General features: G+C 38.9%; 1 protein-coding gene across 2 annotated transcripts; it reads right to left on the reverse strand.

The window, feature by feature from the left end:
- Positions 1-1,412: 1,412 nt before the first annotated feature.
- On the reverse strand, positions 1,413-58,933 carry IL6ST (interleukin 6 cytokine family signal transducer). Of its 2 annotated transcripts, XM_078003636.1 has the most exons (18): positions 58,724-58,933; positions 47,464-47,551; positions 40,936-41,014; positions 37,003-37,096; positions 34,295-34,600; positions 32,998-33,118; positions 28,959-29,125; positions 28,157-28,311; positions 25,284-25,443; positions 22,093-22,175; positions 20,914-21,124; positions 19,710-19,892; positions 17,223-17,324; positions 16,903-17,049; positions 16,432-16,572; positions 12,124-12,220; positions 7,358-7,439; positions 1,413-6,534 (listed from the first exon to the last, which is right to left on the reverse strand). In XM_078003636.1, the coding sequence occupies exons 5-18, from the start codon at positions 34,500-34,502 to the stop codon at positions 5,797-5,799; spliced, it is 2,595 nt and encodes an 864-aa protein (XP_077859762.1). In that variant the 5' UTR covers positions 34,503-34,600; positions 37,003-37,096; positions 40,936-41,014; positions 47,464-47,551; positions 58,724-58,933; the 3' UTR covers positions 1,413-5,796.
- Positions 58,934-72,089: the final 13,156 nt, after the last annotated feature.

Raw genomic sequence — 72,089 nt, forward strand, 5'->3', positions numbered from 1 at the left:
ACTCTCACTAAAAAAACTCAAAAATAAGAAATGACAATTCTAGATAAACTTTTTTGACATGTAAAATGACATAACCATAGTCACAGGGAATAGAAGAATCAGGTTTGAATGTCCACAGGTTTCTAAAACTAAGCTCTGGCTTCATATCTGTCGAAAATCTTTAGCGGTTGGGGAAAATAGCTGTATTTAAAAATAAATATTGAATTTTGAGTTGAAAGGTAGATTCTCCTCCCTCGATGGAGACAGAACTTTTAAGCTATGGAGAACCCAAGCAGCCTTTCCATGATCTAAGTTGTCCAAGAGCCAACCCCAATCAGCAATCAGCAGCAACAAGACTCGAGCTGTTCACCCTGATTCCGAGTTGGCTGAGCTTCATGCTGCTTTCACACATTCTTCTTTTTCTACCTCAGTTCCTCTTTGCTCGTATTCTGTTCACTCCATTAACTTGCCCAAGCACTGGACTTAAGTATGGAAGAGCCTATACATAGTTGTAATATGTTTCGTATTTTGAAAGTGTAGAAGTTTGTATTAATTTAAAAAGAAAAAGCTTAAATGGAAAGTTAAGCAATCCTGAACAAGGAAACTGTTTCACTGCCTTTGGGCTAGGGAAAGAGGATGCTCTCAAGGAATTACATATCTTTTCCAAAGCAGGATGGACTGTATCCATCACAAATTAGGATAAGATGAGCCACTCACACCTTAAAGAAATCAGGCTTGAGCCTACACAAGCCATAACCAAATAGAAGATTTTAAACAAAGGAGCACATAGCCCAAAGCTGACATGTTATTTCTATAAACTGGTATATATGTGAAGGACTTACTGTTGGCTGGCTTGTGGGTTTTTTGACTCACTGCATTTTTTTAGATAAAATCACAATGTGAAGGCACATTAATAGTTGAGATTTTCTTTTCCTTCCAGGTGGACTTGCTGACTGATTCGTTTCATATAATACTTAGTAACCTCAAGAAGTAGCAGGAGGATGCCATGTATCAATCTCCTTCAAGTCTCACTGCAGCAAGGATGGAGACTCCAGCAGTGTGGGGTGGGCACAGACGGCCACAAGATGGCGTAGCACCTCCATACTTGGGCTCTTGACAACCAAGTAGATTTTTTTTTTTTTTTTTTTTAAAGTCCACTAGGAGGTAGGATGCTGCGATTTCAGACCTCAGCTATTAAACAGTAAATCTGGAAAACTAGTGGATAAATCTGCCATCTCCATTCTATGTTATTAAGGCCAAGATAGTGTACTGGTTTTCTTTTAAATCACATTCCATTATGTCAAACATTTAAAATGTCACAAAACCCACATGAAGCACCTCATATATGCTAAGATGCTTATTTACCTAACACCACTAATGATAAATGCTGTTACAAATATGCGTAGTCAGATGATAGTAACCACATACAGAAAACAATTTGAACAAGAATTTATTTCTTAAACTTTACTTAAGGGATTAGAGCTGATATGTAATAGAACATTTAATATAACATTTGGAGTTATGTCAACATAAAAATAGCTGTGGTTACAATTAGCACATGCAATTCACTGCAAAGGTAAAAATACATGCTATACTCTAGACAAGCCTTCCAAATGCAGTTAAGAGTAGATGGAATAAAACAGCAAGTGAACATGAAAGGATTGCACTTAGAAGAAAGTGGGACACAGCTAGGATATAAAAGAGACATACCTAATGCTAATCACTGCATTGTCCTACTAGCAAATTGCACATTTATTTTTAGAGTATATTCAATACACATATACATTGAGACTAGAGAATTTTCAAATACCTACCTTTGAAATATCCCTTTGTTTCTAACACATCACATTATGGTATTAATGTAACAGCACTTAAAACCTGTAGTTATCATTCAAAGCTTGTGTTTAAGAGATAAAAGAGTATCATTCAGACAAAGCTTGTGTTCAAGAGATAAAAAAATCTATCACTATTGGCCTTAAATGCATCTTATCACGATCCATCAACTTTAATGAAATGGATAATGAAGTTAAACTAACCAGTTTGTACAAACTATTGACTGAGAAAAAGCCCTTAAAAATTTAGGAACAAATGAGTAACAGAAGAGCTCACCCTGAGCTGCCACCTTTTAATTTTTAATATAATGTATATGAGAATATCATGCTAATGCACATACTAGTATCATGTATGATGGAGAAATAGGTTAATGCAAAAGATAATATGCTTGGCTTTGTGAAGTTTTGTTTTGACTTACATCTATCTGAATTCTGTTTGAGTCTGAAAAGGAACTGCTGCCAAGGACCAGTCCAAAGATTAGGCTGTAAGCCTGCTAGTTCATACCTTCTTTGAAATCGATGACAATGCCCAATTTTAGGCTAACCCTAAAACACGTGCCATTTTATGATTCCACATTCTTTTATTTTACAGAAAAGTACAAACTTTTTAGAAAGTAATCTTACCAGAGCAATATAATCTAACAATCCCTATAATAGAAAGCTATCCCAGTAAATTTTTTTGAACAATTGAACTTTTGTCTTATGTAGCTTATAACTTTGATATTTTATTCATCTCAACAAAATAAAACTTTATTGAAATAAAAGTGTATGGTTTAGGAATATGCTCTTAATAATAACTGAGCAAAATTAGAATGATGTGGACTATAACAGAATGAAGGAAGATCTCTCTACTTGATGTACTTGCTCAATGTTAGTAAACAGAAACATTTTAGGGAATTCTGTATGATTATTCTACTTCTACATTTACATGTCATGGTTTTAACTAGTTAAATGGGTAGAAAAAAGACATCTTTAATAATTGATTTCTATTTCTCAAACTAGATACTCTAAATATGAGCTTTGATAAATGTTTTGTAACATTTTTAAGTTGTAACATTTGTAATTATACTCCACTAACTTCACAGTAAGAGCTAGGGACACTGGATGACTTCATGTGGTAAAATCCCTTATCAAGGAACAAGGCTGAAATTAAATGAACAATTAGGTAGAGAAGAGAGATGAACACAGAATATGTGAATGAAATTTGCTTTTTTTCCTTGCTGCTGTTCGAGTGCTGACTGATCCATCATAAAAAGGATAGGATTAAAATTTTAGGTCTTAATGGTACAAAGTGTGAAGTTTTATAGTTTTCTAATAATTATTCAGTATTATCCCTTTCAGAGGTGAGGGTAGGATACTACAGACATCAGTAACTGACAAGTTATAATATCAACACATGTAACATTTGGGTCCTTTTTCTATAACCCTGAAGGGAGCAACTGCAGTTGCAGAAGCAGTGAGTGAACTAGTTTTGTCCAGACAAGGTTCTCTGATGTGCTAGTGTTACTTTAAACACCACTTTTAGACTCTAAAGATTTAAAGTGATAAAGTCACTAACTTTATTAGATTAGTTTTTACATAAATAACCAGATTTGTTTCTTTGCCTACCTAAAGTACAATTTACATGCATCAACACACAGATTATTCTAAGACATGCTCGGGAAAGTAATTTTGAATGTAAAACAAGTTTTATAATTTATTTTCTCCTTAGGGCAGAAGATGTACATTATATATTAGTGCTCAAATGAATGTTCATTTCCGGAATGCATTTCTGGACAGTAATCATATACCCATTTAATATGTATCAAGTGTTCTTGGGGATGGGGGTATTCACTCACTGTACCATGTTTTATACAGGCTTTAACATGTACATTTGTTTGTATCATGGCCTTCAATGATCCTCCATTCTCATTCCCATAGATCAAGAGTTCACATTGTATAACTGACTCTGAAATGTACAAACCTCACACTAAAACATTCTTCATGACACTATTTGTTATAAGTTGCAGCTAAACATTACAGTCATGTGACTTATTTTGAGAAAATGGAAAATGTAATAGGTATAAATTTCCTGACACATATAGCAAGACAAATCCAGCCCAGCCTTTGATGACCAACTTAAACGGTGGCAATATCATTATCTTGTTGTGTAAATTTGGGTCTATCTCTACCTTTACTTCTCTGTGCCTGATTTTCCTCATCTACTTTGAATTAGTGACTCTATTAATCTAATTTTGTCTCAAGTGGGAAACTGAATATATCAGAAAAAAGCATTTTTTTTCATAAAGACGATCATATAATATGTGAAAGAACTTTGAAAGGATCAGGTGTTATATAAATGCAAGAATATAAAAGATAAACAGGAAGCCTAATGTGAATAATATTCTGAGTAAAAAGTGTAATTATATTTCAATTGTAAATGTATACCAAGTTTTCTTAGCTTTTTCTCCAATAACCTCTAGAAACTATTCTAAGCATGCCTGGTTTCTGTAACTTAAATATGGCATTAAAAATCTGTTTCCTTTGAATTCACTTGATAGCAGTAGTCAATCACTAATAATGCTTGCTAATTTCCTCTTACTTTCTTAAGAAAGCCCCTATATTTAGCCTCTGTCTCCATAATGCCAAGTGGTGGTTAGGGGACAGCATAAGTACACTAGTGGCTTTAGCATTAAACTTGAGGCCTGGGTCACTTCTCCCTTGAAGAAAAAGGGTTTTAAAAATTCCTAAATCACAATGTAGAACTAAGTTCCACCCTACCTCAGAACTGCAGATATTAAAATACCATCTCTTTACTGTCTCTACAATAAGGATATTTGCCAAGATCAAGATGTACATTTTTTGGGGTTCTGTTTTGTTTTGGTAAATATTGCCCAAGTCATCTTAGTTTGCTTCAAACATTCACTAAAAATAAAAAGTTTTAAATCTTTACCTACTTAAAAATTTTAAAAAGTACTCTAAACAAATTTAAGCTGAAGATATATACTATATAAAGTGCTTCATCTACCCAATTCTCTGAAGTCTTAAGGTCAATGATATGTGTGTATATATGTGTGTGTATATATATATAAACATCAGCAATTTAAGCCTTTAAAAATGCCATTTTTTTAGATGCTTTGTGTTTTTTTTTCCTCTTTACTACCACTTTTTCCCCCTTTATTACTACAATTTAAGCCTTTAAAAATGGCAATTTTTTAGATGCTTGAGATAGTTTGGGGGATCCCTAGCTCTTATCATGGCACTCTGTTGAGTTTGTGAAATAGTTCTTCAAAGAGGTTGTCAATAATATGCAAATTTTTGAAAACTAGTGAGATTACTAATTATTGATGAATAAAAAATGAGTACTTTTAACCTGCCAAGTTAAAGCTCTAGAATTCCTTTTCTCCAGTAATAACTGGCAGCATCACTATCAATGGAAGGGACCTAAGGAATATTGTGTACAGTGATATACACGAGGCTGCTCATTTTTTTTTGGCAGATTACAAAAGCTGGGCTCATATAGTTATGGCCTATGGATCTCTTTTTAAGTTATTTTAGCTGAAGTAGATGGTCTACACCTTGCTCCTCTAATCTTTTGTATTAACTGTCCCTAAGCCACTTTGATGACTCATCAAAATCATTATAGCTGTGCTCACTAAGCATATCACTGCTTATTATTTAAATACCTTGTTTTTTATGTAGCAAAACAAAAAGTTTTATAAATTTCAGATAAGCTTTCTATTTTTCTTCAGTGCAAACATCCTGAAACAGCACAAAATCATTCAGCTAGTCTGAGGATGAAGTCAGTTTATGTAGTGCTTAAAGTAGAATCCCAGATATTCTGGAATGGAAATAGCTCATGTGAAACTTCAGTTCATTTTTGTCCTTAAGGGCAAATGATCATCTTCAGAGAGTGAAGACTTTTTGAAATCTGAATTCACAGATAAAATAATTTTAGCTTTACTTTATAGGTACTGCTGAAGTTGCAGCAGGAACTACTAGTCCTTCACTGAGGCATGTAGCCACCTTGCCGTACAGTCTGTGGTAAGTAACTTTTAGGCATTCCTTCATCAATGGCAGCCTCCATCCCAATTGTTTCAAATCTTTCTACTTGTCCCTCAGTACCTGGACCAAAAGGATCTGCTGCAGAAACTTCCTGAAACATTTTCATTTCCCCAGATCCACAGGATTGTGAAATATGATCTGAAATCTGTTGTTTAAGTCTAACAAAATCTTCCTCATTGACTGATGAAACTTGCTTTGACCTTTCAAAATGTGAAATATCGGGACTGGATTCATGCTGACTGCAGTTCTGTTTGAAGTACTGTTGCCTGGGCAAAATGTCATCACTGCCATCTACATGATCTACTAATTGTAGATCTTCTGGCCGCTCCTCTGAATCTAACAAGGGCTGGGTAGACTCGGATCTTGAGAAGACTTGCACGGATGGAACTTGGTGTCTGTAGCCACTGTGCACCACAGTAGAATACTGGACAGTGCTCGAAGTGTTTTGTGAAGATTCATTTTCATCACTGCTAGAAATGCTTGGCCTAGAAGATGACATGCATGAAGAACCCCCAATACCACTGCTGTGTCCTTCAGTATTATTTTTTTCCTTTTTGAACAGGTCCAATGATTTCAGATCTTCTGGAAAAGGTTTTTTGTCATTTGCTTCTATTTCCACAACACTTACATCAGTGAAATTGCCATCTGAATACATTTGATCTTTTGAACTAAAGTTGTGCTAAGGAAGAGAGAAAATTGTATATGGCAAGTGTTAGTTAAAGCCACAGAGTTAATGCATCTCTGAAACTTCCCAGTAACTCTCAGTGGTACAGAAATAACCTGCATTATGTCACTAAGTCACTGTCAACTACCCAAAATGCAGATACTGTAAAATGAGTCTAAGTAGTCTAAATCAATATTGTTGGTGCTACATTTTGATAAGCTAATGGTCTATAAATAGTATTTAATATTTCATGCCTAGACTAGGCAGCCTAGGATTAACCAGACAGAAAACTAGAAAACATTAAGGAAAATCAAATCTGAATGATGGAGATTTTGTAGAATATAAAAATACATAATACATTTTACTCTGTTAATATAAATTTTAAGGACTACTGGAGGATAATAAATACAAACGAGTTCCCCTTTGGGGCATATTTAAAATTCAGAGTTTAGAGTAGGTTCCCAGAGATCATTTCATCAGTGCTAAAATGATAGACTGTTGAACTTGGTCTTAATACTCAATCCAAAATGCTTGCCTTGAGGTAGTTACCATCACATAGCAGTTTCAGCACCTCAAGTTTTCAGTTTGCAAGTTCAACCAAACATCTGTAATGTTTACTAAACAATTTAAAATATCAGAACAAATACGCTATGATGGTGATACACCCCTAAAATGTGTCATACATATTAAATTTTGATTAAAATTTTCATTTATGTACCATTTTATTTTCATTTACTTTTTGACTCAGCTTGAATATCTTTTGGTACATCTGTAGATACTCAATATACCTACTAACATGTCGGTATATTATAAGCAACTCAGAAGCATTTTCTCTTACCCTTGGAGGAGTGTGAGGTGACCACTGGGCAATATGACTCTTTGAAGGATCTGGAACATTAGGCCAGATGTGTTTTTTAATTCTGAAGAGAAAAGAAAAATGGCCTATGTAAAACCACACATAATAAACGATGAACAGTCCCTATTTCTAAACATGTTCATCAAAAACTTACAAACCAAACCAATCACCTAAATGAACAAAAAATACCTACTCTACCCCAAACAAAAATTATTTTTCTTATAAGGATTGTAATGTATTCACAATGAATTAACAAGGCTAAATCTAATCACTGTTCAATTTTTTTTTTTAACTCTCAAAATTCTGCAATTAAAACAACTTAAAATCTTTAACCAGGCCACATGTTGTGGTATTCCAATTAAAAGAATCCAGATAACAAATTAATGTTCCCACTGATACCAAATTATTTTTAATAAGAAAAGGCTAACAATATTTAAAATTCATTTAGGATATCCATATAATCAAAAACCTACTGAAATATGTCTTCCTTACAGTTAATACAGTTCCTAGCTCAAAGGCGTTCATAAGTGCACAGGAAATGGGTCATCTTGAGAATAAGTTCAAATATAAAAATCAAATTTTAAAAAGTGACTACTGAGAATGGTACTTCAAAGAGTGAGAGCCTACCAGACTGACTCTCCTGTAGGAAATACCTATAACATTTGGAAGTAATATAAAAAGCAGTAAAGCTGACAACCTAGACAAACCCATGAATGAATCCTCGAAAGACACAAATTACTAAAACAGACTGAAGAAAAAGAAAGCTATGATATATTTATAAAGAAATTGAATTTTAATTAGAAACCTTCCCACAAAATTCTGGGCAAAAGGAAATAATATTAACACTATACAAACTCTTCCAGAAAATAGAGAAGGTAACATGTTTCCATTCATTTTATGAGGCTAGTATTATCCTGATTTTAAAACCAGACAGACAAGGCACAAAGACAGACTAACTTCACTCAAGAACACAGACACGAAGAGTATTAAACTGAATACAGCAAAATCCAAGGAATGCAAGGATGATATATGAAAATCAATAAAATTCACCATATTCATGGAAGGAAGGAGAAAAACCATATCACCTCAACAGATTCAGAAAAAGCACTTGACCAAATTGTGACACCCATTCATGATAAAAATTGCTAGCAAAGGAAAACAGAAATAAGAACTTACCCCTGGAAGTAGTAGTAAAGGGGAAAAAAACCCCACAAAGCAGCCGGGCATGGTGGCTCAGACCTGTAATTCCAGCACTTTGGGAGGCTGAGGCGGGTGGATTACCTGAGGTCAGGAGTTTGAGATCAGCCTGGCCAACATGGTGACACCCCATCTCTACTAAAATAAAAATACAAAAAAAATTAGCCGGGCATGGTGGTGCATGCCATGTAATCCCAGCTACTCAGAGGCTGAGGCAGGAGAATCGCTTGAACCCAGAAGGTAGAGGTTGCAGTGAGCCAAGATTGTACCACTGCACCCCAGCCTGGGCAACAAGAGTAGCAGTCAGTCTCAAAAAAAAAACAAAAAACAAAAAACAAAAAAAACCCCACAAAGCAAAAACTTCAACCTACAGCTAACATCACATGTGATGGTGAAAGACTAAATACTTTCACCTCTAAATTAGGAACAATGCAATGCTCTTATATGGTCTAGATATATGTACTAGAGGTCTTAGCCAGTAAGAACTAAAAGCATAAAGATTAGAACAACTATAATTACTCCCAAGAAGCATGAATGTGTATGTAGAAAATCCTAAAGAATCCAAAAAGCTACTAGTAAATGAATTTATCAAAGTCTCAGTATATATGATGAATATATTTTAAAAAATCAATTGCATTTCTACATACTAAGAATTAGAAAATATTTTAAAATATTCCACTTATAATAACAAAAAATACTTTTGTCATGAATTCAAAAAAAGTTATGTAAGGCCTGTCTACTGAAAACTACAAAACACTGCAAAAGTAAATTAAACAAAACCCAAATACATAAAGAAATAAACGAGGTTCACAGACTGAAAGACTCAATAGCGTTAAGACTGCAGTTCTCTCCTATAGATTCAATAAAATCTGATCTATAGATTCAACAAAATCCCAATCAAAACTATAGTTTTAAAAAAAATTGACAAGCTGAATTAAAATGTATATGAAAAAGCAAAGAAATCTAGCCAAAATAACTTCTTTTAAAAAAGAACATACTGGAAGAATTCTACCTATTTTCAAAATTTACTATAGAGCTATACTAATCAAGACAATGTGGTACTGGCAGTACTGGCATAAGAACGGACATATATACATTTATGAAACAGAACTGAGAGTATGGAAATAGATACAGACTTATAAGGACAATTGCTTTTGGCAAAGGTACCAAAGCAATTCAATGGGGAAAGACAGTCTTTTCAAAATAAATGACAATGGAATTAGACATCTGTAGGAACAAAATGAACCTTGACGCTGACCTCCCACCATGCACAAAAATAGCCTGAAATGGATTATAGACTAAGAGCTGAAACTATTGCACTTGTGGAAGAAAACATGAGAAAATATTTTGATACTGGGTTTGGCAGAGACTTCTCAAACAGGACACAAAACTCAGGAACCACAGAAAAAAACTGATAAAATGAACTTCATCAAAATAAAAAATTTATGCTTTTTTTTTTTTTTCAGATGGAGTCTCACTCTGTCACTAAGGTTGGAGTGCAGTGATCTTGGCTCACTGCAACCTACGCCTCCTGGGTTTAAGCAATTCTCCTGCCTCAGCCTCCCAAGTAGCTGGGACTACTGGCGCGTGCCACCATGCCTGGCTAAGTTTTTGTATTTTTAGCAGAGATGGGGTTTCACTGAGTTGGCCAGGATGGCCTTGATCGGACCTTGAGCCGCCAGCCTCGGCCCCCAACGTGCTGGGATTACAGGTGTAAAACTTCTGCTTTTCTAAAGCCACAGTTAAGACAAAAAGGCGGCCGGGTGTGGTGGCTCATGCCTGTAATCCCAGCACTTTGGGAGGCCAAGGCGGGCGGATCACAAGGTCAGGAGATCGAGACCATCCTGGCTAATATGGTGAAACCCCGTCTCTACCAAAAATACAAAACATTAGCCAGGTGTGGTGGCAGGCGCCTGCAGTACCAGCTACCAGGGAGGCTGAGGCAGGAGAATGGCGTGAACTTGGGAGGCGGAGCTTGCAGTGAGCCGAGATCACGCCACTGCACTCCAGCCTGGGCAACAGAGCAAGACTCTGTCTCAAAAAAAAATCTGTAAAACGTATTTAATAATGTTGTAATCAGAACACATAAAGCACTTTTATAGCTCAATTGTAAACAAAATAACCAAATTTGAAAATGGGTAAAATATTTCAATAGACACATCACAAAAGAAAATATGTAAGTAACACATGAAAAGATCCATTACTAGTCATCAGAAAAATTAAAATTAAAATGATACAGTATTACACACTCACTAGAATGAAAGAAGTCTGACAGCACTAAGTGTTGGTAATAATATGGAATACCGTTGGCGGCAATCCAAGATGGTGTAGCCACTGTGAAAAAGTTTGGCAGTTTCTTATAAAGTTGAACATATACTTACCATATGACCCAGCACTCTCACTCCTAGTTATTTGTTCAAGATAAAGGAAAACACGCTCACAGTTTTGTATGTGAATATTCATAGCAACATTATTCATAATAGCTGAAAATTAGAAACAACCTAAACTTCCATAACAGATGAGTCTAAAAGTTTTGATGTATCCATACTACAGAATACTAGTCAGCAATAAAAAGGAAAAAGGTAGGCCAGGTGCGGTGACTCATGCCTGTAATCCCAGCACTTTGGGAAGCCGAGGTGGGTGAATCACTTGAGGTCAGGAGTTCGAGACCAGCCTGGCCAACATGGTGAAACTCCATCTCAACTGTAAACACAAAAATTAGCTGGGCATGGTGGCAAGTGCCTATAATCCCAGTTACTCAAGAGGCTGAGGCAGGAGAATCATTTGAACTCAGGAGGTGGAGGCTGCAGTGAGCCAAGATCATGCCATTGTACTCCAGCATGGGCAACAGAGTGAGACTCCATCTCAAAAAAAAAAAAAAGAGAGAGAGAAGTATATGCAACAACATGGATGAATCTCAAAAATATTACGTGAAAGACATACACAAAGACTACATGCTACTTATTTGTATTTATATAAAATTCTTGGCTATGGCTCATGCCTGTAATCCCAGCACTTTGGGAGGCAGATAAGGGTGGATCACTTGAAATCAAGAGTTCGAGACCAGCCTGGCCAACATGGTGATACCCCATCTTTACTAAAAATACAAAAAATTAGCTGGGTGTGGTGGTGGACGCTTGTAATCCAGCTACTTGGGAGGCTGACGCTGGAGTCTGAATCAGGGAGGCAGAGGTTGTAGTGAGCTGAGATTGCACCGTTGTACTCTATCCTGGGCAACAAGAGTGAAACTCTGTCTCAAAATAGATAAATAAATAAAAATTCTAGAAAAGGCAAAACTATCGTTACAGAAAAGCAGATCAATGACTGCCTGGGGTTGGGTTGTGGAGAGGACAGATTATAAAGGAGAACAAGGAAGCTTTATAAAAGTGATGAAAATGTTCTATATTGTGATTGCGGTGGTAGTTATATGTCCGTATGTAATTACAAAAATTCATCAAACTGTACACTTAAAATGGATAAATTTTATTGCATGTAAATTACAGCTCAATAGAGCTGGGAGAAAATGCAAAAATATGAATAAGGGTACTTACAGGTCTCGCTTATTAAAGCAGAACAGCACTCCCAGAAGAGTTGTCAATAGGAACGCTAAGCAAACAGGCACGACTATGGCTTCAATTTCTCCTTGAGCTTAAAAAAAAAAAAAAAAAAAAAAAGGTGTGATGGGAAATAATTGTTGACACATGCACTAAGGAGATATAATACAACTTCCCAACCAGACTTGCTGTTGAAAAGATAAAATACAATCCTAATTATTTTTCAAGGTCTCTTCAGACTTGATGTTTTTTACCCTCTTCTCTCTTTGGTAAATCACATCCCAACCATTTATGTCTTTCAGTAACCTGGCCGCATAGCATAAAATGTTGGTTGGGGGATAAAAATGATCAGTGTATTGGGTAATCTACTGGGTAGGTTAGAGCTTTCAAACATAACCATTTGTAACATTTATGATCTGCATTCGGTAGAATCTTAGTAAAAGTTTATCTCTCAGTTCTAATATTGTATAACAGAGAAATTATGTCAGAACAAATATAAATACCGGGTAAAATGGAAAAGCTATAAAAACATAACTGAACTACACATTTAACCTTCTAAAAAAATAAAAATGCACTCTCAGAATTTTTAAGAGTTATTTACCATTTTTCAAAAAGACGACATATCTGATACAGGGCTAAGAATTTTAGGAGCTGCTCAACGGGCATGAGGAGTGGCACAAGTAGGAATAAACTAAAAAGTAAACAAGCCTAAGATCCCTAAATACCACACAAATCCTCATCTGCATTTAAAAGAGGACTTATTCATCAAATTAATCACTAATTGGGATAATTAATATTGGAGATTTTTTAAATGACTTTCCTGATGGTTGTTTCTGGTTAATTTTGAATTTTAATTAGTCTTTTACAGGAAAAATGTATGAAAGTAATATTGCAGCCATATACTACTCACTTAATTTTATCCTTCCACCACACATATCCCTTTGTAAGTAACTACTATCCTATGAAGCTCAGTAGAAATCAAGAAATCAGATAAATGCTTGAGAATAAACTATGGGTTGGCAAATATTAACTCTTTAAATGCTAAAGATTATATATATGGGTGGACGTATATATATTTATGTGTGTATATATACTGATATATGTGTGTATATATATTGATATGTGTATGTATGTTTGTGTATATATATATATAAAATGCCAAATCTAATTTAGGCAGAAACTTTTATTTATTAAATATCTGCTTTTATGTTTTCAAGCCTGTGCCTTTGCTCATGCTGCTAAGATGCCACCTTCTTCCTATTTGTCCACATATTAACTCAAGGCCCAAGTATTTTCTTCTCCATAAAACCTTCTTTGAAGGTAAAATTATCCATTACTGGTATATTTACATTCCTACTCTATTTACTGTCTACATAGTTCACAGGTTTTTCTGATTTACTTATGCAAAATTTCTTCAACTAAGCTATAAGGTCCTCAATGGCAAGACTCATGCCATGTGAAGAAGCCATAATGGATCCATGAGACTATACATAGAGAACTGAAAAAAGTAGGTTATAAAGTAATACTAAGTATAATTTAATTTTTGGAAAAAATATATACAGAGAAGAGACTAAAAGGATATACAAATATGTTATTTTGGGGTAAGGGACTAGGACTAATTTTTCTTTCTACATTTTACTGTACAGTCTAAATTCTCTATAATGAACACTGTTATAATAAAAAAATGTTAGGCCGAGCATGGTGGTTCATGCCTGTAATCTGGCACTCTGGGAGGCTAAGGCAGGAGGACTGAGGTCAGGAGTTCAAAGCTAGCCTGGGCAAGATAATGAGATTTTATCTCTACCAAAAAATTGTTTTAAACTAGCCAGGTGTGGTGGTGCCTACCAGCAGTCTTAGCTACTTGGGAGGCTGAGGCAGGAGGATCGCTTGAGCCCAGGAATTTGAGGTTACAGTGAGCTGTGACTGCACCACTGCACTCCAGCCTGGGAGACAGAGCAAGACTCTGTCTCAAAAACAAACAAAAAATATATATATGGGTTTTTATGTGTGTGTGTGTATACACATACATATATACAGAGCTCTGTAGAGATGGCTGGTCTCCACAGAAATACGTAAAATATACATTTTTATTTTTTAATTTTTCTCAAGATTATGGTATAAAGTTTTATTTTAAATAACATATCTATTAACATGCCACCATATGGGACCAACCTTATCCCAGAAACTATATTCATTACTGGCCCTAACAGCAGAGCTCAGGATCTTTTTTTATCATTTATTTTATGTAGTCACTCATTCATTTATTCTCTCATTCAGCAAGTATTCAACCAACAAAGCACATGGAACTTACTACTTATCATTCAGTAGGTTGGCACTTGGGGGTGGGGGTTACAATTATGGTAAAATAAGGTAATTTTCTATAATGATTCAAAATGTAGTGGGAACAAGAAAGAATGTTGGTTAAGTTTGCTTTAGGGAAGATACAGAACAGCCAGATGATGAGGTGAAGACCTCACTGAGGGCAACGCACTAAGAAAAGAAAAGTTAGCACAAGGAGCTTGCAGTTGAAGTAAATGATGATGAAAGGGTACGCACAATCAATAGGACTTGACACTCAGCTTATGTGAGAGAAAAATACATTTATTGTTATCACATCTAAATTTCTGGCTTTGGCTAGGAGTTGGATAGTTGTGGCATAGAACGAGGGAGGGGAAATGTATTTGGGAAGGAAAGAGAGGATGGCTAAAGCCATGGACAGAGTTTGAATAGGCAAGTAAGAAAACAGGGTCAAGTGCGGTGGCCCACGCCTGTAATCCCAGCACTTTGGGAGGCCGAGGCGGGTGGATCACGTGAAGTCAGGGGGTCGAGACCATCTTAGCCAACATGGTGAAAACCCATCTCTACAAAAATACAAAAAATTAGCCAGGCGTGATGGTTACTAACCCCAGCTACTTGGGAGGCTGAGGCAGGAGAATCACTTGAACCTGGGAGGTGGAGGTTGAAGTGAGCTGGGATTGCGCCACTGTACTACAGCCTAGGTGACAAGAGCAAAACTCTGTCTCGAAAAACAAAAACAGAAAATAGGGTCAAGAACAGAGCTCTGAGGAAAACAAACCATTTGAAAGTTAAAAGTAGATGCCAGCCACAGTAGCTCACGCCTGTAATCCCAGCACTTTGGGAGGCCGAGGCAGGCACAACACAAGGTCAGGAGATTGAGACCATCCTGGCTAACACGGTGAAACCCCATCTCTACTAAAATAATACAAAAAATTAGCCAGGCGTGGTGGCACGTACCTGTAGTCCCAGCTACTTGGGAGGCTGAGGCAGAAGAATCACTTGAACCTGGGAGGCGGAGGTTGCAGTGAGCCAAGATCGCACCACTGCACTCCAGCCTGGGTGACAGGCTTTTTTTTGGTCTCAAAAAAAAAGAAGAGCAAAAAAGGAGAATGAGAAGAAAACAACAGAGAAAAAGGAGACTCAGGAGACTGTACTAGTAGAAAAAGTATGGTTAGAAAACCCAAGGTAGGAGGGAGTTTCAAGGATGGAAGGCCAACAGAGTCAAATGTTGAAAGAATAGAAAGGCTGGAGGCAGTGGCTTATGTCTGTAATCCCAGCACTTTAGGAGGCCAAGGCAGAAGGATCACTTGAGCCCAGGAGTTCGAGACCAGCCATCTCTACAAAAAAAAAACTAGCTGGATGTGGTGGCGCTGGTCCCAGCTACTTGAGAAACTGAGGTAGGAGGATCACTTGAGCCCAGGAGGTTAAGGCTGCAGTGTGCCATGTTCATGCCACTGCACTCCACTGTAGCTTGGGCAACAGAATAAGACCCTGCCTCCAAAAAAAAAAAAAGTAGAAAAAAGATGAAAACTAAAAAGCATGCAGTAGATATGACGATCAAGAGGTCTTCTGAGTGACACCAGAGAGGTTTCAGTGCAGGGGTAGGGCTGGACCCCTAATTTCAGTATGCTGAAGACTGAGAGGGAGGTATGGAAGTAAAGAATAAAGTGGACTAGTCCTTCAAGTAATCTGTCTATAAAAGAAAGAAATGAGGATAGTGAAGGAAAGAACACACCCAAACCAGTGAAAAAAATGAACCCACTTGGAAAGATATACGAATTCTTTTGGGATTTTCAGTATAGCTGAATACAGTCGGAAGTTGTTAATAAAATACCAAAAAGGTGAGAAATAACACTTTCTATAAAGAAACAACCAACCAAAGCCACATAATATAAAAATCATGATGACTCCAAAGACGTACTTTTTAACACAATTTTAGCACATAAACTAAGTTCATTTCTAATCTAAGTTTGAGAAAGAAAAAAACCAAACTTCATTATTTCTTACCAAACTTTGGGGTAGTAAAAGTGAATTCTGGACCATCCTTCCCACCTTCATCTGTGTATGCTGCCATTCGTACCATGTACAATGTGTCACTAGTCAAAGAGGACAATGTATATTCTGTGTGGGAAGAATCCACATTCACAGCTGGAAGAAATAAAGAACTGTGCTTCATTCAACCATTCAATGCTTTTGCTTAACTGGCCTATATTCGGTATTGTGAAAGTATTAAAGAAGCGAAGTATTTTTGTCAGAAAACAACGTTTATAATGTTCTGACATAATTTTATGTTCTAAAGCACAATGCAGTACTTTTTAAATAAATCCATGAAAACCACCATAAGGCAAATTCTCAGGTGTCTCCTGAGGCCAACATACTATAATAAGATGTATAACATAAGAAGAACAGACTTAAATTAGTACTTAAAAGCTTAAGGAAAAAATAACTGATTCTTAATAACTGATACAGTTTTATTACCAGTTTCATTTCCAATGATGGTTCTATAAAATATAGTATAATTTCTGATAAATCCATTCTGAACATCAACAGGAAGTTGGTCCCACTCTAAGACAGCTTCGTTTTTCCCTACTTTCTTTGTCCGAACAGTAGGTCCTTTGGAAGGTGCTGTAAGAAAGTAAACACATTTGCTAACTGAAAATCATTTAGAATCTAGTAAAATTTCCTTGTCATAAAATTATTTGAACATATGAGATACATCTTTATTCAAAAGTGATAAAATGTGTTTGTTAATACAAAGCCCTAAACTTTTTTTTTCAAAGAAGTGAGTTTGGACTTACGAGCTTGTTTAAGGTATGCCTTTATGGATTCAGGGCTTCCTGGTCCGTCAGCATATACTGGAGTAACTGTTATCAAATAGCATTTGCTCTCTGCTAAGTTCCCTAAAGCAAGAACAGCAGATTAAGCATGTTTTTCCATAATGAAAAAGTCAAGTTAAAACCACAATTTATTTTACATTGTAATTTCATGACCACTTAATTTTCTTTTAAAACTGCAGTTGTCTAAGTACGCATTGCCTTTTGTGTACCGGATTCAAGCTTAATCTCTGTAAAAGTATTGCCAATGCAGTGGATAAAAAAATATATTGTTAAGAATAATGATGGTATTTATATCTGTAATTTATAAAACAACGATCTCAGATTACTCTGGATCTTACAGAGTCTGACAATTTTTGTATGGCTTACCTACAAGAGAGAACAGCCTAAGGAGCAAGATGACTAAACTAGTAAGACCTAGGGGAAACCACTAATGGCCCTAGTTTATCAGGTGAGTTGGAAAAAAGGGTATCTTAAAAAACTTCCTCGGCCGGGCACCGTGGCTCACGTCTGTAACCCCAGCACTTTAGGAGGCTGAGGTGAGTGGATCACTTCAGGTCAGGAGTTTGAGACCAGCGTGGCCAACATAGTGAAACCCCACCTTTATTGAAAATACAAAAATTAGCTGGACACGGTGGTGGTCCCAGCTGCTTGGGAGGCTGTGGCAGGAGAATCACTTGAACCCAGGAGACGGAGGTTGCAGTGAGCCAAGATCGTGCCACTGCACTCCAGGCTGGGCGGCAGAGTGACTCTGCCTCAAAAAAAACAAAAACAAAAACAAACTTCCTTCATTTTTATCTTTTTTAGCATGCACCACTAAAATTTTTTTTTATACAGTATATTATCTGTACATATTAGAAAATGTTTTACTGAAATTTATACCTTCAACAAGAATGTATATTCCTTAACTATTATGCATGAAGTTACTTGCTCCTTTATCTTCTTAAACAGTGATTCTATATACTACTCTAACGTGATGCTTTTAGGGTTACTGAGCAATATACGACTACCTACCCAAACTTAATGTCTCCACAACCTATGCTAGCTTCTATTTTTTTTGAGATGGAGTTTCATTCTTGTTGTTCAGGCTAGAGCGCAATGGCGCGATCCTGGCTCACTGCAACCTCCGCCTCCCGGGTTCAAGGGATTCTCCTGCGTCAGCCTCCCAAATAGCTGGGATTACAGGCATGTGCCACCATGCCCAGCTGATCTTGTTTTAGTAGAGATAGGGTTTATCCACGTTGGTCAGGCTGGTCTCAAACTCCTGACCTCAGGTGATCTGCCCGCCTCAGCCTCCCAAAGTGCTGGGATTACAGGTGTGAGCCTCCACACTGGCCGCTTCTTTAAAAAGTTTCTATTGGCTCTGAGCAGTGGCTCATGCCTGTAATACCAGCACTTTGGGAGGTTCATGTGAGAGAAATGCTTGAGGCCAGGTGTTGGAGATCAGTCTTTGCAACACAGTGAGATTCCCTCTCTACAAAAAAATAAAATAATTAGCTGAGTGTAGCATGTGCCTGTAGTCCCAGATACTCCAGAGGATGAGGCAGAAGGATCACTTCAGCCTGGGAGTTGAAGGCTGCAGTGAGCCATGATCATGCCACCATACTCCAGTCTAGGCAACAGAGTGAGACCCTGTATTTATTTTTTTAAAAAAAGTTTCTATAGTTATTTCCAGCCTGTTTCCTCCCTAAGCTCTACCACGTTTTTAATTTGATAAAGTCAGTAAACTAGAAAACCAAGCTTATTAAAACTGTATACTAATACTGTGTTATGACTAAAGTTCAAAAACTTTATGGCAGGAATCTCTCTGCTTAGGGCTTTTCTCTAACTAGCCATATTATTCACAGCTGAATTCTAATTATTAATTATCCTTCTTTATCAACAAAAGAACATAAACTGAATTTTTTTCTCTTCAAAGTTGTATCACTTTATAACCACTTAAGCAGCACCGTAACACACAGACTGGAGCGCTATGACTCATTACTTCTGTCCTTTGTTACTACTTCCAATTGAAAGACAAGGAAATCTGAGTTCTAGTTCTGCTTCCCCTATCTGACGGCTCTAAGACATTAAACAAGTCATCCAGATGCTCTAGGAAACTATTTTCTCATCTGAAGAATGAGGGTGTTCGGTACAGAGAACATACAACTATCAACAGCAAAGTTCGGACTATTATATTTCTCTATACTCTGTAGTTTTAGGAGTTTCCCCTTGACGATAAAATCATATTGGGGTACAAAAAGAAGAACGTATTAACCCCACTCTGTTCATAAAGAGACTGTAATTCAGAGAGGTTAAGTATGACTTGCAGAAAGTCACACATCTAGTAAGTAGTGAGGCTATGATAAACTGGAAGCCTTTTCAATGGACCACAACACTATAAGCAAAATAAAAAGCTGCCTAAAGAGTTAGAAAAAGGATATCAACTTAAATGTTTCTAGTCAGGTATACCTCTTAAATGGGTGCGATGCACAGTACCATCTTCCTGTTGCCAGTCTGCGATACAGGGCGCTTTATCTGATAACACACACCACTCAAGTATATATTTCTTTATAGATTCCCTTGGAGTAGTCCATTCTACCCAAAGCATGTTATCTTTGGGGAATGCTTTAAGATCCATTACAGGGTGAGTAGCTTTAAAACAAAGTTTGAATATTTAAATAATAAGTATTCACAAATTTGAAATTTCCGTATTTTACAGTCATTTCCAAAACATGTGATTTATCAATTTTTGTAGCATATAACATATATTTCCTTGCATAAAAGCACTTTATTATAACTTACAGGTAAAGTAGTCAATTAATTTTTAAACTTAAATTTTGCTTCCCCGCTGGGCATTGTGGCTCATTCATGTAATTCCAATACTTTGGGAGGCCGAAGCGGGCAGATCACTTGATGTCAGGAGTTCGAAACCAGCCTGGCCAACATGGTGAAACCCCGTCTCTACTAAAAATACAAAATTAGCCAGGCATTGTGGTACATGCCTTTAATTCCAGCTACTTGGGAGGCTGGTGCACAAGAATCACTTGAAGCCAGGAGGCAGAGGCCGAGATTGTGCCATTGCACTCCAGCCTAGGCAAAAGGGCAAGACTGTCTCAAAAAGAAAAAAAAATTTGCTTTCCCTAAATTCTTCAAATGTTTTGTAAGTTTGTAATTGCAATTTTTCTTCTTTGAAAGCTACAAATAAAACTACAGATAAACATATTTCAGTCGTATGTATACAAAGTTCTCAAAATAAGTAACCAGAATATGCTTAAATGAATGAAGTAGCTTACTGTGAAGTTTAAGTGAGCATGTAGTGATGGAAATGTTTCTTCCATCCTGATGAAATTTGTCTGCTGACTGATTCCTAAAAATGCAATCATTGGCTGGGTGTGGTGGCTTATGCCTGTAATCCCAGCACTTTGGGAGGCCAGGGGAGATTGCTTGAGCTCAGGAGTTTGACACCAGCCTGAGCAACCCGACAAAACCCAGTCTCTAAAATAAAGAAAATAATCATTATTTATAAAATTTTAAAAATTAAAAAATAAAACAGTGATTATCCCTGATACTGAGGAGACAGTCTTAGATAACTCATGTTTTTTATGGGAGCCCTGTCCATACCTAACCACCACTTTTCCATCCAAGAGTCAGGCTCCATCTCATAGATACAAACCTTGAAAGTCACAGGCAGGGATAGTTAAAACAGCTGCATCTGATTTGCCAACAAGATTTCTTGCTGTTAGGGTTGCTACATAGCGATCATTTGTGAGATTTACTGTCAGTTTTGTGTCATTAACTGTATAATTTTGTAAATGTGATTTCCATCTTGTGAGAGTCACTTCATAATCCAAGATTTTTCCATTGGCTTCAAAAGGAGGCAATGTCTGTAATAAAATAGTTTATTTTTAAAAACAATTTCATAAATCTTGAATAAAAATCAGTTTTTCTTCATATTCACAAATCGTGCCATCATGTCAAATCTCTAAATATTTAACTGCAAAGGATTCACAATCTCATTTTAAATTCGGTTCTGAAATAAAACTAGTACATACTAAATGAAGAGTAAAAGCATGACCTCAACTAAAAGAGGGTAAGTAGCATCATTCTGTTAGCTTTTGGTTCTGTATGCAATTCTGCACTGTGGCTACGTAGGCCTAAATTATTTATTTTATGCTTGAGTATTTTTCTACCTTCTTTTTTAGTATGATCTACTCATGCACTTATCAGCATACATTTTAATTATCACAAACTTTTATTATTTTCTGAGGTACTCCGGAAAATTCCAAAGTACAAAACAACATCCCTCTTCTTATAGAACTTACACTTTCACAGAACTGTAATTAAATACCTGTAAGGTATTATTTGTACTTCATGAACCTGACTTCTACATAATATATATAAAGCATTACCTTTCTATTTAGTAAAAATAGTAATCAAATGCTTTGCTATTAAGATGAATAAAAATTTATTTAAAAGACCTCCACTCATAATACCATACAAAATACATTTATAAGGGCTGGGTGTGGTGGCTCACCACCTGTAATCCCAGCACTTTGGGAGGCCCACACAGGCAGAACACGAGGTCAAGAAATCAAGACCATCCTGGCCACCATGGTGAAACCCCATCTCTGCTAAAAACACAAAAATTAGCTGGGTGTGGTGGCGCGCACCTGTAGTCCCAGCTACTTGGGAGACTGAGGCAGGAGAATCACTTGAACCCGGGAGGCGGAGGTTGAAGTGAGCCAAGATCACGCCACTAAACTCCCGCCTGGCAACAGAGTGAGACTCCGTCTCAAAAAGAAAAAAAAAAAAGATTTACAAGAGATAAAGGACTATAAATGTGGTTTTTTACCTTCCACATGAGTTGTACAGTTCTATAGCCTTGAGCATGGGATGGATCTATTTTATACCAGAAACTTGGTGCTTTAGATGGTCCTAAAGAAAAGACATAAACTTCTTAAAATAAAAAGGTTTTAACAGTAAAATAAGATTCTGCAAATTATTTTTACTTTGTTCTTAGTACTCTTGCCCTTCAACTGCATGGTGTCTCTACCTCTTTATACCAGCATTTTCCCACCCCAGCATAACACACCGGGCTCTTCCTTTAGTCAGGGTGATAGCCTGATGATTCCAATTATACTGGAACTCTTTTCTAACCTCAAAATTGTAAAGGTAAAAATGTATCCTGAACAACAACTAAATACGCATCATTCTTTCTTATAACTTCATGCTCTTTATTCTGTTTGCGTACTGCACTGTATTCTTGTGTATTTATCTACTTGAATCTCCTGTACCAGCAGCCTTTTCCCAGCCTTCCTGGGTCTGCCTGTCCTCACTTCTGTTTTGTCATCTGTAATTGCCTCTTGATGATCAACACATCACTGCTTAGATTTTATTCAACTCCTCTCTTATTCTATTAAATACCAGGTCTTCTGATTATAAAATTTTGAAAAATTAGTTTGTATGATTTTTAAAGAAAAAATGAACTTTTTGAAACAAAGTTTTTAACAGTGAAAAATAAAAATGAAACAAATATAAGTTGATACTACTTATCGCTGAAAATCAAACTGGAAAATTTACTTAAACACATTGCTTACCCCTAAATATTCATAGGAATAATAAAACAAATTAAGATAAATGTACTAAAATAAGTTTATTACTTTATGTAAGGATGATTGAGAGTGATGGGATGTAATAAAAACAAATGCATAGTATTGTTATGATAATCACTAACCATCTGAAAAAGCACTCCATAAAACAGTGTTTTTTTCCAGAGACAGTGTCTGGCTCTGTTGCCCAGGCTGGAGTGTAGTGGATGACTGTAGTGCACTATAACCTTCAGCTCCTAGGCTTAGGTGATCCTCCCACCTCAGCATCCCAAGTAGCTAGGGTGTGGCCACCATATCCAGCCAAAACATAAATTGTTAAATACCAGTAATTAAATTTGGTTTTAAAAATACCTGCAGTATTTATTTTTTAAAACTTTTATAGTAGCCATTAAATGTAGAGTAGTATATAATTTTTAGCAATAAGTAATATCAACTGACATTTCATTTTTACTTACCATTGTTAAGCTTTTTATTGTAAAAAGTTTGTCTTTAAAAAATCAATGGCATTAACTGGTTTCTCAAAATTTTTATAAATATAATAGCAAGATATGGTAGTCAGTAGAATAAGAAAGGAGTTGAATAAAATCTAAGCAGTGAGGCTGGGTATAGTGGCTCGTGCTTGCAATCCCAGCACTTTGGGAGGCCGAGGCATGTGGTTCACTTCAGCTCAGTAGTTAAAGACCAGCCTGGGCACCAAGGAAAAACCTTGTCTCCACAAAAAAATGCAAAAATTTGCTGGGCATGGTGGCGCGTGCCTGTAGTCCCAGCGACGTTGGGGGCTAAGGCAGGAGGATCGCTTGAGCCATGGAAGTTGAGGCTGCAGTGAGCCGTATTCATGCCACTGCACTCCAGCCTGGGCAACAGAGTAAGGCACTATTTCCAAAAAACAACAAAAAAATCTAGGTACTGATATGTTAATCATGAAGAGGCAATTACAGACAACAAAACAGAAAGGATAGGACAGGCAGACCAGGAAGGTTGGGAAAAAGGCTGCTGGTACAGAAGTTCAAATACATAAATTCATATGACTACAGTGCAGCACCCACACAGAATAAAGAACATGAAATTACAAAAAAAAAAAAAAAGAGCTGGAAATATTTCCTAACATAAAGAGAACCCAGAGACTTCATTCACTCATTGATTTGACAAAGATTATGTACATTTGTCCATTAAAAATGCACACAGGCACTAACCACAATATTGTAAGTATTTCATTAACTCCTCCCCATGTATCTCATTTTAAGGATTCCTGGTTAAGACAAAGCAATCTGGCTGAGGACTCCCAAAGCAGCAATAGCAAAATTGCTTTCTTTCTCAGCATTTATGAGTTAGAGAAAATTCTTAGGGGAGGAGGGTACTTTTCTGCCTTTGACATTCTCAAGTCACATGACCTAAACCTCTAGAAGAGCTGGAAGTAAAGGGATATAGGTGGTAGGGGACTTTTTTCAGCCACAGCTACTGCCACTGATAACTAAGAGATGAGTCTGTGATAGGAAGGTCTCAAAATGAAAAATCTATGCCACAGGATTATTTCTTGAACTTAGTAACATCAGCTGCTTTGCAGTGAAGATCTTACTTTAGACTGTACACTCTTTTTGTGCCTTTTAAATTCTATACCATATACATTATCTATAGGAGAAAAAGGGAAAATAAAAACTAACCAACCAAAATTCCAGGATCAACTGCTTCCCAGGGGCTTATCAAATGCTATTAGAAAAAAAATGAATAAAAGGTATAATACAAATATCTTTTTGATAGTGAGGATCTAAGGTATAGTTTGCTAGACTGTGTGATTTTAATGATTCAGGATGATTCTCTAGTTAGGAGTATCTCTGGAGAAGTCTCCTTGAGTAAAATGTTCTAGACTTATCAACAGTTAAGTCAACGGTTTTCTGATTATCTAAGTCACCATTCCATGATGACTTTTTTTTTTTTTTGAGACGGAGTCTCGTTCTGTCACCCAGGCTGAAATGCAGTGGTGTGATCTTGGCTCACTGCAACCTCCGCCTCCCAGGTTCAAGCGATTCTCCTGCCTCAGCCTCCCGAGTACCTGGGACTACAGGCGCCCGCCACCACGCATGGCTAATTTTTGTATTTTTAATAGAGAAGGGGTTTCACCATATTGGCCAGGCTGGTCTCGAACTCCTGACCTTATGATCTGCCCACCTCAGCCTCCCAAAGTACAGGGATTATAGGCGTGAGCCACCCCACCTGGCTTCCATGATAATTTAATTAGGTATCAAATAGACTTATACTATCAATGATCCATATTAAATTTTACATCTTAATGTCCTTAAAAATGAAAACATAAAATACTGCAGTTTGAATAAAATGATCACAAACCAAGAAGCAATGAGGCTATATTATTAAAACCAGAACCAATTCACAGATGGAATTCCAATAGCTTTACTTCTTCATATACTTATTTACTTACTATCTTCATAGGTGATCCCATTTGCTTCTTCACTCCAGTCACTCCAGTATCCCTTACCATCTTCCTTCATACAGCAAATCCTAAACACATATTCTGTAAAAGGTTTAAGGTCTTGGACAGTGAATGAAGATCGGGTGGATGCTGTATCTTCAGGGGGAATCTGAAAAAAAGCAAATCAACCAACAGAAAATCTCAATTAGTAAGGTCTTCTAAGTTGTGTTAAAATTTAGAAACTTTTTTTCTGCGGCACAGCCTTGCTCTGTTGCCCAGGTTGGAGTGCAGTGCTGTGATATTGGTTCACCACAACCTCTGCCTCCCAGGTTCACGCGACTCTCCTGCCTCTGCCTCTGAGTAGCTGGGGTTGCAGGTACCCACCACCACTCCCAGCTATTTTTTGTATTTTTTAGTATCAACGAGATTTCACCATGTTGGCCAGGATGCTGGAATTCCTGACCTCAAGCAATCCACCTGCCTCGGCCTCCCAAAGTGCTGGGATTATAGACGTGAGTCACTGCGCCCAGCCTAGAAACTATTTTTATTTATTTATTTATTTTTGAGACAGAGTCTCCCTCTGTGGCCCAGGCTGGAGTGCAATGGCGTGATCTCAGCTCACTGCAACCTCTGCCTCCTGGGTTCAAGTGATTCTACTGCCTCAGCCTCCTGAAACTATTTTACTGAAACAAGACTAATACATTAAACTCAACCTCTGGAGAGAAATAAGTGTAAGTTAAAAAGCAGTCCAAATCAGTAAAGTTATTAAGTTTGAGGAGTATGGAAACATCTATTATCTTTCCTTTTTTCCCTTTATTTCTTCCACAGGGCCTATAGCTTAGGATTTCTGCAGGAAACAGATGGCACACTCCACTTAGAATAATTCAAGGAGGGCTTCATAAAGGGACTACGTGCAGAGTATATGGATCCTTAGAGAGTGCAGTTAGTACTCTGGTGCTTAGAGCTGTTTCCACCTCTAGGCCCAAAGGGATGAAGAGAAGTACCAGAACCTGAAAGAAGGTCAGCTAGAGAGGGCTGACTTGACAGGCAGTGACCTTAAGTTGAAAGACAGCCAGCTGGGTGCGGTGGCTCACACCTGTAATCCCAGCACTTTGGGAGACTGAGGTGGGTGGATCACCTGAGGTCAGGAGTTTGAGACTAACCTGGCCAACATGGTGAAACCCCATCTCTACTAAAAATACAAAAATTAGCTGGACATGGAGGTTACAGTGAACCAAGATCATGCCATTGCACTCTAGCCTGGGTGACAAGAGTGAAATTCCAACTCAAAAAAAAAAGAAAAAAAAGACGGCCAGCTCCCAGGAAGAAGCGGGGAAAATCAACATGCCAATTTCACTGTTCTTCTATCTGTCTTCTCTCTTGCCTAGTCCCTTCCTTCCATTAACCAGTCACAAGGAAGCCACAAAGAATGGGAATCCACAGTGAAATCTATACAGGTCAGCATGACACAACAAAGAGAAGGGTACAGTATAGATGTGGATGGGCAAAAGGAAGATATCCAGCCCAAACAAGAAAAACAAAAGTTTTCCTGGCTTTTAAACTTGGCTTTCAGATAAAAAGAGGTGATTAAATATAGATAAATAACTGGTCATATCACTCTAATAATTTAATATTGGATACAAAATAAATGTCAGTCTTTTTTGTAGCACTGAATTAAGATTCTGTACTTAACATCACATTTTGAAGAACTTCAGGTATGTATATTCTCTGTACAACATGAAGCATTAATCCAATTTTGTTTTATTGCTTTTTCTGATTGTATTCTCAGCCCTTTAGATAAGTGGGGTAAGGAGACAAGTAGTAAAGTCATCAGCCCAATTCCCTTACAAGTTCACTGTGACCAGAGCAACAAAAGCAAAGACATACTGTTTGTGATAAATGGAATCAAAACAGAGAAGAGTATGGATAGCTGAATGCTATGGTGATAGCCTTTTTAAAAGCTCCAAGTATTTCTTCTGCCAGCAGCATCATCTATCCTTTTCAGTCCTACAAGTTCCCTACCAATCCCTTCCTCTACCTCAGTGGTTAACAAACTTTCTATAAAAAGGTAGATAAAATATTTACTAATATTTTAGGCTTGTGGGCCAGACAGTCTCTTTGTAACTACTCAACAATTCCACTGTAGAATAAAAATAGAGACAATATGTAAAGAAATGAGTGTGGCTGTGTTCCAATAAAACTTTATTTACAAAAACAAGTCACAGGCTGATTTTGGTGAACTACAGCACACCAATCCCTACACTAGCTACCTTATCCTTATAATCTCTTTATTTTTGCTCCTCCACTTAACTTGCTTCTTATTACTTGTATTGTTTGTATCTCATATCAAAAATGCCATTTCTAGGCTGGTAGTGGTAGCTCACATCTGTAACCCCAGCACTTTGGGAGGCCAAGGTAGGATAATCGCTTAAGGCTAGCAGTTTGAGACCATCCTGGGCAACATGGTGAGACTCCATCTCCACAAAAATATAATAATAATTTTAAAAAGCCAGGTGTGGTGGTGCACACCTGTAGTGAGACTAAGGCAGGAGGATCACTTAAGCTCAAGTTTGAAATTGCAGTGAGCCAGCGGCCTGGGCAAATGGACACCTTGTCTCTAGAAGAAAAAAAAGAAAAGCCATTTCCTATCACCCTATATCATTTTCATGTTTTACTTAAAGGCTACTGTATTTAGCAAAGCTGTATTTTCTATCTGGATATCTTCCTGATTCCCCTTGTTTGAAATAAAGACCCAGAAGAGGTGTCAAGCAAAATATTTCACATAACCAGAAACTTAAAGACATTTAGAAAATGACTGAACCTTTTTAAGGTTAGAGGGCTGAAAGAAGGACTATTTGAACAAACAGTAACTTTCAATTTACCTGGCTCCAAGTTGAGGCATCTTTGGTCCTATATTGAATGTTATATTTTAGTCTTATAACACTCTTAATACTTGGGTTGGTCCATGTCAATTTTAAGATACTAGACAGTTCCTCTGAGTTGATCACTGATAAATTATGTGGCGGATTGGGCTTCACTGAAAAATAAAATAAATCCTAAGGTTTACTATGTTTTACAATTTCATATAGAAACTCAAATATACTCTTTATATTGTCCTTCCTTTATTTTACAATATTCGTTTATCCTTACCAAATGAACTAAATTCTCTGAAAATTATGCTATGCTATATACCTTATAATGGAAACAAAAAAGACTTCCAAGGAATCTTTAGTTTTCCTTGTTAGTTTACTACATTTGTTAATCTCTTCAGGTTCATATGTCAAAAGACAAATACCTATGATATCAAATTTTTAAAAAAGAGAATAAAAATGGAACATACATACTGTAATTACAATGGTGTAAGATGTTTGAGAACAGAAAATATTCAAAGTGAAAACAGCTGTTAAGTGTGGTTGGATTATGGATATTTTTCTTTTTCCCAATTCTATTTGATATTATTGATAAAATTACTTCATAAAAATCACTAAGATAAATAAATGCTTGTTTCTACATTAATTAAAATCTAAAATCTACATTAATTAAAATCTAAAATTTAAAATCTAAAAACTACATTAAAATCTAAAAATCTACATTAAAATCTAAAAAAATCTAAATATAAAAACTACTTTAATTTATAAACTACTACAGTGTCAAATAAACTCTCAAATTCAGGTTTATAACTACCTTTATATACAGGATCAAAATTGATATGATCTGATGTAACCTTCCCAAGGGCATTCTCTGCTTCTACCCAGACTTCAATGTTGACAAAATACACAGTAGAATAATCAACAGTGCATGAGGTGGGGGTGTCACGTTTTGCTTTGCAATCAGCAAACTTGTGTGTTGCCCTAAATACAAAAAAATTGAAGAATCAGTCATTAAAAACACATCTGAAAAAATCAGAGTGAAAAAAACTACTTGCAAAGAATTTGATGAGAGACTTAGATTGTTGTGGCAAACTTTGCAATAAATTGTTGATCACTAACAAAATTTCTTAAAAATTAACCTTTCTTTAAAATTGACTTTGATCTATATCTTAAGACATAAAATTTTCAAATTTGTAGTCTAAAAATATTGTGCTTTAAAATTTTAGGCTCCATCTCCACTGATTCCTCTCCAAAAATTATTTCCTTGTGATCCCAGTGCTGTTTTTTCTTTTTCCTAAAACAGAACCCTTACTGTACCAGAAATTTCTTTAAGCACAATATGCTAGGTGACAGGAGGTTAGGGGTAAGAATTTCTATCACCCCTGCGCCTTTAGTCTGAGACCTAAGGTCTCTTGGCCTCTTTCTAGTCAAACTTAGGCAACTACTTTCTGATTTCTATCACTATGGAAAGTTCCAAGCAATATTACTATATTTATTTTTAATTATATAAATTATGCCTCAATTAAAAATATTTATGTATAACACTCTTTTTAAAAATAGAAGGATAAACCAAACCCCAAATTGAACCAAAAGAAAAACAGTCAGCCTCTAAGGAGAAGAAGGAAATAAGGCAGAGGATTCAGGAATAGAATATAGACTTTTCTGAACATGTCTTAATACTATTAATATATTTGACTTTTTGGATTGTTTTATATAATTATTAAGAAAAATTCCTAAAAATCAAAAGCAAAATGAAACGTAAGAACTTGTGTACTGAGGATGTAGTATAACCACATAGAAAGGAACTATTCAAGTAACATTAAAACACAGTAATTTGACTACTACACATCCTTCATAGAGAAAAACAGTCTTAAAATCATTCTTAGTAATCATTTTGTTGGTGCTAATACTGGTGTTATTATTCTGCAGCTGCTGTATTAACCATAGGTTAAAGCAAATTAATAATTATGTTAGCGTTGTTGTGAACTATGTTTTTCAGTTCATAAGAAAGAAGATGTAGATGTCAGGTGAATGTAATTATGTAAAAACCTATAGTCCTAATTTTAAACTGAAAATATCAGTATGAATTCGTATTTTTAAAAGCTGTATTATATCTCATATCACAAAACATGTCCTAACTCTTTTGACTGAAAAAAATCTAAAAACTATGACAAACCAGTAGCGATGAATTCCTGTAGCACCCAGATTGTAGTCTATAAATATTATTTCACACTAAATGAAACCAGAGAGTTTTGGGAAAAGGTTGATTCCAGGTCTGGGTGAGGAAATACATAAGATGAGCCTGTAAAAAAGCATGTTGTATCAGAGAGCTATAAGGAAGTTGTGTTAAGTGGTGGTGGGTGCCTATAAACCCAGCCACTTGGGAGGCAGTGAGCCAAGATCACGCCACTTCACTAGAGTCTGGTCAAAACAGCAAAACTCTGTCTCAGAAAAAAAAAAAAAAGGATGAACAAGCCAATTTGAATAACGTGCCACTGATCAAAGATGCGACAATCCATAATGAATTAAAACACAACAAATATGTTTAAATATAAATTCATAATGAGAAAGAAAAGCCCTCATTATCTACCTTTGGTACCTTTGGAGGATACTAGGTAATCAACTAATTATAAAACTGGTAATTAACGAAAAATATTAAACCTATCTTGCTTCTCTTATCTGAACTGTACTTCAGGGTAAACCACAGCTGATAAAGGCAAGTTTCTCTTTAAGTATTTCAGCTAAAACAAACAAAACACAGAATACCACAGTTTTGTAATTTACATACAAATTATAATCAGGATGACTGCTCAAAGCTGTAAGGTAAATACTAGTGGGAAAACAATATGGTTAAATTTTGGAAACATTCTGTTGAGTTATAAAACTTTTCACAAAAGAGTATATACTATATGATCCCATTTATATGAAACATTCTGTAGCAGGAAAAAATAATCTATGGTGAAGAATATCAGACAGGTAGTTGCTCATGGGGTGGGGCAGTTGCTGAGACTGGCTGGGAAGGAGCAGGAGGGAACTTTCTGGGTGTGTTAGTAATGTTCTATGTCTTGATACTGATTTGAGTTACACAGGTGTCTGTACTTGTCAAAACTCACTGAATGACACACTAAGATCTGTGTTTTCACTACATGTAAACTTTATCTGAAAACTATACTGAACTCTAGTTCATGTAAATACCGAAGTGATTAAGAATGAGGTATATTAATGACTGTAACTCACTATGAAATACTGAAGTGATTAAGGGTGAGGTATATTAATGACTGCAACTCACTATGAAATACATAAAAAAGAGATCGATTGAGAGATGGAGAGAAGGATGCACAGATAAATAGGTGATAAAGCAAATACAGTAAAATGTTAATTGTAGAATCTAGGTGATGGGTATGCAAGAGTGTTCACTGTAAAATTCTTTCAGTTTATCTGTTTGGAAAAAACAAATGGGAAACTTAGTAAAATAAAGGAATAAGGCTGACAACACCCAAAACCACTGCTCAATCTTAATATCAGAAAAAAGAAAAACAGTGAAACATTATCTGGTTGTTCCTGATAGAAGTACATATCACTCCTACAAAATATTTTTTTGGGGGGGAAAAAAATCAAACCCAAATCTGATGAAATTTGTAGATCTAACAGCAATTTTTTGGAAAGAAAAAGACAAGGGGGTCAGGTGTGGTGGCCACGTCTGTAATCCCAACACTTTGGGAGGCGGAGGCGGTCAGATCACAAGGTCAGAAGTTCGAGACCAGCCTGAACAACATGGTGAAACCCGTCTCCATTAAAAATACAAAAAAAAAGTTAGCTGGGCATGGTGGCACACGCTACTCAGGAGGCTGAGGCAGGAGAATTGTTTGAACCTGGGAAGCTGAGGTTGCACTGAGCGGAGATCACGCCACTATACTCCAGCCTGGGTGACATAGCAAGACTCCATTTCAAAAAAAAAAAAAAAAAAAAAGACAAGGGAATATGTTAAACAATATACAATGTATAACAGTTTAACAACTGAATTGTAAGGAAAAAGAATAGAACCTATAGTTTAAGAGACACATGACATAAATTCACATACACACATATTTATGAAATGAAACAATGGGGGAAATCAACACTAACTGAAAATGTAATATTTTATATTTGAGTGTAACAATGGTATGTTGTTACACTTTTTTTAAAATGTCCTTATCTTTTAGACATGTGTACTGAAGTATTTTTGGATGAAATGATATGATATGTCTGCTATTCTCTCTTCAAGACAATATGGGCAAAGAGTACCTTTGAAATAAGACTGGTCATGAGCTGACCAGTGTTGAAGCTGAATGATGGGTACGTATGGGTATTTATTATGCTATTCTTTCTACTTTATTTATCTGTTTGTATATTTAGAGATGAAGTCTCATTCTGTTACCCAGGCTGGACTGTAGTGGCATGATCTTGGCTCAGTGCAACCTCCACCTCCTGGATTCAAGTGATTCTCCTGCCTCAACCTCTGAGTCACTGGGAATACAGGAACCTACCACCATACCTGGCTAATTTTTGTATTTCTGGTAGAGATGGGGTTTTGCCCTGTTGGCCAGGCTGGTCTTGAACTCCTGACCTCAAGTGATCTGCCCGCCTCAGCCTCCCAAAGTGCTGGTATTACAGGCGTGAGCCACCATGCCTTGGGGATTACAGATGTGAGCCACCGCGCCTGGCCTCTTCTTTTAGATTTATTTGAAATGTTACAAAATAAAAATTTAAATGTTTTAAAATAGCATTTAATATTATTACTTGGTAAAATAAAAATTCCAGCAAAAATGACTAACTTAATAAATCTAACATGAAACAAATTTAAAATAACATACCATTCAGATTTTAAAGTGAAGTTTGTCTCCAAGTGTGTTTCCCTTCCACGATTCCACTCACACCTCATTTTCTTTCCCTCATTCACAATGCAACTCAAATTTTTAGGTTTTTCTGGAGGCACTAAAAGGTATTAATTAACATCTTTCAGAAAGCTTTGTATCCACAAATATTATGCAATTTATATACTACCCAAGGCATTTGTCATCTAGATTAGATGAAAAAAATCAAACCCAAGCAAAAAGTATGAACACAATGAAAGGTTGATGAAAATTTCTTTTCTATCCCAACTCTTACACTTCTTTTTAGGTAGTAATACATATACATCCATCCTAACTGTCATCAACTGGTTTGCTTCACATTAATTTTCTACGTAAAATCAACTTTCATTTATAACTGGAAAAAATATCAACTGATTTCTCCATTAAGTGTATTTTTAAAAGTAATATTTACATATGTTTGTAAGAGGCAATTAAGTAGAAGTCAAAATGATTCATTTGTATTTCTCTTCTTATTGCTTTCCCAAACTCTGCTGGAAGAAAAGCAAATGCCAAAACAGTCAAGTCTGGGTGATCCACAAATTAGATAACCCACTTTTGGATCACAGTAAGTTTATTTTGTTTACTTTGTTACTCCAAGGCCAGGCACAGTGGCTCACGCCTGTAATCTCAGCACTTTGGGAGTCTGAGGCAGGTGGATCACCTGAGGTCAGGAGTTTGAGACCAGCCTGGCCAACATGGCGAAACCCCATCTCTACTAAAAATATGAAAAATTAGCCAGGCGTGGTGGCTCATGCCTGTAGTCCCAGCTACTTGGGAGGCTGAGGCAGGAGGATTGCTTGAACCTGGGAGGTGGAGGTTGCAGTGAGCTGAGATCATACTACTGCACTCCAGCCTGGGTGACAGAGTGAGACTCTGTCACCAAAAAAAAAAAAAAAGAAAAAAAGAAAAAAAGGATTTACTCCAGTATTTGTTCACTTTCTTCAGGTAGCTGCTTTACATGTGCATTTTCTCAGCAATTAAGGGATACTGAGAATTACCATCATTACGTCAATTCAACAATACTTTCTTGTGGTGGGGGGTCTCATGTCAAATATTTCTCTAGTAAACTGAAACTGCTTCACTTTCAGGAAAGACAGGAGACTTGTAGTTCCTACTTCTAAGCTTATTTTTTAAAAACCAAACATGTCCAAGTCACTAAGTCCACAATTACTACATTTTATAAAGAGGAAAGGACAACATTAAAGATGCAGATCAATAGTCATGACAAAGTCTGAAATAAGACAAAAACAAAACTTACAGCCTGAAATTATTGTGATTCCATAAACATTCTGTTCAAGCTGTCCAAATGTAAGGATGTTGCAAGTGAGCTGAATATTTAATGAAGATATATCTGTAAAGGTGACACTGGAGGCTGTTCTGTTTATGATAGTATATTGCTCCTTAGGAATAGTAAAATGGTTTGTTTTCCAGACAATGTAATTAGCATTTACATGAAAATAATCCATACATTTTTCCTTTAGCACACAAACTGCAGTGAAATTAGAATGAAGTTGTACAACTGGAGATTCAGGACTGATATAACCACATGGATCTAGAAGTTCACCTAAAAAGGAACAATAGAAAATATATAAATGGACTGAATTTTTCTGGTACAAAATGATTATCTAGCTGGTAGCACTCAATATAGAGTCAGTCCCTCAACCTTCACTAAAATATCCCTAAAGACACAGAAAAAGACAATATACAACTGAAAATTAATATGGTTAGAATTTAATGCCTGAGTTTGTAAAGAAATACAAAAATTATAAGGATAATAGAGCTGAATTAAGAAAAACCCATGCTTTATAGCTCATGGTATAAACTATTTCTTTAAGAAACACAGACTGCCTGCAGCATTATTCATACTTGCCCCACAACCTATCCTGTCCCTCCATTTAGACCCCAGGTCTAAACTGAACTCTCCAGAAAACAGGCAGTGGTAGTCTCCTCTACAGTCCTGAATGCTATTGTGGAGTACAGTTGGGGGTCACAGACCGACAGTATACATTGTCCACACATCAAAACTCAGACAACAAAGGAAACAGCAAGGGACCAATACAAAACAGGAAGAATAGAACAAGATGGCCAAATAGTTTAGTTTTAAGAATAAATGCATGGGCCCGGGTGTGGTGGTTTACGTCTATAATCTCAGCACTTTTGGGAGGCTGAGGCAAGAGGATCGCTTGAGTTCAGGAGTTTGAAACCAGCCTGGGCAACATAGGGAGACGCCATCTGTACTAAAAATAAAAAAAAATAGAAGAGTATGGTGGTGCACGCCTATAGCCCGCGCTATTCGGGAGGATGAAGTGGGATGATGGTGTGAACCCAAGGGGTCAAGGTTTGTAGTGAGCCACTGCACTCCACCCTGGACAACGGAGTGAAAATAAATGCATGGGATAAGATCCCCTATTTAAAAACAAAGAATCAGCCTGACCAACATGGTAAAACGCCATCTCTACTAAAAATACAAAAATTAGCCGAGTGTCGGGGTGGGCACCCGTAATCCCAGCTGCTTGGGAGGCTGAGGCATGAGAATCACTTGAACCTGGGAAGTGGAGGTTGCAGTGAGCTGAGATCATGCCACTGCACTCCAGCCTGGGAGACAAGAGTGAGACGCAGTCTCAAAAAAGAAAACAAAACAAAGCAAACAAAACACAAAGAATCACATCAGGTAAAAAAAAAATTAAACACAACTATACACTTTACCTATCACCTACTCCACGTTGATGACATCTCAATCCCCATCTGTAAGCACTAAACCCCCATGCCCATTAGACATGTATCTACCTGAGCTATCCCACAGCTATTTTTAAATGAGCATGTCTAAAACTATATGTATTATAATCTTTTCAAACTTACTATTTTTTATTTTTATTTCTCTGCCTCTGCTAACACTACCACTCCCATCCAGACATCTAGGCCAGATACTCTGTAGTCATCTTCCAACATCTCTCATCAGCCTCCTCTAACCTCCAACTTAACAATATTGCACTTTGTTGGTTCTATATGCTTAATAAGCATCCAACCTCTTCTTTCCAATGCTACTTTGACTGCTGAAGCACAGGGCACTGTATTATATCAGTCTGACCTCCTTCCAGTTTATCTTACATACTATTGCCATGGTTACTGTTCTAAAATAATTATGACATTTTTCTACTTTAAATTATTTAGTGCCTACCTATTATCAAGACAAAAGTTCCAACTATTTGACATGGTTTCATTCTTTTTCTCTAGCTTCAATGTCCACAATTTTAAGGTGGCTTTCCTCAATGAATCCTATTTGCTGTAGGGTTCCTGGGTAGTTACCCATGAAGTTTTTTTGAGATTAAAAATTACTAGCCTGGGCAACATGGCAAAACCCCATCTCTACAAAAAAAATACAAGTATTAGCCAGGCATGGTGCACATGGCTGTAGTCCCAGCTACTTGGGGGTGAGGGTTGGGTGCTGAGGCAGGAGGATTGCTTGAGCCCAGGAGGTCAAGGCTGCAGTGAGCCCAGGAAAAATTAAAAAGTTTTTGCAGTCAAAATTGTATCCCCAAATGGAATCCCAGGACCTCTCATAAAGCTGGTAAAACCCAGAGCTGGAATGTGTATTTCTTTGTTTCAAACTTATAATGTGGCCTGTTTATATCATCTTGCTGTTATTTATACATGTCTACTGTAAATCTTAGTGCATATATTACTCTCAGTTTCCAATAGTATGGTCCTTCATCTAGTGGAGAATCTCTACTAAGTTACTCTGTGATACTGGGTCAGAACTTACAACTCCCTAGACATCACTTTATTCTTTGGCAAAATCACTTGTTAAACTTTCTTTAAAGTAATTATAGGGACGTTAAATATAAAATATACTCTAGAGTACTAAAAACATAAGATATAATTAGAGACTCAATATGATTAATTTTTACACACAGAATAAGAGAAATATTAAAAATGGGCAAATGGGTTGGGCACGGTGGCTCACACCTGTAATCCCAGCACTTTGGGAGACCGAGGCAGGCAGATCACGAGGTCAGGAGGTCAAGGCCATTGCGGCTAACACGGTGAAACCCCGTCTCTACTGAAAATACAAAAAATTAGCCAGGCGTTGTGGTGGGCACTTGTAGTCTCAGCTACTTGGGAGGCTGAGGCAGGAGAATGGCATGAACCCAGAAGGCGGAGCTTGCAGTGAGCCAAGATCACACCACTGCACTCCAGCCAGAGTGACAGAGTGAGACTCCATCTCAAAAAAAAAAAAAAAACAAGGGCAAATGTTCCGTTTTTCAAAGTGAGACACAGCTTCACTAAAACCATCCCATGCCAAATTAATTCCATTTTATAGGGCTACCAGGCTGAGATTAAATTGTAAAAAGAAAGTATTTTAATTAAGAAAGGTACCTGACAAAGTTATTTTGAATGTTTATAGGGCAAGATGAAGAAGTGTGAATTAGAATACACTATAACTGAGTTGGACGCAGTGGCTCACATCTCTAATCCCAGCACTTTGGGAGGCCGAGGTGGACCGATCACCTGAGGTAAGGAGTTCTAGACCAGCCTGATCAACATGGTGAAACCCCATCTCTACTAAAAATACAAAAGTTACCCGGGTGTGGTGACCCGCACCTGTAATCCTAGCTACTCAGGGGGCTGAGGCAGGAGAATTGCTTGAACCTGGGGGGGCGGAGGCTGCAGTGAGCTGAGATTGCGCCACTGCACTCCAGCCTGGGCGACAAAACAAGATTCCATCTCAAAAAAAAAAAAGAGAGAAAAAAGAAAAAAAAGGAAAAAGAATATACTGTAACTAATATTACAATGAACATTAAGATATTACTATTTTGCTACTTTTATAGGTTCATACTCATATTTATATTTGATTACTCATATATAAAAATATTGACTAAGAAAAAAGTCAATCAGAGGGTAGTCTTAAGTAGAATATGCTGAAGTGCATGCCCTCAATTCTTGGAGAAGACTGTATTTTAAGAATGGCCACACCTACATATTTATCCCATCCCACATATTCTTCTTACAATGTCACGCATACTCTTTTCATGAAGAGGTGGGGACTGCATTTCCCCAACCACATCAGATCTGTATGGGTGCCTTGTGTTCACTCCAGCCAATGGAGTGCGCTATGAGACTTCAGAGGCTAGATCATTAAAAGAATACAGACTCCAATTAGCTTTCTTTCTCTCTCCTGGGATATCTGCCTTTAGAACCCAGTCACACATTGTAAGAAAGCCAAGGCCATAAAAAGAGGCCACGTATGGTGTTTTGGACAATGGCCCCAGCAAAGCCCTCAGCCTGCAGATACCATCAACAACAGATATATAAGCGAAGGAGTCTGCAGATGACTCCAGCTCCCAGTTTGAATATTGCAGCTGAGGCCCCAGACATTGTACAACAAAGACAAATAAGTCTGATTGTGCCTGCCTATCTATAGTCCTGTCCTACACAAACCATGAGAGATATTATTATCATTTTAAGCCTTGAAGATTTGGAGTATTTGTGAGGGACCAACAAGTAACTAATGCAGTCCTGTTATTTTCAACATTTTAATCCACAACTTGGGAAAAGACAGACACACGTGCTTATCAAATTAGCAGAGGACAGGACTACAAACAGCTGCTGACACTTCAGATGAAAATGTTGGGATTCAAAACTATGTTGAAAGAGTAGAACAACAGGCTAAAACTTATAAAATGAAATTAGCAACCGAGGAAATATACTCTATTTAGGTAATAAGAAACATACATAGGGTGAGGGAGAACTAGTTTAAGAGTAACTCATGAAAAAACCACCTGAGAATTTTCACTGATCACTAGCTTAACATGAAACAAGGGTATATCTCAGCTACCACATAGTTACATAACTTTACAAAAATGATGTTCACATCAAAGTAAGTATGAAAGCCACTGTAGTCAGACTGGTTTTGGTATATTACATTTATTTTTTTCATAAAGAACCTTTTATTCAAAGACAACAAAAACCTTTATAATAAATATGCAGTAACTATCATTTTTATAATGCTTATTGTAGGCCAAGCACTGTCCACGTTTCCTCTATATTAACTTATTTTTAGTTGTTTTTTGAGACAGGGTCTCACTATGCCACCCAGACTGGAGTGCAGTGGCACAATCTCCACACACTGCAACCTCTGCCTCCTGGGTTCAAGTGACTCCCCCACCTCAGCCTCCCAAGTAGCTGAGACTTTCAGGCATGTGCTACCAAGCCCAGAATTTTTTTTTTTTTTTTTTTTTTTTTTTGAGACAGGGTTTCACTGTCACCCAGACTGGAGTGCAGTGGTGCGATCTTGGCTCACGGCAACCTCCACCTCCCAGGCTCAAGCGATTCTCCTGTTTCAGCCTCCTGAGTATCTGGGATTACAGGCGTGTGCCACTACCGCCTGGCTAATTTTTGTATTTTTAGTAGATATGGGGTTTCACCGTGTTGGCAAGGCTAGTCTTGAACTCCTAACCTCAAATGATCCACCCAACTCGGCCTCCCAAAGTGCTTGGATTACTGGCATGAGCCACCATGCCTGGCCTCTATATTAACTTCTTGAACCCTCACTAATAATCCTAGGAGGTAGTGACCATTATTATCACCATTTCATAGATCAGGAAATTGAGGCACAGAAAATGACTGACCAAGGTCCTATAGCTAGTAAGGGGGAGAGCTGGAATAGTATTATTTATATACACACACACACACACACACACGTACAGGTAAGTATTTTTCACGAGACAGGGTCTTGCTCTGTTACCCAGGATAGAGTGCAATGGCATGACCATGGCTCACTGTGACCTCGAGGTCCAGGGCTCATGATTCTCCTGGCTCAGCCTCCAGAGTAGTTGGGACTAGAGGCGTGACATGGTTTGAATCTGTGCCCCCACCCAAATCTCATGTCATATCATAATTCCCAGTGTTGGAGGTGGGGCCTGGTGGAGAGGTGATTAAATCATAGGGGTGGATTTCTCACTTGATACTGCCTCGAGATTGTGGATGAGGAATGAGTTCTTGTGAGCTCTGGTCATTTAAAAGTGTGTAGCACCTTCCCTTTCTCTCTCTCTTCCTCCTGTTCTCACCATGTGAGATGCCTCACTACCCCTTTGCCTTCTGCCATGATTGGCTACTTCCCAAAGCCTCCCAGAAGCAGATGCCACCATGCTTCCTGTACAGCCTGCAGAACTGTGAGTCAATTAAACCTTTTCTTTATAAATTACCCAGTCTCAGGTCTTTCTTTATAGCAGTTTGAAAATGGACTAACACTTGGCTAATTAAAAAAAAAAAAAAAGAGATGGGGCCTTGCTTTGTTGCCCAAGCTGGTCTTGAATTCCTGGACTCAAGTTATTTTCCTGCCTATGCCTCCCTAAGTTCTGGGATTACAGGTGTAAGCCACCATGCCCAGCCAGTATTCTATTTTAAATGTAATACAGGCAACTAAGTGAAGAATCAGTAGGGTAATCAGCATGCACAGGGTTAAAAGCCAGATCCTATAGAATGACTGGATATCTGGGTAACTGTAGTTTGGGGACGAGGACTTAAGAGACGCAAGAAAGCAGCCCTTCAATACTTAAAGAGCATGTAGTATGAATGATGTAAAATTTAATAAGATTTAACTAATTTTCTCCTGTTTACTGAAAAACAGAACAACCCACACACTTTTTTCCTTCCCCATTTTAAAGTTATTAGTATTGATATACAGCATTTAAGATTACTGAATGACTGTTAACAACTCAAATTATACAAAAACATTATTGAGAATATTTTTATTAAAATCAATTTAAGATATTATTCTCTCGATTATCCTAGAATATATGAACATAATAATTAAACATAAGCTTAATCATATAATAATATAAAAATATATATACCTAATTTGTGAAGTTAGAAGATAGGGTATTTCATGAACCTTACCTATTGATTCAGTGGTGAGAAAAATAAACAAGGCTTGCACTACCCAAGTCTGCAACGTCAACATCTTGTGCGGATATTTCTGCAACAGACACATGTAATATTACTTTTAATGTTTTTTCTCTTATATACACATAATTTAAGATACAATCTCGTTTCCATGCTGTAGCTATGTTTCTAAAAGGTGGTAACATTCTTACGCGAATGTAGAAAACTTGTCTTCACATTATTTTTCTTTATTCCCACTGAAGTTATGGCTACGGAAAATACTGCTAGAAAACATAATCTATACTTTAAGGTTAATTAAAAGAGATATCTTGTTTCTTATGTGAAGTCCTGTATTAGTAAATAACTGTGAGGTTAAGAACTTCAGAGTGACAAATTTCTACATGGCAAAACTCACCATAATATGTCTCCTTAAAAGATACCTGACAAATGGAAAAAGAAGTCTGTAATTCATAGCACAGTCAAAAATTTTCCCTGATATATAAAGAATGCCTACAAATCACTAAAAAATTCTATCACCTAATAGAACAACAGGCAAAAAGATTTGAATAGTTTATAGAAAAGGAAATACAAGTAAATCAAGCATACGAAAAGATACTTTCAACCTCACTCAAAATGAGAGATTAAAAATTGTAACTATTCAGATAGGAATGCAAAATGATACAGACACTCTGGTAAACAATTTGGTAGTTTGTTACCTAGTTAAAAGCACACCATAAGACTTGGTATTTCCACTCCAAAGAGTGTACTCCCCAAAATAAAAACATATGCCCACACTAAGACTTATACTCAAATGTTCACGGCAGCTTTATTCTTAAGTCACAAACTGGAAACAATCCAAATGCCCACCAAATGCTGAATGTATAAACACACATCCAAACAGTGGTAGAGGCATAGAATACTAATCAGCAAACAAACAAAAAAAAAGAGTATGAACTAGTGATAGACGCAGTAGTATAAATGAATCTCAAAAGCATTACACTGAATAAACGAAGCCAGACACAACAGGCTATATATTGTATAACTCTATTTACAGGAAATTCTTTTTTTTTTTTAAGAGATGGGGGTCTTACTATGTTGCCCAGGCTGTCTCAAACTCCTGGGCTCGAGTGACCCTCCTGCCTCGGCCTCCCAAAGTGCTAGGATTACAGGCATGAGTCATTGTGCCACTGTGCCTCGGAAATTCTTGATACGGCAAAACTAAGGTGACAGAAAGCAGATCCAGGGTTGCCTAGGGCTGAGGTAGAGGCGGCACATGTAAAGGGGCATAAAGGAAATCTGGAGTGATAAAAATAGTCTATGACTTGATTGTGGTGGTAACTATAAGACTCTATACATTTGGCAGGGAGCAGGGGCTCACGCCTGTAATCCCAGCACTTTGGGAGGCAGAGGTGGGCAGATCACTTGAGGTCAGCAGTTCAAGACCAGCCTGGCCAACATGGTGAAACCCCATCTCTATTAAAAATACAAAAATTAGCTGGGCATGGTGGCAGTTGTCTGTGATGCCAGCTACTCTGGAGGCTGAGGCAGGAGAATCGTTTGAACCCGTGAAGCAGAGGTTTCAGTAAACCTAGATCACGCCACTGGACTCCAGTGTGGGCAACAGAGCAAGACTCCTGTCTCTCTCTCTCTCTCTCACACACACACACACACACACACACAAATGAGCCAGGTGTGGTAGTGTATGCCTGTAGTCCCAGCTACTCATGAGGCTTGAGGCAGAAGAATTGCTTGAACCTGGGAGGCAGAGGCTGCAGTGAGCTGAGATCGCACCACTGCACTCCAGCCTGGGCAACAAAGAGAGACTCTATTTAAAAAAAAAAAGACTACATTTGTCAAAATTCACTGAATCCTGTGTCAACTATTTCAAAGGCACTGAGATTTTACCTTTCTTTCAAGCTAACAAATCAGCCTACCACAGTGTCATGGATACTGGCAAAAGGCATGACATTTTTGAGTCAGAGACAAAGGACTGTATTACTCATAACAGTAGTCAGAGTATCAGCATCTTCTTGTGCCAGCTGCTTGAGTCCCAACTGCCACAGGGCGTTGTGAAGTCAGATGACACCTGAACAGGCTATTTCACAGGAAAGACAGACAGACCTTAAGTAACCCCAGACTTGAAAAATGTGCAGGAAGCATATCTGCCGTTTACTCTAGAGGGAGACATTATCTCTATCTTTGAAGACTGTAAGTAAACCTGTCCTTTGCTTCATGGCTCTGAAAGTCTACCTTCCAACATTCTTTAAAAGGTTAAGTTGGCCGGGCATGGTGGCTCACGCCTATAATCTCAGCGCTTTAGGAGGCTGAGGCAGGTGGATCACGAGGTCAGGAGTTCAAGACCAGCCTGACCAACATGGTGAAACCCCGTCTCTACTAAAAATACAAAAATTAGCCAGGCGTGGTTGTAATCCCAGCTCCTTAGGAGGCTGAGGCAGAGAACTGCTTGAACCCGGGAGGCGGAGGTTACACTGAGCTGAGGTCACGCCACTGAACTCCAGCCTAGGCAACAGAGCAAGACTCCATCTCAAAACAAAGTTCAGAAAAAAGGCAGCCATCAGGGTTTTTGCTGATAAGGAATGCAGAAATGTTAGACTCGTGGGTTTCCTATCAAGTTGTAACTAAAAAATGGTGAATTTTATTGTTTATAAATTAGACCTTAAAAACAAACAAAATCTGCCCAGATACGGTAGAGCCAAAAGAAATGAGTGCTTAATACCTCCAAAGACATGTACAAGAATGTTTACAGAAGTTTTATTCAAAATAGATGAAAAATAAAATCAACCAAATATCTATTTAAACACTAGGATGAATTATGGTATATTCAAGTAAATGAATCACAGCAATGAAAAAGAGTAACAGATACATGCATCATGGATGAATCGCACATATAATACAGAATGAAAGAAATCAGACAGGCTGGACGCAGTGGCCCACACCTATACTATCAGAACTTTGGGAGGCTGGGGGGAAGGACTGCTTGAGGCAAGGAGTTTGAGGCCAGTCTGAACAAAATAGTGAGACCCTGACTCTACAAAAAAATTTAAAAAGAGAAAAAGGCAAGAAAGTATGCTCTGCATGATTTATTTTATAGAAGTTCAAAAAGAGGCAAAAGTCTACCATGTTTGGTGAGAGGTCAGAGCCGTTGTTTTCGTGAGGAAGTGTATTTTTATAAAAGGGGACATTCTGGGTACCGACCATGTTCTTTATCTTGATCTGGACAGTGATAAACTCACTGAGCTGTACACTTATGAGTTCTATTTTACAGTATGTAAAAAAAGGTAAACAAATCAAAAATCATCCCAATACCATTCTTACATATTATTGTTGGTAAAATATAAAAACCCAAAAGGTATCAACAGGGTGTTATGAAACTAAGCAATAAAAGTATTGTTACACACTACAGGTTATAGTGTAAATTGGCATAGGCTTCCCAATACATTGTGCACTTTAAAAACTGTCAGTTTTGTTGTTTGTAAATTAGACTTCACTTAAAAACAAAGAAAAAAGCTCTACCCAAACAAGGCAGAGAGCCAGTTTGGCAGTATCAATCAAAATTAAAACACACACATTTGAATCTAATGATTCTACTTTATCCTATAGATATGAATAAAATAACACAGGTACAAAGTTATTCACTGCATTGTTTTTAATAGTAAAAGACTGAAAAAACCTAATTATGATGGGACACTAAATTATGGTATACCAAAACCAAGTAAATGTAAATACTTGTAGTCATTAAAAAAAAAAAAAAAAGAGGACGCTCTATATGTACAGAAACATAAAGTTATCTAAAATATACTGTTACATTGTTAAGGTACAGAACAATGCATATGCTGTTATTTGCGGGCAAAATAACACACAAGAAAACAAAACACACATTCGTTTCTTTATATATGCATACACTATCTCTAGGAGGATAAAAGTTCAAATACTGGCTGTGACAGGGTATTTGAGAGATCAGGGTGGGAGGGAGACTTTCCACCATATACTCTGCAGCCTTCGAATGTTGACCACGTGAATCTTTAGTACTTATGCAAAAAATAAATTTAAATTAAAAAATACTTAATGTTGGCTAGGTGCAGTGGCTCGCGCCTGTAATCCTAGCCTTTGGGGAGGCCGAGATGGGTGGATCATCTGAGGTCAGGAGTTCTAGACCAGCCTGGCCTACATGGTGAACCCCGTCTCTACTGAAAATACAAAAATTAGCTGGGCGGGTGCCTATAATCCTAGCTACTTGGGAGGCTGAGGCAGGAGAATCGCTTGAACCCGGGAAGCGGAGGTTGCAGTAAACAGAGATGGCGCCACTGCACTCCAGCCTGGGCAACAGAGTGAAACTCTGTCTCAAAAAATAAATAAAATAAATAAATACTTAATGTTGAAACTATTGGGTACTATGCTCACTAACTGGGTGACAGTTCAATCGTACTCCAAACCTCAGCATCACACAATATACTCATGTAAGCTGCACATGTACTCTCTGAACCTAAAAGAAAAGCTAAAATTATTAAAGACAAAATACTTAATGTGTAATTTTTTTCTTCTAAATAAAACTATTAACTCTTCTTGAGAAATGGCTTCCTAGTTCTACACTTGGAACACAATATTGTTTTATTAAATATACATACTAACTTGATTTTATGCACTCCCTAATCATGTAACAGCTTGCCAGCATGCCCAGCTAATTTTTTAAAAAATTTTCTGTAAAGACGGGGGTCTTACTATGTTGCCCAGGCAGGTCCCAAACTCCTGGCCTAAAGTGATCCTCCTTCTTTGGCCACCTGAAGTGTTGGGATTACAGGTGCGAGCCACTGTGCTAAACCAAATGTACTATATTCTTGCAACAAAGCTGCTCCAGAACAAGAGGTCCATGAAGAATTTATGATTACTTCAAAGCAATTAGATTTGTTTGAGTAGTACCATGGAACACAAGTAAAGGGAACTAGGCAAAGGTAGATTTCACATTTCACATTTAGAAAGTAATCTTTCCTAATTTTTAAAAGATTGTCATGGAGAGGTGATGAAGAAACATCTATTATGGGACTTGATTTCATAGTCCAAACCTAAGAGATGAAGACACAGTAACACTATATAAAATATTTTATGCAATACAGTTAACTTCACTTGGGGCTTGTTTAAAAATTGACAGAATTATGGCCGGGTGCGGTGGCTCATGCCTGTAATCCCAGCGCTTTGGGAGGCCGAGGCAGGCGGATCACAAGGTCAGGAGTTCAGGACCAGCCTAACCAATATGGTGAAACCCCGTCTGTAATAAAAATACAAAAATTAGCCGGGCACGGTGGCGTGTGTCTATAGTCCTAGCTACTCAGGAGGCTGAGGCAGGAGAATCACTTGAACCTAGGAGGTGGAGGTTGCAGTAAGCCAAGATCACGCCACTGCACTACAGCCTGGGCGACAGAGTGAGACTTCATCTCAAAAAAAAAAAAAAAAAAAGACAGAATTGACAGTACTTTGCTTACTTTTTCCCTCCTTTCCTTCTGTTGACACCAATACTTAATTTAAAATTCTATTAATAGCACTATTGCCTCACCTCTTGCAGAGTTTTCTAGGCATATATTATAACCATACATTGTATACACTATCTTTCCTTGAAATCTGCAGGTTACTTGAGAAGCTTCTATGAAGCCAAAACCTAACTAGTAACCATAAATACAGGAAAGATTATTTCTGAAAACCAAATGCTGTAATCATTCCTCAACTATGGTGATATAACATGGTAGTGTGCAGAAAGGAGCTAGACGATGTATAACAAGTATTGCTACTTTTAATGTTAGAGAAACAAAGTTTATAAATGATTTACTTAAAATAGAACAAATTCAAGATTATCCCTATAGTTGTTCATTCGCGTTTCATTTCCGTATATTTTCTCAAGTGGGAGAAAAAGCAGTAGAGTTACAATTGATAAATATTTAATGGTTTTTATAAAACCTTATAAATTATTTTTGTCACCTATGGATTGTGATTTTTTTTTTCATTTTCTAACTTAACCTAAGGATGAAATAAAAAGCATGAATATACTTAGATTTACATTGCAGGTGAAAATTACATTGTATGTCAATATAAACTTTATTACTATGGTAACATTACTATTACAATTGTAGAATAGTATATGAACTAAAATTGCCAAATAGAAAGGCCAAATAATGCTTGTTGAATGAGTAAGTTGAGTGGGGATCAAGATGAAGAAAATTTCTATATATCTTTCACGGTACAGTGTTACTGTGAATGATTTGCCAGAAATTGGTAATACCTACACTAAATTAACTAATTATTAGTTTTTAAATTATCCAATTATCCACATTCTGTTCTCTTCCATTAGTATCAATTATGAGTTCATAACAATTAACACTAAGATACTATTTTATATTACACAAAATGTTTTCAAATAAATTATTTTACTTTAGTCTCCTAATATCCTAAAGAATTAGGTGAGTAGGGCAGGGATTATTTATTGGAACTTTACAAAACAAAAAATCAAAAATTCAGACAAGACCAATTACTTACCCAAATCACAAAATCACTAAGTGAAGGAGTAGGGATTTGAAGCTAAGTCTTCTGCTTCTAAATGTCATGCTTTTTCCATTGGGTTTCACTGTAAAGAGAGGAGAGTCTTGTTCAGAAGGCTGGCTTTGATAATTTTATTACATAATATGTATACTTTTAAAATCCCCATCTGCTCTTAGGCTTTCAGGTTTGCAGTAAGTATCCCACTTTAGATATGTTCTGAGCTTCAGAATAAAATAAACCCATAAACACTTGTATAAGAGTATTCAAATATCCTAGTGCTTTTTTTTTTTTTTTTTTTTTTTGAGACAGTGTCTCACTCCCATCACCCAGGCTCCAGTGCAGTAGCACAATCACAGCTGACTGCAGCTTCAACTTCCTGGGCTCAGGTAATTCTCCCACCTCAGCCTCCCAAGTAGCTGGGACTATGCGTGGCACCATCATGCTTAGCTAATTTTTTAATTTTTAGTAGAGATAGTGTTTTGCCATGTTGCCCAGGCTGAGCTCAAGCGGATGTGACCATCTCGGCCTCCCAAAGTGTTGGGATTACAGATATAAGCCACCACGCCCAGCCATACTGCTATGATTTGATATATACTTACAAACATTATTGGCTCACCCACACCTAATGCAAACTTCCCTGATGTCTATGTAATGTCACAGAAACATGAAAGGAACATTTATGACAGAAGGAGTTCTTTAACAATCACATCTTTTTTCTTCTACTAGCACTAAATTAAGCCTGCTAACAACTATTCTATGTAACCAGAGATAAAAATTCATTTTAAGATTTGTTCACTTGAATTCTAGCTTAAGTACTAGTGCTCCTCTTTGAAGTAACTTGAAACTTAGGCAAGGAGTTGAATCTTCCATTATTGTTTCATACACATTAAGCCTTTGATATAACTTAATAACACATAAGGAATTAAATTTATAAAAATATTTTTTAAATGTCTAACGAAAAGAAATTGAAAAAATGCCATGTGAAAGTGCACTATAATCCCACCAAGAGATAACCACTATGAACATTTTGGTGGATATTCTTGCAAAATTTTCTGTACATGTATTATATAACTTTATATTGTATAAATATACACTTTCCTATTTTACAAAGATGAAATCATATTAAGTGAGAAATGTTTTATAACGTTTTTCACTTAACACTATATAGTGGACATCTTCCTAAGTAAATATTAATATATATGGAATAATTCCTTGTAGCCTTTGCTCAAATTCACCTCCTCATAGAGATCTTCCCTAACCACCCTGTGTTGCCTACACCCCTTTCCTGTTTGTTTGTTTGTTTTTTTCCTACAACACTTAACACCTTCTAAAACAGGCTAGCAAACATTTTCTATAAAGGGCCAGATAATAAATATTTCAGGCTTCACGGGCTTTAAGTTCTCTCTTGCAATTAGTTAACTCCATTATTAAAGTGCAAAAGCAGCCATACACAATATGTAAATATTAAGTGGGCATAGCTATATTCCCATGCAATTTTATTTACAAAAATGGCCGCAGCTGGATTTGGCTTATGGGCTATAGTTTGCCAACCCCTGTTCTAAATACAATACAATTAACTTGATTTTCTTGTTGTTTGTTACGGGCTGAATTGTTCCCCCAAAAAGATAAGTTGAAGTCTTAACCCCAGTACCACAAAATGTTACTCTATGGGCAGATTTAATTGGATGTTATATTGGAGGATAATAGGCCTTTAGTACAATATGACTGGTGTCTTTAAAGAGACAGAGCCAGGAAGAATACCATGTGAATACAGAGGCAGACATCGGAGTTATGCAGCTGCAAGCTAAGGAATGTCAAGGACTGATGGCTACCACCAGAAGCTAGGAGAGGCAAAGGAAGATTCACAGAAACATGAAAGAGTTTCTGTGTTACATTAAGTCCTAGCCTCCAAAACCTTGAGAGAATAAATTTGTTACTTTGAGTCACCCAATCTGTGGTACAGGTTGAACATCCCAAATCTGAAAACTGAAATGCTCTAATTCCAAAACGTTTTGCACTCTGGCATTCTGGATTTCAGATTTTAGGATTTGGGATGCTCAACTGTAAGTATATAATGCAAATATAACACAATCTGAAAAAAAAATCCAAAATTCAATATACTTCTGTTACTATTTCAGATAAGGGATACTGTAACAAAGGGATGCTCTATCACAGCAGATCCTAGGAAACTAACACATAGTCTATGTCCCCAAAATAAAAGGTAAGTGAAGGGTGGAATGGCTAGGCCCTATGGCAGGTGTGTGCTTGGCAATATCTTCTTTGGTGATGTGTCTGTTCAAACATATTGATCAACTGGGTTTCCTGTTTTCTTATTAAGTTTTTAAAGTTCTAAGAAGATACTCTGGCCTTTATTAGAAAATGGATTATTGCATTCTTTTCTTGTATGCTTGCCTTTTCATTCTTTTAACAGTGTCTTTTGAAGAACAGGAGGTTTAATTTTAATAAAGTTCAATTCATCAATTTGTGTTTTTGATGTATCTAAGAAGTCTTTGCTTAATCTAAAATCACAAAGGGCCCGGTGCGGTAGCTCACACTCGTAATCCCAGCGCTTTGGGAAGCCGAGGTGGGTAGATCACCTGAGTTCAGAAGTTTGAGACCAGCCTGGGTATATGGTGAAACCCTGTCTCTACTAAAATATTTAAAAAATTAGCCAGACATGGTGGTGCACATCTGTAGTCCCAGCTACACAGGAAGCTGAGGCAGGAGAGTTGCTTGAACCCGGGAGGCAGAGGAGGATGCAGTGAGCAGACATAGCATGACTACACTCTAGCCTGGGTGACAAAGTGAGACTCCTTCTCAAAAAAAATAAAATATAAAAAATAAAAATAAAGTCAAAAAGGTTTTTTCCTATGTTTTATAGTTTTAGAGTCATTTGGGTCTCAATTATTTTAAGTTAATATTTATGTATGGTGTCAAGCTGAAATTTGAGTTATTTTATATATATATGGATAATTATTTCAAAACTATTTGTTGAAAAAACTATCCTTTCTCAAGTGAATTGCCTTTGCGCCTTTGTTAAAAATCAGCTGTTCACATAGGTGTGGGTTTATTTGGGTACTCTCAATTCCAGGGTGGGCAAGCTTTTCATGTATGAGCGAGGGGGTAAATATTCTAGGTTTGTGAGCCATAAGGTCTCTACTGGAGCTACCAATCTACTGTTATGACACAAAAGCAACCATAGAAAGTACATAAACAAACAGGGGTGGTTGTGTTCTAACAGTACTTTACGAAAACAGAAGGTAGGTTGACTCCTACTCCATTTGTTCCACTGATCAATTTGCTTATTTAAATGCTACCACCACACTGTCATGATGACTGTAGCCTTATAAATCTTGAAATCAATATGCTGTGTGCACTTAAAAAGCACTGCTGTTGCTGGTAGAGTGTTACATAAATGGCCATCACATGAATTTGGTTGATAGTGTTCAAATCTTAGATATCCTTACTGATTTTCTGACTATCATTGTTCAAAAGGGATATTGAAATCCCTGAGTATAACTGTGTATTTATTTCTCCTTGCAGTTTTTACCCTGTGTGTTTTGAAACTATGTTATTTGGTAGATCCTCTTGATAAATTGACCCCTTTATCATTAGGAAATACCCTTCTTTACCACTAGCAATATTCTCTCAAATCTACTTTGACATTACTATAGCCAATTGTGTCTTATTTTGATTAGTGTTATCATGATATATCCTCTCCCATTCTTTTTTGTTTAATCTGTATGTTTCTTCATATTTAAGTGGCACAGGTAGGGGGGAGGCTGCATGTGATTGTAGCCAATCTGATAATCTCTGCTTTTCAATTGGATGTTTAGACCATTTACATTTAATATAATTTGTGATATGATTAGGTTTAAAGCTATCAGCTTCATATTTGTTTTCTACTTGATTGTTCTTTGTTCCTATTTACTTTTCTGCACTTATTTTTGTTCATTATTTTTTATTTTCTTTTCCTTGTTAGCATTATAATAAGCTATAATTCTTTGTTTTCTTATTGGTTGCTTTAGGTTTATAGTGTACATCTTTAACTTCTCACAATCTATCTTCAAGTAATATTATGTCACCTCATGCATAGTATACAATAGTATACTTCCATTTCTCCCCTCAGACCTTTGTGTTATTTTAGCATACATTTTACTTTTGCATATATTAAAACTTCACATTGGTGGCTCCCACCTGTAATCCCATCACTCTGGGAGGCCAAGGCAGGAGGATCACTTGAGCCCAGAAGTTTAAGACCAGCTTGGGCAATATAGTAAGACTCCCGCCTCTACAAAAAATAAAAAGTTAGACAGTTGTGGTGGTGCATGCCTATTGTCCCAGCTACTTAGGAGGCTGAAGTGAGAGGACTGCTTGAGTCTTGGAGGTCGAGGCTGTAGTGAGCTGTGGTTGCACTACTGCATTCCAGCCTGGGTGACAGAGTGAGACTGTCACATATTTACTCATGTGGTTACCATTTCTAGAGCTTTTAATTTCTTTTTATAGATCCATATTTTCATCTGGTATCACTTTCCTTGGCCTGAAAAACTGCCTTTAACATTTTTTTGTAGTGTGGGTAGAGAAAAGCCTAAATAGATTTGAAAACAAAACCAAAGTGTGAATGCTAAGAAGTATTTAGCCTAAAATAACAAGCACAGTTCCAAGTGAGAAAAGATACTGCTAATTACTATATTAACGGATCAAAGGAAAATGACAGGATCATTCCAACAGATGTTTGAAAAGCATCTGATAACACTCAACATTCAACAACTGTTCATTTAAAACTTAAAAATAACAACAAAGTGTCAGAAAACTAAGACTGAAAGAGACCATCCTTACCTTGGTGAAGGATAACAAAGAAGATACAGGAACTGTAGTACCAGATTGCCTGTTCAAATTTCAGGCCCTATATTTTAACATCTTAGGCAAGTTTTTAAATAGCCTTCACTTTTATTTCCTTTATCTGTAAAAATGGGGTACCACCACCATCTACCCATCTTGGAATGTTATGATTAAATAACTCAATATACATAAAGCGCTTAGAATCATTTGGCTCATTGTAACTACTCAATAAAAGGTTAACAGCTGTTATTATTAGTGCAGCTTTTGCTGTTGCTGCCACAGGTACTACTACAAGAAACCCATAAGGCCAGGCATGGTGGCTCACGCCTGTAATCCCAGCACTTTGGGAGGCTGAGGCGGGTGGATCACAAGGTCAGACCAGCCTGGCCAATATGGTGAAACCCTGTCTCTACTAAAAATACAAAAATGAGCTGGTCATGGTGGTGGGCATCTATAGTCCCAGCTACTTGGGAGGCTGAGGCAGAATTGCTTGAACCCAGGAGGCAGAGGTTGCAGTAAGCTGAGATTGCACCATCACACTCCAGCCTGGGTGACAGAGTGAGACTCTGCCTCCAAAAAAAAAAAAAAAAAGGAAGAAAGAAACCTATAATAAGCATCTATAGGTTTACAGATAAAAATCAGAAGCATTCCTATTAATGTCAGGATTCAGACAAGATGCTTGAAGTCATCACTTATTCACCACTGCTCCAAAGGGCTTAAGCAAAAATATAATAAATAAGATCTAAAAACGGAAAATAAACTGTGAATGATATGATCATCTATCAAGAAAGAGTGAGAATCACATGACAAACTATTAGGACTATTAAGAATTTAACACAGTAGTCAAACAAAACATCATCAAAAAATAGCTCTCCAGCTGGCGCGGTGGCTCATGCCTATAATCCCAGCACTGCGGGAGGCCGAGGCAGGCAGATCACCTGAGATTGGGAGTTCCAGACCAGCCTAACATGGAGCCCGTCTTTCCTAAAAATAAAAATTAGTCGGGAGTGGTGGTACATGCCTGTAACCCCAGCTACTCAGGAGGCTGAGGCAGCAGAATCACTTGAACTCAGGAGGAGGAAGTTGCAATGAGCCGAGATGTCGCCATTTTACTCCAGCCCAGGCAGCAAGAGCAAAACTCCGTCTCCAAAAAAAAAAAAAAAAAAGCTCTCCTACATACCAGTAATAACTAATTAGAAAATGTAACAGAAGGCTGGATGCAGTGGCTCACGCCTGTAATCCCAGCACTTTGCGAGGCCGAGGTAGGTAGATTTCTTCAGCCCAGGAGTTCAGACCAGCCTAAGCAACATGGCAAAACCCCATCTCTATAAAAAATTAAACAAAAAAAAATTAGCCGGGCATGGTGACGCATGCCTGTAATCCCAGCTACTCAAGAAGTTGAGGTGGGAGGATCACTTGAGCCTGGGCTACAGAGGCTGCAGTAAACTAAGCAGCCAAGATTGTGCCATTGTACTCCAGCCCAGGTGACAGTGCAAGACTCTGTCTCAAAAAAGAGGTCTCGCAAAAAAAAAAAAAAAAAGTCTAAAGGTAAACATAGCACTGATTGGCAAATGAATAGACAATTAAATCAATGGTACAAAACAACAGTTGTGAAAGGCTTCAGAAACACTTGTGATATACATAGTCAAAATGGCTACAGTCTCTTTTTTTTTTTTTTTTAAACTGTGGCTATCTGGTATATCTTAGTAAGATTTAATAAGAAATCAGTTAGTTGATTGACTGTGAATAAGAGCTACATCAGTTTCTTTTTTTTTTTTTTTTTTGGGACGGAGTCTCGCTCAGTCACCCAGGCTGGGGTGCAGTGGCCGATCTCAGCTCACTGCAAGCTCCGCCTCCCGTGTTCATGCCGTTCTCCTGCCTCAGCCTCCCGTGTAGCTGGGACTACAGGCGCCCGCCACCGCGCCCGTCTAAGTTTTGTATTTTTAGTAGAGACGAGGTTTCGCCGTGTTAGTCAGGATGGTCTCGATCTCCTGACCTCGTGATCCGCCCATCTCAGCCTCCCAAAGTGCTGGGATTACAGGCGTGAGCCACCGCGCCCGGCCAGAGCTACATCAGTTTCTATGTAACCAAATAATGTAGTTGAATTCTTTCCTTTATCCTCTTTCTTGTCTCCTTTACTGAATTCTCTGCTAGCTTTTATCTCCGGGCTATGAAGGCAGCAAAAGATAAAAGTATTGGGCATCAACTTTTCTTTTTAAATACCAACTTCTTTGAAGACATATGACTTCAACTACTACCTTCAAACAAAATAATTTCAAGAATTCCGGCTTGGATCTTTCTTTTAATTCCAGTTACATTTCATCTTCTTATTCTGTCTCCGAGTCTTATCAATTTAAGAGGTCTAAAACCAATACACACAGATACATGCTCATGAACACATATACACATAAATGCCCACACTTTTCTTTTAACACTTTAAGTTCTAGGGTACATGTGCACAACGTGCAGGGTTGTTACATATGTATACATGTGCCATATCGGTGTGCTGCACCCATTAACTCATCACTTATATTAGGTATATCTCCTAATGCTATCCCTCCCCCATCTCCCAACCCCACGACAGGCTGGTGTGTGATGTTGCCCACCCTGTGTCCAAGTGTTCTCACTGTTCAATTCCCACCTATGAGTGAGAACATGCGGTGTTTGGTTTTCTGTCCTTGTGATAGTTTGCTCAGAATGATGGTTTCCAGCTTCATCCATGTCCCTACAAAGGACATGAACTCATCCTTTTTTATGGCTGCATAGTATTCCATGGTGTATATGTGCCAATTTTCTTAATCCAGTCTATCATTGATGGACATTTGGGTTGGTTCCAAGTCTTTGCAATTGTGTATAGTGCCGCAATAAACATACGTGTGCATGTATCTTTATAGCATAATGATTTATAATCCTTTGGGTATATGCCCAGTAATGGGATGAATGCCCACACACTTTAAAAAGTCACAAGGACTTACCGTTTTTCCCTATCTACAAACAACTTATCCTCTTCAACTGCCTAAGTCAGTGGAGTCCATCATTTCTCTCACTTATCCCGTACATTTTAGCTTTTCTCAGTTACAAATCTTATCCTGTCTTCTTTCCCATAATATCTTTTCCACCCATCTCTTCTTTTTACCCTCTACCACAAACTAACCTAATTTGGACATTGATCAACTCACTAATTTCATCTGTGTTCCTGCTTCCGGTTGTTTTCCCCCCTCCCAAGCATTCTCAAAATTGTTGGTGGATCACTCTCTCTAAAACATAACTAAACCTGTCATTCTTTTCCTCAACAGCTTTTTAAAGGGTGAATAATAATGCCAAATATTTTAACTATTTAAGAACCTAAAATTTTGGCTTTGGTGTGCCTATCCAATCTATCTTTTCCAATATTCAAGTTTCTCTATTCTAAAAAAAAAACAAAAACAAAAAACCTTTCCTCTGACTTCTCCCTCGAGCTACCTTACTACTATACTTCTAGAGAGAACTGCTTGCAATTGCAAGCAATCTAGCTTTTACTCCAATCATGCTGAAATCATTCTTGTAGCTTCCAAATTGCAAAGCAAATATTTAAGCTCCTCATTTTGCTTGACCACACCACGCCATTTATAATTTGGTCTTATCTTTCATCACTCCCTACTAACCATCCCTGTAGACTCAGCAAACCACTAGACTTTCTCTAACATACCTTGTTCTTTCAGTTTGTGCTTCTACATGTATTATTCCTTGCCTCTACAATGCCTTTCCTGACTGCTGTGCACTACAAACTGCTTATGAAATATCATCTTTTCTATGGAATTTCCCCCCACTTCATAAACATCTTTGCTCTCAGTGTACTCTCACATCGTTCCCTAATAGGATTCAGAACGCTGCACAGTAATTGTTTCACGTATCTTGATATCCTCAGAATCTAACATAGTTTGAGGCATCTAGCGGACAATTAAGGGTGGGTTTTTAAAGACTTTCTGGTATGATCTTATTATTCTATCTACTCACTGTTACTCAAGTATACTGGATGAAGGGGCAGGATGTATCATGGTTAAGAGGTCAGATTCTGAAGCCAGGCTATGTATGACCTTTAGATCTACCACTTAGCTGGGCAAATTAATTAACCTTCTTGTGCCTGGGTTTCTCTAGGTGTAAAAAGAGGATTATTATCCTATTATTATTAGACTTACTTCATAATATTATGAAGATTAAATGCCTTAATATGGGCAAAGTGCTCAAAATAGTGACTGGCACAACATAACCACTAAATATATATCACCTGTTTTAATTAATAGACCTTAGTTATTGCTGATTCTTTCCACAAGTTAGTCCTATATTATGTTCTATATTCTCCATTCTATATTATGTCCTCCATGTGCTATATTATAAATGTGCTCTCTTCATTTTTCCCTTTATCCAAATCTTACCTAGGTTTCAAGGCCAACTTCTGGTAAATCCTTTGCTCATTCCAATCCTTAAATGTTCATTCCAATCCTTAAACGATCATTCCCTAATTTTAACATCTACAGGATTTTCTGCATCACTCTGCATTTAATTAAAACTGCTTTGATTCCTTGTAGTTTTTCTCGTATAAGTTTGTCAATTCAATTGTTAGAAACTCTTTGAAGGTCCTGATTACATCTCCTGCACCTTTGTGAGTTCCTATAGCAGGTAGTAATTGCTTAGTATTTGCTGTGTAAAATAATAAAGCACAATAGGAACCTCAACTCTGATCGTTCTGCCTTTGCAATCAAAGAAAGGGAGACGGCTGTGAGAACATTCCATGCTTCTCCAGGAGCCAAGCTGCAAATATATTAGGGCCAGAGAATTCTGACTCCCATTAAAATGAGCAGCTCTGAAAGAGGGAGGGGGGGAACCCTTCCTGCCACTGTAGAGGATTTATGGGTAGCCCTTAAGTTCCCAACCCAAATTGTGGCACTGGGTTTTTTATGAGAAATGTGTCAACATGACAAAATGATTCAGAGCACAGGATTTGGAGTCACACAGATCTAGGTTTCAGAGGGACTCCTGTTTCCTTCTCTATAAAGGGAACATTTTAACACCTACTTCACAGGTATTTAACTTTCATCCTAACACTGAACTGAAGTGCAAAGCCTTGGAAACAAATTTAAATAAACTGAAAACACTGCAATTCACAAATAAAAGTGAGAACATTTTTAGTTACATAAGAATATATTATATTAAATTAGGTGGCGGGAGTATTTATAATAATCTAAATGGCCTGTGAGAAAATTAAACTGGCATTGTCAATAATACATACTTGAGAAAAAAAATCCCACTACAAAGTTTGTCCTTTTTGACATTTTCTCCTTCCTGTAATTTTTTCTTTCACTCAAGATCAAAAATGTTCAAGATTATCCCCAAAGATAAATAGTTGGGCAAGTTGGTTCTATAAATGTAGTATTTCAGTTCATAGTTCAAAAATACTTCAAAATAGGAATTAACATGAATTTAAGAAATTAACACAAGACAGCTAAACTGATGATCTGAGTTCGTAATTTCAAATTAAGATTTGTTCCAACTTGAAGCTGGCAGTCATACAGTTTAAACGGTTTGTTAACAGCACTGACAAAAGCAAATACCACAATCTTTCAGAAAATTCACCCTGAAATTCTAATAACTAGTTATTTTAAGGCAGTATAATTGTTGGTATACTTCACGAAATGCGTTTCCTTCTGAAGGCAAAAAAAAAAAAAAAAAAAAAGTGACAAGTCTTATTTTTAACCTGTAATTTTTTTTTTCAGTTTCGGATTATGAAATAAAATGCTGTTCATCCACTGAAGGACAGACCCTTGCTTCCTGGACTATCTTCAAGCTTAGGTCGCAGGAGCTAAAATTTTAAAAACAGATTTGTTCTCCTCGGGATACAGTGGGATGTGGAATTCGTTAGGAATGACAATTATTAATAGAAGAGATCAAAAGAAGGAAAGAAATGTTAATAATGTTTACAAGCATTGTGAACTTTCAACAATGTTGAAACGTTACGATTTCAAGATTTTTTTCATCTGGAAAGGAAATCCACCTCGAGAATAAAGACAAGTGCGGAGCGAATAGAATTTCAGGGGAGATGTAAAGGGGATTGGGAAAAACGTGGGATCTGGTAACAAAAAGGGGGGTTTGTTCTTGAAGGGCGTTCTGCGGGGCGGGCGTAAGAGGGGTGCGTGCGTGCGCGTGGGTGAGGTTTGTACTCAGGGCTGAGATAATCGAGGTGACAAAGTTGTGGAAGTAGAATTCAGAGGTGCGGGAGCAGGGAGGGGAAGGAATGTGGGGATTTCCAGGCTGGGCTGACAAGTTCCGGGCGCTGCTCTCAGGAGGAAGGGAGGTCTCCTCGAGTGCCAAATAGCCCGTCCGCAAACACCAACCCTCTCCCTCCAGCTACGCGGCCCAGCACCCGGTCCCTCCTCACCTCAGGCCGCGCCGCCTCGACCCTCCGCGTCTCCACAGCGCACGAAACCCTTGGCGCCAGGCTGGGCCAGAGCCGTCGGCCTGGCAGGCGCGGCCCCCGGTTCAGCTGCACCGGGGCGGCCCAGCGCGGCTCCGCGGGCCTTTTGGCTGCTCGCCCCGGCTCCGGAACGCTCGCGGATCCTTCTCCGCAGAGGTAGCGCGCCGCCCCAGTCCCGCGGCGGGGCGGGGCGCTCCCCAATCCCGCCCAGCTGCGTCCCCCGCCGGCCCCCTTTGCGCCTCGCCCCCAACCGGGACCTAGGCGCTGATTGGCCCCTGAGAGACCCTTTGCGCCCAGGCATTGGTCCAGCGGCCGCCCGTCGACGAGGGGGCGGGACTCCGAGGGGTAGCGATTCCCGTAACGCGGCTCCCCGCGTCCCGGATTCCGGTGGCTGCGCCCGCGTCGCCTCTCCCAGACTAGATCGAAGGGTTCCCCCCACCTCCCCTCTGTGGGCGGAAAGAGCGGAATGTTCCATTTTTCTGTGGAATAACGGGGTCATGAACTGAAGCCCGGGTGCTGCCCGCTGCCCGCTGCCCCCGCCCTCCCTTCTCGCCAGGGCGCCTGCGGCCTCTCTTCGCGGCCTTCCCCTAGGGACTCGGAGCGGCGAGGGACCGCCTGGCTCCCTTGGGGACGGGGGAGGCGTGGGAGCCTCTTGGGGAAAGTGAAGAGCTCGGTGGCCGTGACTCCGCACGAGACTGCGGCAGATTGTGGCGGCGGCTTCGCTCCAAGACTTATGTAAACGAACCTTGCCACAGTACTTTTTTAAATTAGTAAATGAGTTTGGGTGCGATTGATCAGTGAGCCCCAGAGCTGCTGGCCTACCAAGCGACTGGTGTTTCTTTGCGGTTTATACCTCCCTGTTTATGGTAAAAAATACCGGGTAAAAACCTATTCATCCCCCCTCTCCACCCCGCCTCCGCCCCCCTCTTTCCCTCAGGAAATGGACTTAAAGGCTCACGATGTTTGTTTCTCCCCAAAGGAAGACGAGAATCTCGAGTTAAAAGATAAGGCGTGTGCATGCGTGCGTATGGGGTGTGTGAGTGGGTGTCTGTAAAAGTAAAGAAACACCCAAAGGTAGAGGCTTTTGTGGAAGAATGAGAGGATATAAGAAGGAAATAATGGTTTAATGAACTTGAATTATATCTATAAATGAACAATTATAAAGTTTTTCATTATATTGAGGATTCAGATAGAGTAAAACGTAGATCGAATTATAATCTCTTAGTTGTTGATCAGGTAATTTATAAAAGGGAAAAGTGGGCCTCCTAACAGTCGCAGGCAAACTAGATGGTGCTACAGCTGATGTGTTCAGCTCTTGCTGCTCCCTGTCATCCTATATCTAACCTATAGATTGTTACCAGATTGCATTCTGGCTTTGCCATTTAGAGGGGTGTTTATTTTAAAACAAACTTTTATAAAAATTTGTTAAATTGAAAATTTTGTATAGATCCAGGAAACTTGATTTTTTTGTTGTTACTGTTCAGTCTCATTCTGTCACCCAGGCTGGAGTGCAGTGGCTGGATCATGGCTCAGCGCACGTTCAAATTCCTGGGCTCCAGCGATCCTCCCACCTCAACCTCCCAAGTAGCTCAGACTTCAGGTGCCCCTACAATACCTGGACAATTTTTTAAATTTTTGGAGAGACAAGATTTTGGTATGCCGCCCCAGCTGATCTTGAACCCCTGGCAACAAACGATCCCCTGGCCTTGGTGGCCTCCCAAAGTGCAGAGATAACAGGTGTGGTGCAAAGATGAATTTAGGGGAAAATGTGTAGTGGTTAAATGTACTCTCTGGTTCTAGATTGCCTAGGTTTAAATGCTGATGCTGCTATTTCCCATCTCTGTGACCTTGGGCAAGTCTTTTTAAGTTTCTTCATCTGCAAAATGAGAATAACAATACCAACCTTATGGGATTGTTACAAGGATTAAATGAGTTAAAATACATAAAATGTTTAGCACATAATAGGTGCTCTGTAGTTATCAGCTATAATCGTCATTGAATGTCTACTTGGTCAACGCTTCTGAAATCTTTTAGTATCACAACATATATTAAAAATGATATTTCGCTGGACAGGGGAGGGCAGGTACACAGAAGTGGATTGATATGTCACAACACATCAGTCTGTCTTGGCACCATTAGGAAAACAAATGACTGAGTTAGTGCTTTTATGGGTGTCTTTTTATTGGCTCAGCTCAGGTCCTCCTCCCAAGAAACTCACATTTTATGGGAGTGGTTAAAGTCTGAGGACAAAAGGATGAATCAATATTGGAGAAGTATTTTTCAGAACAACAGGACAGGAGACCTCTGTTGTGTTGGAATTACATGACTTTGCAGACATCTCTGTAGAGCACTGGCCTTGAAATTACCAATTTCAGATTAAGGATTTGTTATTAGAAAGCCTGGTCAAAATGCAAATTACAGTAAGTAGAGGAAAGTGGTATATTAATGGAGAACTCTCCATTTGTGTCCTGTGACCATTTGGGATTTTAGATATGTCAAGAGCAGGCTGGGTGCAGTGGCTCACACCTGTAATCCCAGCACTTTGGGAGGCTGAGGCAGGCAGATCACTTGAGGCCAGCCAGGAATTCAAGACCAGCCTGGCCAGCATGGTGAAACCCCGACTCTATTAAAAATACAAAAATTAGCCAGGCATGGTGGTGGGTGCCTGTAATCCCAGTTACTTGGGAGGCTGAGACACAAGAATCACTTGAACCCAGGAGGAAGAAGTTGCCGTGAGCTGAGATGGTGCCACTGCACTCCAGCCTGGGTGACAGAGCAAGAATCCTTTTCAAAAAAAAAAAGAGCAGAGATTGGGGAACCTGTACAGTGAGAAAGTAACATGAAGGCACCGAAATTACAATTACTTGGGAGTAAGTGAGCAAAGCTTAGGAAGTTGTGCCATGGAACAAAGGTGATAAATGTCAAAGACACACTTTGCCTGCATTTCTATTTCCCTAAATCTGGCACTGACTAGGAGATCTCTTTACTTGCTTGTCTGTGCCCAGTTATGTTTCTGAAACTCTGTGTCAGCCCTGGAATTATCCTCATGTTCTGCATCAACTTAGTGATTAAGCATCCATGTTCATGACTCATTAGCACTCTGATCTCACAATTTCTCATGCTTTTCTTTTCCAATCATCTTCAACCTCACTCTGTATCAGCAACCCACAGATGGAGCCACACCCTCAACCTAGTCATCAATTAAATTACTTCCCCTCCAAAGTGTTGGATTGTGAGTTTCCCTCTCTACCTACAGCCACTTACCCCCATCTACCTCTATTTTGTGTTCACTCCCACTGAATCCATAATTTGTCCTCAATGTGACAGCGTGACAGCCAGTCTTTCTTCTCATAGTTTATCAGCTGTTTCCTATCTTCTTTTATCATACTTATCAGTAAGAACATTTTTTTTTTTAAGACAGAGTTTTGCTGTTGTTGCCCAGGCTGGAGTGCAATGGTGCAATCTTGGCTCACCGCAACCTCCGCCTCCTGGGTTCAAGAGATTCTCCTGCCTCAGCCTCCCGAGTAGCTGGGATTACAGGTGCTCACCACCATGCCCGGCTAATTTTTGTACTTTTAGTAAAGACGGGGTTTCACCAAATTGGCCAGGCTGATCTCAACTCCTTAAAGTGCTGGGATTACAGGCGTGAGCCACCGCCCCCCAAGAACCCTTTTATCAACCATTTTAACTGCACTCTATTATCTTGAGTTCCCTTGACCTTCAGCTATGTTTACCTTATAAGGCTATTTCCTAACTATTTCCTTTTTCCTTGAGCTATCAGCCCCACCCTAACATTTATTCTTAGTACAGAATCTTGTTTTACTCCCTTAAAATCAAGACCATCATTTGTGAGCATGCTTAACTTTTCTCCAACTTAGGAAGCAAGTATATATTTATCCTCTTTCTCTTTTCCCCATTCAGAGGAAAAAAGGCTCCTTTACTTTTAAAAGGTTAATTCCTCCTCCTCTATTCTTCGTACTACTACTAAATTTAGTCCCCTAGTTTTATGTTTTTGATTATTAACACTAAATGTCTTTGAAATGTTTAAAAATTAAATAGTAACTCAGTCGTGAATTGAGGACAGCCTCTCTGCATGTGTTAAAACCTTTGTAACCTAATAGCACCTAATTCACCAAAATTAAAAATAATTAAATGGGCCAGGTGCAGTGGCTCAAGCCTGTAATCCCAGCATTTTGGGAGGTCGAGGCGGGAAGATCACAAGGTCAGGAGATTGAGACCATCCTGGCTAACACGGTGAAACCCCGTCTGTACTAAAAAATACAAAAAATTAGCTGGGTGTGTTGGCGGGTGCCTGTACTCCCAGCTACTTGGTAGGCTGAGGCAGGAGAATGGTGTGAACCCGGGAGGCAGAGCTTGCAGTGAGCCACGATCGCGCCACTGCACTCCAGCCTGGGCGACAGAGCAAGACTCCATCTAAAAAAAAAAAAAAGGAAATAAGCACTGCTCTGTAAAGGTTAAACACAGAGGAAGGGATCTAGCTCAGAGATCTCCATACTCTACTTCTAGGGAAAACCCTGGTCAAATAGCCGTGGGCTGGTCAATGATCTTGAGTTACTCTTTCAGAGGGAAACTTGGCTTCAGAGAAGGAAAGGCCAGTGCAAGACATGTGAGCAGCAGTTAGGTGCATCCTATTCCCAGACACACACAGGATAAGGAAGTCAGGTATTGGGACTGTAGCTTTGGAATGGACTATACTTGCTTCAGAATATTATCATGGGGAGTTTGAGAAGCAAGGGCTTTCTTTTGTTGATTCTCCTTTCACCAATCTTCCTGGAAAGAATATTCTGCAGTTACAAAATAGGTTCCTTGGCTGAAAGTCTAATACTTATGCTAAAACCAAATAGATAAAAAAGTATCAACATTAATTTTTTAAAATATATTGTGTAAGCTTGTATAGCTAAGAATTCCCAGCCCCCTACATAGGATCTGAAGAAAGATCTAGTACTAATTGTATTAAATAATGGTTTAGGCAAATGTGTATCTGTCTCCTTAAGAGAGGAAGGCAGTCCCTACTGAAAAGTAAAAATGAAATGGATATACTTCCTGAGAGGGCTAGAATTTTCTGAAAATTGTCCCCTCTGATTTTTCACAGTATTTAGGGAATGGCCATCTTCCGTAATTAACAAATAAATAAATGAAATTTTATGTCAGGGTCAAATGAAACTGGAAACAAAGCTTATCTGGTGATATGTCAAATTATGAAAGTCATTATTTGGATGTAAAGATATATGACAGACTTTTAGGGGAAATGCTCCTGCTTCTTGGTATTCCTTGTGTGATTTCCTCCTCTTGAGTGTGAAGGGATGTATGTCATTGGGTTATATAAGATAGTGCCCATCTTGCTGGTGTCTCTCACTCTCTTGTGGCTCTGAAAAATCAAGCTGCCTGCCATGTTTGAGCTTCGTTATGGAAAGACCCACATGTTAAGGAACTGAGGGCAGCCTCTGCCAACAGCTAGCTTTGAAACTGAATCGCTCGGCCGGGCGCAGTGGCTCATACCTTTATTCCCTGGACTTTTGGAGGCCAAGGTGGATGGATCACAAGGTCAGGAGTTCAAGACCAGCCTGGCCAAGATGGTGAAACCCCATCTCTACTAAAAATACAAAAATTAGCTGGGTGTGGTGGCGGGCGCCTGTAATCCCAGCTACTCCGGAGGCTGAGGCAGAGAATTTCTTGAACCCAGGAGACAGAGGTTGCAGTGAGCTGAGATTGCGCCTGCACCCCAGCCTGGGCGGCAGAGTGAGACTCCATCTCAAAAAAAAAAAAAAAAAAAAAAAAGAAACCAAATCTCTCAGTCCTACAGCCTCAAGGAATTGAACTTTGCCAACCAAAGCAGATCCTTCCCCAGTCAAGCCTCAGATGAGACAGCATCTGTCAGGCCTCTGAGCCCAAGCCAAGCCATCACATCCCCTGTGACTTGCACGTATATGCCTGGATGGCCTGAAGTAACTGAAGAATCACAAAAGAAATGAAAATGCCCTGCCCTGCCTTAACTGATGACATTCCACCACAAAAGAAGTGAAAATGGCCGGTCCTTGCCTTAAGTGATGACATTACCTTGTGAAAGTCCTTTTCCTGGCTCATCCTGGCTCAAAAAGGTCCCCCACTGAGCACCTTATGACCCCCACTCCTGCCTGCCAGAGAACAACCCCCCTTTGACTGTAATTTTCCTTTACCTACCCAAATCCTATAAAACGGCCCCACCCCTATCTCCCTTCGCTGACTCTCTTTTCGGACTCAGTCCATCTGCAGCCAGGTGAAATAAACAGCCATGTTGCTCACACAAAGCCTGTTTGGTGGTCTCTTCACACGGACGCGCATGACATTTTGGTGCTGTAACTCGGATCGGGGGACCTCCCTTGGGAGATCAATCCCCTGTCCTCCTGCTCTTTTTGCTCCATGAGAAAGATCCACCTACGACCTCTGGTCCTCAGACCAACCAATTTTAAATCGGGTAAGTGGCCCCTTTTTTACTCTCTTCTCCAACCTCTTTCGCTATCCCTCAACCTCTCCCCTTTCAATCTTGGCGCCACCCTTCAATCTCTCCCTTCCCTTAATTTCGATTCCTTTCATTTTATGGTAGAGACAAAGGAGACACGTTTTATCCGTGGACCCAAAACGCCGGCGCCAGTCACGGACTGGGGAAGGCAGCCTTCCCTTGGTGTTTAATCATTGCAGGGATGCCTCTCTGATTACTCACCCACGTTTCAGAGGTGTCTGACCACACTGCAGGGACGCCTGCCTTGGTCCTTCACCCTTAGCGACAAGACCCGCTTTTCTAGGGGAGGGGCAAGCACCCCGACCCCTTCTCTCCCTGTTTCTACCCCTTCTCTGCTTTTCTGGGGGAAGGGCAAGAACCCCGACCTCATTTTTGCACCCCAACCTATTATTTTTGTGCCCCGACCTTATTTTTGCACCCCCAACCTCTCATTTTTGCGCATCAATCCCTTCCACGCCCCGACCCCTTTCCCGCTTTTCTGGAGGGCAAGCACCCCTGAACTCCTTCTCTCTGTGTCTCTACTCTCTCTTTTATCTGGGCTTGCCTCCTTCCCTATGGGCAACCTTACACCCTCCAATCCTCCTCCTCCTCCCTTAGCCTGTGTTCTCAAGAACTTAAAACCTCTTCAATTCACACCTAACCTAAAACCTAAACGCCTTATTTTCTTCTACAATGCTGCTTAACTCCAATACAAACTTGACAGTAGTTCCAAATAGCCAGAAAACAGCACTTTAGATTTTTCCATCCTACAAGATCTAAATAATTCTTGTCGTTAAATGGGCAAACGGTCTGAGGTGCCTGACGTCCAGGCATTCTTTTACACATCAGTCCCTCCCTAGTCTCCGTTCCCAATGCAACTCGTCCCAAATCTTCCTTCTTTCCCTCCCGCCTGTCCCCTCAGTGCCAACCCCAGGCGTCACTAAGTCTTTCTAATCTTCCTTTCTACAGACCCATCTGACCTCTCCCCTCCTCAACAGGCTGAGCTAGGTTCCAATTTTTCCTCAGTCTCTGCTCCCCCATCCTTTTATCACCTCACCTCCTCACAGCCGGTCTGGCTTACAATTTCATTCCGTGACTAGCCCTCCCCTACCTGTTCAGCAATTTCCTCTTAAAAAAGTGGTTAGAGCTAAAGGCATAGTCAAGATTAATATTCCTTTTTCTTTATCCAACCCCTCCTAAATCAGCGTTTAGGCTCTTTTTCATCAAATATAAAAAAATTAAATTCCGGCCCTCAAACCCCACAACAGGACTTAATGAACCTTGCCTTCAAGATGTACAATAATAGAGTAGAGGCAGCCAAGTAGCAACTTATTTCTGAGTTGCAATACCTTGCCTCCACTGTGAGACAAAACCCAGCCGCATCTCCAGCACACAACTCCAAACGCCTGAACCGCAGCTGCCAGAGGTTCCCCCAGAACCTCCTCCCGCAGGAGCTTGCTACAAATGCTGGAAATCTGGCCACTGGGCCAAGGAATGCCCGCAGCCAGGGATTCCTCCTAAGCCGTGTCCTATCTGTGCGAGAACCCCATGGAAATCGGACTGTCCAACTTGCCTGGCAGCCACTGCCAGAGACCCTGGAGCTCTGGCCCAAGACTCTGACTGACTTCTTCCCACACCTTCTCGGCTTAGCGGCTGAAGATTGATGCTGCCCCATAGCTTCGGAAGCCTCCTGGACCATCACAGATGCTTTGGGTAACTCTTACAGTGGAGGGTAAGTCTGTCCCCTTCTTAATCAATACAGAGGCTACCCACTCCACATTACCTTCTTTTCAAGGGCCTGTTTCCCTTGCCTCCATAACTGTTGTGGGTATTGACGGCCAGGCTTCTAAACCTCTTAAAACTCCCCAAATCTGGTGCCAACTTGGACAACATTCTTTTATGCACTCCTTTTTAGTTATCCCCACCTGCCCAGTTCCCTTATTAGGCCAAGACATTTTAACTAAATTATCTGCTTCCCTGACTATTCCTAGGCTACAGCCACACCTCATTGCTGCCTTTTCCCCCAGTTCAAAGCCTCCTTCACATCCTCCACTCGTATGCCCCCACCTTAACCCCCAAGTATAAGATACCTCTACTCCCTCCTTGGTGACTGATCAGTCACCCCTTACCATCTCATTAAACCCAATCACCCTTACCCCACTCAACGCCAATATCCCATCCCACAGCACGCTTTAAAAGGATTAAAGCCTGTTATCACTCGCCTGCTACAGCATGGCCTTTTAAGGCCTGTAAACTTCTCTTACAATTCCTCCATTTTACCTGTCCTAAAACCAGACAAGGCTTACAGGTTAGTTCAAGATCTCTGCACCTTATCAACCAAATTGTCTTGCCTCTGGATCTCAAACATACTTTCTTTACTATTCCTTTACACCCTTCATCCCAGCCTCTCTTCGCTTTCACTTGGACTGACCCTGACACCCACCAGGCTTAGCAAATTACCTAGACTGTACTGCTGCAAGGCCTCATGGACAGCCCCCATTACTTCAGTCAAGCCCAAATTTCTTCCTCATTTGTTACCTATCTTGGCATAATTCTCATAAATACATACTTACTCTCCCTGCTGATCATGTTCGGCTGGCTAATCTCCCAAACCCCAATCCCTTCTACAAAACAACTCCTTTCCTTCCTAGGCATGGTTAGTGCAGTCAGAATTCTTACACAAGAGCTGGGACTGTGTCCTGTAGCCTTTCTGTCCAAATGACCTTACTGTTTTAGCCTAGCCCTCATGTCTGTGTGCAGCGACTGCCACTGCTTTAATACTGTTAGAGGCCCTAAAAATCACAAACTATGCTCAACTTTCTACAGTTCTCATAACTTCCAAAATCTATTTTCTTCCCCCAACCATCGCTCAAGACAATGCTTACGCTGATAAGTTAGCTAAAAAAGCAGCTAGCATTACAATTTTTATCCCTCAAGGCAGTTTTCCTCCTTCACATCGGCCACTCCCACCTACTCCCTGGCTGAAACTTCCACCTATCAGTCTCTTCCCACACAAGGCAAATAGTTCTTAGACCAAGGAAATTATCTCCTTCCAGCCTCATGGGCCCATTCTATTCTGTCGTCATTTCATAACCTCTTCCATGTAGGTTACAAGCTGCTAGCCCACCTCTTAGAACCTCTCATTTCCTTTCCATCATGGAAATCTATCCTCAAGGAGATCACTTCTCAGTGTTCCATCTGCTGTTCTACTACCCCTCAGGGATTGTGCAGGCCCTCTCCCTTTCTTACACATCAAGCTCGGGGATTTGCTCTGCCCAGGACTGGCAAATTGACTTTATGCACATGCCCCGAATCAGAAAACTAAAATATCTCTTAGTCTGCTAGATACTTTCACTGGATGGGTAGAGGCCCTTCCTACAGGATCTGAGAAGGCCACCGTTGTCATTTCTTCTCTTCTGTCAGATGTAATTCCTCAGTTTGGCCTTCACACCTCTATATAGTCTCATAACGGACCAACCTTTACTAGTCAAATCACCAGCCTTTACTAGTCAAATCCCCCAAGCAGTTTCTCAGGCTCTTGGTATTCAGTGAAACCTTTATATCCTTTACCGTCCTCAATCTTCAGGAAAGGTAGAATGGAATTCAGGCCTGTCCTCAGAATGCTACAGGTTCCAGCCCATTTGAGCTCCTGGGTGGACACTCCTTTTTATTAGGTCCCAGTCTCATTCCAGACACCAGACCAACTTGGACTGCACCCCAAAAAACTTGTCATCCCCACTATCTTCTGTCTAGTCATACTCCTGTTCACCGTTCTCAACTACTCATAAATGCCCTGCTTATGTTTACACTGCTGGTTTATACTGTTTCTCCAAGCCATCACAGCTGATATCTCCTAGTGCTCTCCCAAACCGCCACTCTAAATTCCTTCTTAAAGTAAATAAATAATCTTTGCTGGCAAGGCTATGCTGAGCCTCCTTGGGCACTCTCTAATTAGATGTCCTAAGTCCTCCCAATTCTTAGTCCTTTAATACCTGTTTTTTCTCCTTCTCTTATACAGACTTTGTGTCTTCCATTTAGTTTTTCAATCCATACAAAACCACATCCAGCCCATCACCAATCATTCTATGCAACAAATGCTCCTTCTAGCAACCCCACAATATCACCTCTTATCACAAGATCTCCCTTCAGCTTAAACTCTCCCACTCTAGGTTCCCATGCTGCCCCTAATCCCGCTTGAAGCAGCCCTGAGAAACATCGCCCATTCTCTCTCCATACCACCCCCCAAAAATTTTTGCCACCCCAACACTTCAACACTATTTTGTTTTATTTATCTTATTAATATAAGAAGTCAGGAACCTCAGGCCTCTGAGCCCAAGCCAAGCCATCGCATCCCCTGTGACTTGCACGTATATGCCCAGATGGCCTGAAGTAACTGAAGAATCACAAAAGAAGTGAAAATGCCCTGCCCTGCCTTAACTGATGACATTCCACCACAAAAGAAGTGAAAATGGCCGGTCCTTGCCTTAAGTGATGACATTACCTTGTGAAAGTCCTTTTCCTGGCTCATCCTGGCTCAGAAAACTCCCCCACTGAGCACCTTATGACCCCCACTCCTGCCCACCTTTGACTGTAATTTTCCTTTACCTACCCAAATCCTATAAAACGGCCCCACCCTTATCTCCCTTCGCTGACTCTCTTTTCGGACTCAGTCCGCCTGCAGCCAGGTGAAATAAACAGCCATGTTGCTCACACAAAGCCTGTTTGGTGGTCTCTTCACACGGATGCGCATGACAGCGTCCTCAGCCAACAACTTGTTTGCAGCCTTGTGAGAACTGAAGCAGAGAACCCAGCTAAATTGTGCCTAGACTCCTGACCACGGAAACTGAGATAATAAATGTGTGTTGTTTTAAGCTGCCAAATATGTGATAATTTGTTATGTAGTGGAGAACTAATACAACAGGGAAAAGTTAAAAGCTATTCACATAAATATTTATAATGGATATTATTTCTACACATTTAAATCAAGCTTTTCTTAAGTTCATAAGAAGATATGAATCTGGAGAAGGAAATTATATCAAGCAGAAGGCTGCTCTGGTGTTGTGAAGATGGGATCCAACCATTCGAATGTATTCAATTTATGTATTCAATAAGAATTGAGCATCAACTATGTTCCAGGCACTGAGATATTAATCTAAGGAAGACGTATGTGTCATCCTCATTGAGGACCTCAAAAGTCTAATACATAAACTAACAATCATACAAAAATCATAGCCATGTTACAGTGCTATGAGGAAGATGTTAAGAGAATATTCTGGAAGTACTCATACATGAATACTTCAGAAACTGGGCATTGTAAGAACTCAGTTGCCTCTATCTACTTTCAGTTCTACATCCTTGTACCTTGTAGTGGATTTAAAATGGCCACAAATTCTTCAATACTCTTCTGTGGAAAGATTTGAGGGCTATTTCCCTTCATCTTGAATTTAGGCAGGCTTTTTCAGGGTCCAGCTTTTAAGAGGAGCTTTCACCTTGGTCTGTGGAAGTCCTGAGTCACTGTGTACAAAATCCATCTACCTTATTAGACCATCTAGAGAGAGCTGAGACTACAGGGAGATGGGGAGTGACCCGGCTGATCCCAGTCTTCCTAGTGACCCTGCCCAGGAACTTGGCGTGTGAGTAAAGCCATCTTGGAACTTCCATACCAGACCAGCCACCAGATGATTAATACTAACTGATCCCAGTCACTGCCACATAGAGCAGAAGAACTGCCTAACTGAATTATTTCCAAACTGCTGACTCAAAAATTTGTATGATATATAATAAAATGTTTAAGTCACTGTTTTGTTAAGAGTAATAAGCAACCAGAATAAAATTCTAATCTTTATCATGTACCATGCTGAAAATCTGACCATCTCACTCTCCTTAAAACTCCATCAGTGCCTTCCCATTACCCAAATCCTTCTTGTATGTCATAGAAGTCCCTCATTACATGACCTCTACCTACTTCTCCAGTCTTACCTCCTAACATGGCCTCCAACTCCAGGCTCTCATATTACCTATTCGCTAATGGTTCCTGGGCCAACATCCAACATACTGTTCCCTGCTTCCATGCCAAGAAGAGACAGCTTATTCAGCTTCCTTGGCCGGTCATTGCCTTCTTCATTTGCTTTGCGTAACTTGCTCACCGTGTAAAAATATTCATCTAAGTAGTTATTTCCTCCCAGAAGTCTGCTCTAGGCCATGAGAAACTCACAGCCAAAAATGCAAATGATTACAGATGATCATTCACTGTAGAAAAGGAATTGAGGGGCTGAGCGTGGTGGCTCATGCCTGTAATCTCAGCACTTTGGGAGGCTGAGGCATTAGGATCACAAGGTCAGGAGATCGAGACCATCCTGGCCAACATGGTGAAGGCTAGTCTCTACTGAAAATACAGAAAATTTGCTAGTCGTGGTGGTGGCACATGCCTGTAGTCCCAGCTACTCAGGAGGCTGAGGCAGGAGAATCGCTTGAACCTGGGAGGCAGAGGTTGCAGTGAGCTGAGATTGCGCCATTGCACTCCAGCCTGGCGACAGAATGAGACTCCATCTCAAAAAAAAAAAAAAAAAAAAGAAAAGAAAAGAAAAAAAGAAAAAAGAAAGAAAAGGAATTGAGGAAGAGATTTCTAGACCACAGAGCAAAAAGGGAATGGGGGAAACCAGATAAAATGGCAGACTGAAAAAATTCTTTGCTCTTTAGGTTAGTCTCTCCCAACATATACAATGTCATGGATGCTGTATTAGTCATTTGAACAAAGTGCTATGTTAATTCAGAAAAGGGACAATTACTTTTCCCTGGAGAGACTGGAGATGCTTTCTAGAGGAAGTGTGA

This window comes from Macaca mulatta, chromosome 6 (assembly GCF_049350105.2).
Source record: "Macaca mulatta isolate MMU2019108-1 chromosome 6, T2T-MMU8v2.0, whole genome shotgun sequence".
Classification (NCBI taxonomy): Eukaryota; Metazoa; Chordata; class Mammalia; order Primates; family Cercopithecidae; genus Macaca; species Macaca mulatta.

What these genes read in the sequence shown, in the direction of transcription:
- IL6ST (XM_078003636.1), bottom strand. Translation starts at nt 34,502, where the DNA reads ATGGATTATTTTCATGTAAATGCTAATTACATTGTCTGGAAAACAAAC. An exon ending in CCCTGCCTGTGACTTTCAAG is followed by an intron (nt 19,893 to 20,913) that starts GTTTGTATCTAT and finishes TTTGTTTTAAAG; the next exon opens with CTACTCACCCTGTAATGGAT. An exon ending in CACCTCACACTCCTCCAAGG is followed by an intron (nt 6,535 to 7,357) that starts GTAAGAGAAAAT and finishes TCTCTTCCTTAG; the next exon opens with CACAACTTTAGTTCAAAAGA.